The sequence below is a fragment of the Amaranthus tricolor genome, chromosome 4 (assembly GCF_026212465.1).
Source record: "Amaranthus tricolor cultivar Red isolate AtriRed21 chromosome 4, ASM2621246v1, whole genome shotgun sequence".
In the NCBI taxonomy this organism is placed as follows: domain Eukaryota; kingdom Viridiplantae; phylum Streptophyta; class Magnoliopsida; order Caryophyllales; family Amaranthaceae; genus Amaranthus; species Amaranthus tricolor.
This window is the reverse complement of record NC_080050.1, coordinates 10,605,802-10,677,890: the sequence shown is the minus strand read 5'-3', so window position 1 is coordinate 10,677,890 and position 72,089 is coordinate 10,605,802. Positions and strand designations below refer to the sequence as shown.

The 72,089-nt window shown below is 31.9% G+C and overlaps 3 protein-coding genes across 3 annotated transcripts; 2 read left to right on the top strand and 1 right to left on the bottom strand.

Annotated features, from left to right (window-relative positions):
* The first annotated feature begins 31,830 nt into the window (after positions 1 to 31,830).
* On the top strand, positions 31,831 to 50,462 carry LOC130810470 (DEAD-box ATP-dependent RNA helicase 8-like). The gene is made up of 10 exons (XM_057676543.1): positions 31,831 to 32,703; positions 33,849 to 33,909; positions 39,205 to 39,439; positions 40,083 to 40,321; positions 41,036 to 41,287; positions 41,381 to 41,561; positions 42,559 to 42,647; positions 42,742 to 42,815; positions 42,900 to 43,030; positions 49,396 to 50,462. The coding sequence occupies exons 1-9, from the start codon at positions 32,330 to 32,332 to the stop codon at positions 42,976 to 42,978; spliced, it is 1,584 nt and encodes a 527-aa protein (XP_057532526.1). The 5' UTR covers positions 31,831 to 32,329; the 3' UTR covers positions 42,979 to 43,030; positions 49,396 to 50,462.
* A 7,163-nt stretch (positions 50,463 to 57,625) lies between these two features.
* LOC130810469 (transcription factor MYB17) lies at positions 57,626 to 62,224 on the top strand. The gene is made up of 3 exons (XM_057676542.1): positions 57,626 to 58,797; positions 61,008 to 61,137; positions 61,231 to 62,224. The coding sequence occupies exons 1-3, from the start codon at positions 58,665 to 58,667 to the stop codon at positions 61,868 to 61,870; spliced, it is 903 nt and encodes a 300-aa protein (XP_057532525.1). The 5' UTR covers positions 57,626 to 58,664; the 3' UTR covers positions 61,871 to 62,224.
* A 370-nt stretch (positions 62,225 to 62,594) lies between these two features.
* Positions 62,595 to 66,576, bottom strand: LOC130810467 (remorin-like). The gene is made up of 6 exons (XM_057676541.1): positions 66,494 to 66,576; positions 66,231 to 66,399; positions 64,598 to 64,645; positions 64,097 to 64,184; positions 63,156 to 63,237; positions 62,595 to 63,066 (listed from the first exon to the last, which is right to left on the bottom strand). Exons 2-6 carry the CDS (start codon positions 66,385 to 66,387, stop codon positions 62,866 to 62,868), a joined length of 576 nt encoding a protein of 191 aa, XP_057532524.1. The 5' UTR covers positions 66,388 to 66,399; positions 66,494 to 66,576; the 3' UTR covers positions 62,595 to 62,865.
* Positions 66,577 to 72,089: the final 5,513 nt, after the last annotated feature.

Here is a 72,089-nt window from a genome sequence, read left to right as displayed (position 1 = left end):
TGTGGCATCAGCACATTTTCACAAATTTTCAATACTAAATACTTTACAAAAAATTTTGAGTTTATGATCTATAATCTTAAAATCTCCTTTGTTTTCAAAAACATCAAAATTGCTAAGAGAGTATGTAAATACTTCAATCATCAATAATCAATAATCAATAATCAATAATCAATCAATAAAATATACTAATGAAAAAATGACTTGGAACACGTGGCACACTCTCGTTAAAAATTTTCCCGCTTATTTTCTATCATTGACATGAAAATTTTTGATACTAACTTCATATTTAAGAAAATAATTAATACATTAAAACATGTACTCCCTCCGTTCTTTTTTGATCTTCCACATTACTATAACGGGTAGTTTCAAAAGTTCTTCCACTTTAGAATACTTTCTATTTTTAGAAAGTTTTTATCCCACTTTTACCACTTAAACCCCCCTCCCCTTTTCTTTTAATGTACCCCTTTTCTTTTATTTATAATTATTTTCTCTCTCATACTTTCAATACAATCATTACTTCACACTACTATTTAATTAAAATAATACCTACTACAACCTCATACTTCCAATACAATCATTACTTCACACTACCATTTAATTAAAATAATACCCACTACAACCCAAAGATTCTATCTTCCTTAATATGTGTGAAAAACTCAAAGTGGAAGATCAAAAAAGAACGGAGGGAGTAATATTTATTGATTGGCTATAAATATATGTAATCTATTGATATACTATATTTCCTTATGTAAACCTATAATTTTTTTATCCCAAATCATAAAGAAAATTAAAATTTGGTTCATTAAATTGTTATCAAAACTGAAGTAATCCAACCAAAAAATGACTTTTCATATACACAATCTTAAGTCTTAAGCTCAAAAATTATGTTATAGTATGTTATATTCAATCTATATATTTTATGATTCATATAAAATTTTTTACTAATTAATCGTACATGATATAATCTACAAATTAAATAAAAATATAATATTTTAATAAAAAAATATATATTTTTTCAATGATCAAATTATAAAAAAAGAATGATTTTTTTTAATAATATATACAGTATTCTATTGAACGTGAAAATTATAGTAATTAAAATTTAATAAAAATCATTGACAAACATTTCTTACTTAAATTTTATGATTTCATCAATATAGCTTAATGATAATCAATTTGATAATTTTCTATTGATTGATGGTACTTTTTTGTCTATTTTTTCATATATATGTTTTAATATAATAGTATAATAAAATATTTCTTCACTTTGATAATTATATAATTATAACAAATACAAAGATTTATTGATTACGTTTATACTCTATATGAATTAATTATAAAATAATATTATATAATCAAATCAGTAAATATTTATAGCACTCGTGCTTTACACGAGAATCTATCTATTTCAACTAATCAAATACTTTGATCTACAAATTGACTTAGAGAATGGAACAATGAATTAAGAATTATTTAGGTGATATTAACTAATTTAAAATTATAAATTAGGGAACAAAATAATAATCATAAATCTTTTAATAAATTACTGCTAGAGAAATTTGTAAACAAAATAAAGTAAGAAATATTTAGATGACATTATTTATTCAGATTTAGACTAATTTAGTTACAGAAACTATTTCAACTAAACATCATATATACAATTAATAAAAAGACTGAAAAATCACAAGTGTCATTCTTTTGGAGCCACACTAGATGAAAGAATTTTATTGTTTGATATTGGCTTAAGTAGCAAATAAAATTAATCAACATGTTATTTATTTTACTCATCTACAAACAATTTAAATTTATTACACATATAAAAATGTTATATCACCTAATTTTAACAATTATTATTTATTACTTCATCTTTGGTATATATATTTATTATTACATGTTTTTGAAAATCATATTTATATATATCTTCATACTAAAAATTTCGTGCATTGCTCGGGGTTTTATACTAGTAATCAATAATCAATATCAATAATTAATTAATAAAATATATTAATGCAGAAACAACTTGGAACACGTGTCACGTTCTCATAAAAAAATTTCGCATTTAATCTATTGTTGACATGGGAAATTTTGATTATTGATTTTATATTTGTGAAAAAAATTATCTTATTAAAAAATATAATATTTTTTAATTGACTATAAATATATTTTCTTATATAAATCTCTAAATTTGTTATCCCATTTCTTAATAAAATTGAAGTTTGCTTCAATAAGAAGTGATCCAACCATAAAAAGACAAAAATAAAATAATTTAATTTTCTATTATCATATACAAAATCTTAGGTCTTAAGCTCAAAATTTATATTATATTTTATATTTAGTTTATATATTTTATTATTCTTTTAAATATGTTTTTATAATCATTCATGATAAAAATCTACAAATTAAATAAAATATAGTAATATATTAACGGAAAATCTAAAATCTTTCAATGATAGAATCATAGAAAAAAGAATAATTTTTTATAATAAACAAAATATTCTATTTCATGTAAAAATTGTAGTACTTAAAATTTAATGAAAACTATTTACAGACATTTCTTAACTTACTTGGGTGATTTCATCAATATAATATAGCTTAACGATAATCAGTTTGATAAAACTTTATTGATTGATGGTAATTTTTTGTCTATTTTGTTACATACATGTTTTAATATAATATATTGTATCATAAATTATTTCTTTGTTTTTGTCAATTATATAACTATAACAAATATAAAAATTTAACAAATGAAATATATTAATAAAGCAATGACTCGCGACACGTGTCACGTTCTCATTATAATTTTTCTCGTCTTTTTTTCTAGGAAAAAATTATCTTGAATAATACGACCTTTCACTGATTTTCCAATGATAATACGAACTTTCAAATAACCATGAATAATACGAAGTTTAAGATCATTATTTTCGCTAAGTATACCTGATCGGTTTGTAACCGGTAGAAAAGGTCATTTATGATCGTTGCATCAGAATGTCATCCCCTACCTCTATTTCATTCTCTTTTTGCAGATTTTTTACCTCATTTTCTTACTTTATACTTTCATTTTAATTATTTCTTCCAACTTTTTCTCATTTTTTTCCATTTTCATTTTCAAAGGTAAACTAATTTGATGTTCAACATGTATTCCCCTTCATCGTCATCTCAATCTAGAACATCAATTGCAAAAGGAATTCCTTTATGCAAACATAATGTTCATGCTAAATTATAAGTTGTCAAAAAAGGAATAAGGGTTGGTGAGAGATTTTATGAAAGTGTATTTTGGTCAGTAAGTATATCTTCTTCAATAGTTTTATTTTATTTTATGGTAATTTTTAATTTCTTTATCAGTTAGGATTTCATGATTTGAGGAGAACCACTAACCATAATTTTCCATAATCTTGGTGTTCTTCATCTCTGCTATCTTCGAATAAGGTAAAGTTTGAAGCAAGCATGAGTTGATACAATGTCTGAATAAAGTTTCAAGCATTAAGGAGAGAGAGAGGAAGCAATATTATTTGGGTAAAGTGTGAAGCACTAAAGAAGGAGAAATTAATTTCATTTAAAATAATAATAATAATAATAATAATAATAATAATAATAATAATAATAATAAAATTCTACATTTAACTGGTGTTAAAAAAATGTTGATGGAAAAATGATCTTAAACTTCGTAATATTCATGGTTAATTGAAAGTTTATATTATTGTTGGGAAATCAATAAAAGGTCGTAAGATTCAGGGTAATTTTTCCTTTTTTTCTATTATTGACATGGAAACTTTTGATAATTGACTAGATATTTAAGAAAATAATCAACTAATTAAAAAATATTTTTCCTCCTATTCACTTTAAATGTCCCGTTTAATTTTGACATATTTGCTAATGCACGTTTTCAATCTTAAATATCTCTAATTGTGTTTGAGTAAAAATTATAAAAAGTTGATATTAATAGAATTTACAATAAGACGAATCAAACAAGATCACACTTGACTATGTTTTAACTTATAAATTAAACGCAAATCACATAATAAGAGTGATTGATGAATGATGTTGAAAAACCAAATCCAACATTTAAAGTGAATAGGAGGGAGTAATATTTTTTGATTGACTATAATCATACATGTGGTTATAATCTACAAATGAGATTAAAATATAATATATTAATGGAAAATATAAAATTTTTCAATGATGGGATCATAGAAAAGAATTAAATTTTTATAATAAATAAAGTATTCTATTGCATGTTAAAATTATAGTAATTAGAATTTAATAAAAACTATTGACCGACATTTCTTGACTTACTTGAGTGATTTCATCAAAATAAGTTAGCTTAACGATAATCACTTTGATAAAAGTTTATTGATTGATTGTAATTTTTTGTCTATTTTTCACATATATATTTTAATATAATTGTATAATAAATTATTTCTTCGCTTTGTCATTATATATTACTATATAACAAATACAAAGATTTAATGATTAAGTTTATGTTGTAAATAAATTAATTTAATATACCAATATTAATATATTCATATAAGTAAATATTTGTTATATCCATGTTTTACTTGAATTGTAGTTGACTATTAAGAAAAAATATATATATAAACACTTAATGCAATATTTCACAAGATTATTAAATAGTGAAAATACAACACACTAAAACGTATAACAATTTTGCCAAAAAACATACGGTGTTTAAAAAGTAACTCTTCATTCAATATTAAGTCGATTTTCCATCATCTTATATAGATTTTCATGCAATTGTTACATTAGCCTTAATAATTAACAAAACAATCTTCTGTAATTTGTGAAAATTTTTTATTAGTGAAGTAATTTTGTCTGTGTAAAATTTGATTTTTAGTTGTGCATGTTGTACATATATGGAAAATACTATAATATATAATATGTCATACATATAATTGATTTGGGAGAAGTGTAAATTGAGGTTTAAAATGAATTTCGAGAAAAAAAAAATTTTGTTACTTGAGAAAGCTCAAATTATATTGGTTATTAAAATTTGAATGATTTTCAACTTTAGAATATAAATTTGTAATTCTGAAACTTATAGCAAGAAATAATATCAATCACATTAGTTGTGTAATTGATATTATAAGATGTGCAACTTATCAATTTCACTTCAAGAGTCAAAGATTGTTATTGCCATATAAAATATTTTAAGATGAATAAATTATCAATTTCTTTTCTATTTGTACGAAATAAAAATTCATATGTAATCACTAGTAGAAAAAAATGTATCTGCTGCGTGTTATTTGCTGCGGCTTTTTTTAGACGCAGCAATAAATAGCAACAAAAAGGAAAAAAACATACTACAAATGCTGCGGTTTTTTGTAGCCCGCAGCATATAATCACACAAATGCTGCGGTTTTTTTTTTAACCCGAAGCATATAAGCTCACAAATGCTGCGGTTTTTTGCAGCCCGCAACAAATAACCTATAACATTTTACTTCTGAAAAATTTAAAACCCGCATTTCAACGTTCATTTTGCTCAAAACCCTCATATACTATTGTATTCTCCTTAAACCCACGACATTTGTTGTTCTTCAAAAATTTCTTCAAAAACCCACGACATTTGTTGTTCAATCTAATCTTCGTGCTTCTTCTTCCTGCTTCTTGTCTTCAATCTGTTCAAGTTCTTCTGTGTTCTTCGTCATTTTGCTTAAACTCTATTGTTACGACATTTGCTTCTTCCTGCTTCTTCTTCCTCATAAACCCACGATATAAGCTTTCTTCATTTGCTCTCTTCTTTATTTGCTCATAAACTCACGACATAATTAAGCACGACATTTGAAGGCCACGAATTTACTTCCTCATATACTTTGTTCTTCATAAACCCGCGAATTTCTTATTTAAGCTTTCAAAACCCACGAATTTTTCTTCATATACCCACGAATCTTCTCTCTTCAAGGTAATTTTCACGAATCAACGGTGTTTTTTTATGTTTATTTTTACTTATGTTTGGAAAAAATGGTTATGTGTAGTAATTTTGTTTTTCTTATTTCATTGTAGGGACATTGTGATTGTTCTTCATCTACATACACAAGGTAATTTCTAGTGATGCTAATTTTTATTGTTTTTCATATTTTTAGGGTTTGGGAGTTTGACACTATTATATATATTTTGTATAATGAGTTTGATATTTTTCAAAGTTATGTTATTAATTTGTTAATTATTTTGACTTATGTGTATTTTGTTAAAAATGTGGTTTGTTGTTGTTCATATGTTTTTAATTTTTAGAATTAGAATATACATATTTTTGGGTCAAATGATTTTATTTTATTATTTATATTTTGAATATGATTTTATTTATAATGTAGTGATTATATTGAAGTATGAAGTATAGAATATATGTTTGGTTATATAGAATTAGAATATGAAGTATGAAAGATGAAGTATACAATTTTAATTATTTTAAGTGATTTTATTTTAGAACACAATGTAGTGCTTATATTTTTAGGGTTAAATTTGTTTGTATAAATAAGTATATATGTGTATGAATTTTGTTTTGAATTAATTAATCACACTAATTAGGATGATAAAGACCGTTCTTGGATGTATGGAAGCTTTGAATCGTCAGAATTTATTGATAGCGTATTAGAATTTGTAGTGTTGCGGTTGAACATTAAGTTAGGACGGAAGGATTTGGTTTTTATTGCCCATGTGTCACTTGTGGCAATGTATCGAAGGTAGATAGTGTTCATATCCTTAGAGAACACATACTTTGACGTGGGTTTAGGTCTCAATATCATGTTTGGGTTTGGCATGGTAAGGGAGTTTACAAAGAGAAAAGTATTTTTGAGGACATCAATGATGTGGCTGATGTCAATGAAGATGTAGTAGATCATGTTGATGGATATGAGACAGATGAAGAGAATGTCGATAAGGATGTGGATCGTGTTGATGAGATGATGGAGGGAGTCGAGGATGAGTTAGGAAAACGTCCTCGTGTTTTTGACTTGTTGACAAAGGCTTCTCAAAAGCCTTTGTACCCTAGATGTACAAAGTTCACCAAACTAACAGCAGTGTTGACAATTTTCAACATTAAGTCAAAGTTTAATTGGAGTGACGCTAGTTTCACAATGTTATTAGAAGCATTAGGTGAGATGCTTCCTAAGGGAAATGAACTTCCAAAGTCGACATATTATGCCAAAAAGCTCATGTGTCCTTTCGGCTTAGAGTACCAGAAGATTCATGCGTGTTCGAATGATTGTGTATTGTATCGGAATGAAAACGAGAACTTAGAAGAGTGTCCTAGGTGTGGCTTATCGCGCTACAAGCATAAAAGGGCTCGGGATGCTAAAGGGCCCCCGGCTAAGGTATTGTGGTATCTTCCAATAATACCTAGATTCAAGTGCTTGTTTTTTATAAAGAAAGATGCGTTAAATTTGAGGTGGCATGCAGATAGGGTGAAGAAAGGTCACTTGCTCACACGTCCATCTGATTCTCCGGAGTGGAAGAGTATCGATAGGTTGCATAAGAATTTTGGGGATGAGGTTCGTAATTTAAGGCTCGAACAGTGTACGGATGGAATGAACTCATTCGGCAATCTTAGTTCTCAACATAGTACTTGGCCGGTACTGTTAGTGATTTATAATTTGCCACCTTGGTTGTGTATGAAGCGTAAATACATTATGCTTTCACTTCTTATCTCGGGTCCTAAACAACCTGGCAATGACATAAATATATACCTTGCACCTCTCGTTGAGGATTTGAGAAAGATGTGGGATGAAGGAGTTTCCGTGTTTGATGCATATGCTAATGAGGAGTTCACCTTGTGTGCAATGCTTTTATGCACCGTTAATGATTTTCCGGCATATGGCAACTTATCAGGGTATAAGAACAAAGGGAAGAAAGCATGCCCAATATGTATTGATGACATGGAATCCATGTGGATTCCTAAGTGCAAACACTTATTCATGCACCATCGAAAGTTCCTCCCATGAGATGTTCAACGGGGAGGTTGATGACCGTGTAGCTCGTCGACCGTTGACCGGTTATGAGGTTTACGAACAGGTTAAGGCAGTTGATACTGTATTTGGTATAACAGGTGAAGACCGATTATGGAAAAAAGAATCAATCTTTTGGAAGCTTCCATATTGGAGAGATTTACAGGTTAGGCATTGTCTTGACGTTATGCATATAGTGAATCAAACTTGGTTTGTTTTGCACGAAACTTGGCACACAACACTATTTGGTATATATTATTGTGTTGAAGTGGTTAGAATTGAAAATCATAGTCATATGCTAGAAATTACGTGTTAAGTTGTGATTTTATGGGTTTTTAAACTTTTTTGGCACTTTCGTGCATAAAGTAGCTCAAACTTGGTTTGTTTTGCACGAAACTTGGCACACAACACTATTTGGTATATATTATTGTGTTAAAGTGGTTAGAATTGAAAATCATAGTCATATGCTAGAAATTACGTACAAAGTTGCGATTTTATGGGTTTTTATGGCATTAACATCTATTTTCTCTTAATACTTTCGACAAGCTTATAATACAGTTGATTGCGGCTACTACACTCTCAAATACATGGACGATATCTTACAATCCGTGAAGGAGGTTGGAGTCAAAAACATAAATGCCGTAAGTATTTGTTACGTTCTTAAATTATAATATATATTATATATTTACTATTAATTATTGGTAAAATCTAATGTTTATGTATCTTTTAATTTTATATTATATTATAGGTTTTATAAGACATTCCAAGGGAAACACGCCCTTTGAGAGATGGGGAAATGCGCAAAATGAAAGACAAGATTGCCGCGTATCTTGCTAATTTTTGTTCTTGGTAAATAATGTAATTAATTTAGATTTAGGACTTTAATTTGTATATGTACATATTATTATATATACGATCGAGAGTTTACAAAGAGATTATTGGTGATTATTTGTGATAATTGGTGATTATCATTAGATTATTGGATTAATCATTGTTTATTACATTGTATATTATTGGATTATTTATTAGTATTAAACGAAAAAAGCAAAAAAATATACATATATATATATATATATATATATATATATATATATATATATATATATATATATATATATGCTGCGGGCCTCCCTAAAACCGCAGCATATAGTTTAAGACTATATGCTGCGGTTTTGGGGAGGCCCGCAGCATATAGTCTTACGCTATATGCTGCGGTTTTAGGGAGGCCTACAACATATGGTTCACTTTTCTGCTGTGGTTTTGGGGAGGTCCGCAGCATAGTCTTATCACTAATGCTTGGGGTGAAAATCACAACATATTATGACAAAAAAACCGCAGCAAATGAGATTTTTTTCACTAGTAAATCAATATTCAATTATTGACATATAGAATATAATGAATTAATGGTCATGTAATGAAGAGTGAACTATTGTTTCTACTAAAAATAAGAGTTAACTATTGTTATTGCCATTAATAAATATATTAATAATGAAAACACATCACCTTATTATATTCTATTTTCACTAATAAAAATGCATATCTAATTAATATTCTGGCATTGTCATATAAGTTTTTCATGATTGAAAATTGATTTATATTTGCCTTTTTTCCATGCAGTATATATATATATGCTCTACTAATGATTAGTGGATCATTATGTAAGAAAATTAAGTGATAAAGAAATGACATTGCTACATGAAGTTTTTTTGGCTCTACTAATGAATAGTCAATCATTCTTATAAAAGAAAATTAAGTAATGAAGACATAACACTGCTACTTGAAAATTAAATTTATGTTTTCGGTAATGAAGTTTATTCCATATAATTCAAAATTATTACTCCCTCTTTTTACTAATGTTTTTTTCCATTTGAAATATTTCAACTTAAAGAGAGAGAAATTTAATTAATATTTTTAACACATATTTAATAAATAAAATATATCCATATAAGATCTCGTTAGATTCGTCTTAATGTATACTTTTAAATTATGTATTTTTTATAATTTTTTAAAATACGTATTTAGAGATATTGAGGGTTAAAATTTGCATTAAAAACTTTGCAAAAAGTAAATGGGAAGAACATAAGAAAACTAAGGGCGTATAATTTAGTTAAGTTATAATTAAGCCATAAATATTGTCATATATAGAGAGTTGCCACATTCTTAATTATACATTTGAAACTTATTGAAAGAAAATAATATTAATCAACTTTGTATATGTAATAAGACGGACAACTTATCAATTTCATTTCAAGAGTTAAACATTGTTAATAAGATATAAGATATTTAAATATGGACAACTTATCAATTTCTTATCTATTTACACGAAATGTGTAATTAATATTCGACATATAAAATATTTTAAATTAATGCTCATATATCAAACATTACTAATGCCATAAAATATATTTTATGATGGACAACTTTTATATATTTCTTTCTTATTATGGAAACCAACAATTTTATTTCAACAGACAAACATTGTTATAGCCATAAAAGATATTCTAAGATGGACAACATATCAATTTCTTCCTATTTTCAAGGAATAAAAATGCTTATGTAATTAAGACTTAGTTATAGCCAGTGATGGCCACGGAGCGGGTTACCCGGAACCGAACCGGTCCTGAACCGCTTGAAACCGTCCCGGAATCGGAACCGTTCGCGACAGGTTCCGAACCGCGGAACCCTGAAACCGCCGGAAAAAAACTGCTTGAACCGGACCTAAGAACCGCGGGCCGGTTCACCTGGACCACAAGTTCCTTGGAATCGGAACCGGAACTGGTCCGGGAGAACCGGCCTAGCGGTTCTTTGGAACCGTCCAAAAAATAACCGTTAACTAGCCGTTGTGATTTTTACTATAAATACACATCACTTTCAATCATTTTCATTCACAACTTATTTCTTCTCCTACTCTCTCTACTTAATTACTTAATTACGCAATTATTCTCTTAATTATATAATTAGTCTTTAAATTATTTCTTAATTTAGTTAATTACATAATTAGTCTATTAATTAATTGATTATTTATTTCTTAATTCCATTATTATTTCAATATTATCATGTCTTTTTTTTTGAAAAAAGCCTCTAAAAAGTTACTAAAGTGGCAAAATCATTGAGAGGTTCTAACTCCAAAAGAAAGGCCACTTCAACTCAGTCGGTATCAACAACACCTTCGATTAATAATTATAATTATGAACCAAATTATCCAGAAGGATATGACCAATAATTACACAATTATTCAGAAGAAATGGAAAGAGAAATACAAATTGATGAAGAAGAAGAAAAGAAGAGAAACCAACGACCCCTATTGGGATACAACTACAACAACAACAACAAAGACAAGCTCGTGGTAAACGAGTAAATTTCCAAGCTAACAGTTAGTTTTATAATTTTATTCTTCAAATTGATTAAATTTTAAATTATTATTTATTTATATATTGTGGTATTTGAGTATGTCTTTATATTTAAATTTAGATGAAGATGAACCAGTAAGACAACCTTTTCCGGCAATGCCACCTCCTAGTGGTAGAGCTGTTTCACATGTGTGGTCGTATTTTACAAAAGAACCAATTGATAATTCAGATGTTTTCTTATGCACTTGTCAAATTTGTGAAAGACAAGGAGTTAATCACTTAGTTTCATACAATGTCACAAGAGGTAAATACTTTTTAAGTTTTTATACATACATGATATTCATATTTTATAAATCAAGAATTTATTAAATATTCATTTATTGTGTTTTGTGAATACGTGTTAGGTGGTGGTACGAGATCTCTTAACAAACATTTGGCAAAGAAGCATGGAATCACAAAAGAAACTCATGCAACAAGCAGCAGCGAAACTACAAGTGAAAGCCGACAGTGGGACATTCCCAGCGGAGGTATGCCTTTTATATATATATTTGTTGTTAATTAGAGGGAGTATAAGCTATTAGAATATACATTACTCTATTACACTAATAAACGATCGTATTTCAAAGTTTGATAATTGAAAATTATTCTAATAAAGTGAATTAGATTAATCAAGTAATCATAACCATTTTATATGATATCATGTATTTATACTTTAATATATAATCAAATAATCATGACCTTGAATACTTTAAACTAATAAATCTATTACACTATTAATTGATCATATTTAATTTAAAGCTTAATAATGTTCAGAACTAGACCTATTGGAGTGAATGAAACTAATACAAACTATCTTATAATTATAGACTATCATTGACAATTAACTCAACATTACTACCGATCTTGAATACTCTAAATTAATTTATAAGCTATTAATAATCGATCGTAATTCAAAGTTCAATTATCGTAATTCGATCTATTTTAGTAAATTAAATTAATACTCCACCTTTTTTGTTACTTTGAATTAAATAGCTTAAATATGCAATTTGACCAAATTCAATTATAAAAGTATTTAATATTTGATATACAATATTACTCAAATAAATCATTTTAGATAATTAATTATCCTATTTGATGAATATATTACTCAATTGATACATCACTTATTCTAAGTCGTTGATCTTTGTATAGAGACGTGTGAGATCTTACCATTTTAGTAAGCTATAAGTTGTTCTTGCACAAAATGTTATTGATTATTAAGATAGCATACGGATAAGGTGTTTGAGGCATTGGATTTATAATGCTAATATCAGATCAATGGTCAAGGAATAGACACACTCTCATTTCAAAAAAAAAAAGTCTTCTAAACCCCTCATAATTCAAAACTAGTTTCCTTGGTTCTTCCCAAATCCCGCTCTAATAAACCCTAACCCGACTCTCTCTTCTTCATCCTCTCACTGTAACCGGCGGCCCTGTTCCAATTCCATCTGTTGTCCTCAAATCCGGCCGGTAGAACACGTTCATCCTCTCAAGCAGTCATCACGTTCATCTCCGACAGCCTGTAATACCGTAGGTATGGAATTCTTTTTTTTTTCTTTTTCTCTGTACCGTACCGTAGAGTTAGATTTTCCACCGAAAAAACATGTTTAGAGAAACTTAAAAGATGTTTATAACTTGCTTTGGTCTGGTGACTCTAGTCCTACTGTCCTACAGCAAAAGCACTTGTATCTGGCATTCTTTATCTTTTAAAAGGAGTTGGTAATTGGAATTAGGCACCAAGTCCTACTGTCCTAAATTATGAAAGAGATTAGAAGTGGTGATGTTCATGTATTTTGATGTTCAAAGGTGAAATTAGCCAGCAAATAGTCTAAATTTTAGCTAAACATTTGAAATTTAAACGTGAAATTAGGCACCAAGTGTGAGGGCTCTCGTGTGGATGCAACAAAGTCAATCAAAATGAAAAATCAGTTGTTGAATTCAATATTCTAACTGATTTAAAGGTTTAATGTTGATGTATTTTTGTTTATGTTAACAGGTTAAGTTTTTTCATTACTTTTTTTATGTAATTTTTTTTTTCTTTCTTTAAGTAAATTGATTTTGAATGTTGTTGACTAAATTTTTTCTTTGTCATTCATTTTTAATAGCTTATTATTTGGAGAAGTATAAGATAGTTTGTATTAGTGATCTTGAATATATATTAGTATATGATTTTGTTCAAACAATGTTCAATACTTCTTTTGAAATTAGAAGATGGTTTTGAATTTGTTCGATCACTCATTCTTAATTGTAGGAAGATGAATGCTAATGAGGCAAATAAAGCTGATGGTTTTGAATTTGACAATATTTCTAACACAGGTAATTTGTTAATCTAATGGTTCAAGTACCTTATATGTTTTGTGTACTTTATCATTGTTTTGCATTGTGTTTAGTTCAATATTGAGATAGATTATTAGCATGTGTATTATATTTGTTGAAATTAACAGCGTTTGAAGAGTTACAAATGATTGAACAACAACGACAAGATGAGTTACTAAGATCCCAACAAACTAGTGTATCCACTCCAAGGAATATGAACCCGAACCCTAGACAAGTTGTCCAACTTCCTATTCGTCCACCAAAGCGTGCAAAAACTAGTAGAGGAAGAGGTGGAATTTCTTTAGCTGGAGGTCGAAGGCGATCTAGAACTGAGTTTCAGGAGGATATTGAAGGACTTGGAAAGCGTACCTCATTAGTTTGAGATCATTTTACCATAGTGGCCGTCAAGGATGATAACAATGTTGTTATTTCATTACATGTTGTTTGTTGCCATTGTAAGAAATTGACTATAGAGCCGAAGGTCACTATGGAACCTCTAATAAAAATCACCTCAAGACTTATGAACCTTACCAAGAATGCCTTGTTAAAAATGGTGATCTCATTGGTGTTTTTAATCAGAGAAAATATTATTCTCTTTTTGCATAGGCCATTATGTACCATGGATACCCCTTAAGCATGGTTGAGCACAAATTTACAAGGAAATTGCATCGTTACTTGAATCCAAAGGTGAAGAACATATCTAGATCCACAATCACTCGATGGTGCATGAGAAAAAACTCTAAGGAAAATATTATTTGAAACTTTGAAGGATTTAGATAGCAAGGTGTCTTTGACATGTGACATTTGGATAGCTTGCACATCTCGTGGATACTTGACTTTAACGGCTCATTATATTGACAAGGACTGGTGTTTGAAGTCGAAAGTTCTTAATTTTCGTCATTTCCCTCCCCCACACACTGGTCAAGCGATTTATGAGCTTGTTTATGCAACGATCAAGGATTGGGGTCTTGAATCAAAGGTTATGTGCATGACTGTTGACAATGCAACCAATAATGATTCCATGATCCCCTTGTTACAAGAATGTTTAAATGGCCATTCATCTTTTCCATGTGATGGTGTACATTTTCATATTCGTTGTGCAGTGCACATTTTGAATTTGATTGTTAAAGATGGATTAAAAGCAATTGATCCTGTTGTCAAACTTGTGCGTGATAATGTCAAGTACATTGATTCATCCGAGGCAAGGATGAATAGGTTTAGAGATTTTGTATCTCAGATAGAAAAACCTTCTTCACTGAAATTATGGTTGGATGTTGTAACGAGATGGAACTTTACATATCTAATGTTGAAGAGAGCTCTTGACTATAGAGTTGCAGTAAATCGCTTTGGTAGTATTGAGCCTGACTACACCTTGAAGCTCACTAATCGTGAGTAGGAATCTGTTGAAAACATGGCTTCTATTCTTCAACGTTTCTATGAAATGACTAATCTTTTCTTTGGGTAAGATTATCCCACTGCAAATCTATATTTTGAACAAGTTTGTAAGGCAAAATACCACCTACGATGTGCTTGTGAAAGTGAGGATACTTGCATTAGAGAGATGGGAAATGAGATGTTTGAGAAGTTGGAGAAATATTGGGGCGAGTCCTCTTTAGTTTTGTCTATTGCTGCAGTGTTTGACTCTAGGCATAAGATTCCATTTCTAAAACATCATTTTAGAAGGGTTTATCAATCTAAGGATGAGGTTTATCAACAAATTATGAGGTTTCGCTCTGGACTTGTCAATCTTTTCAATGATTACAAGTCTACACGTACTTTATCGACTAAAGCTCATCAAGCTTCTATTTCTGAAGATCTCGCATCAGTTGGTTCATGCTCTCGTGATTCTGATGGCTATGAGGTATGTATTATTTAATTTTAAACTCCTTTTAACAATATATATATATATATATATATATATATATATATATATATATATATATATATATATATATATATATTATTAATATTTATCTCAATAGATTTGTGTTTCCGTTATAATATTTTTATTATTAAAAAGTTTCATATGTTTTATCGTTTGTTTACAGAGTATTGAAAGTTCTCAATTACTACTTTTTTCTTCAAATATTTTATCGGAAGTGGAAAAATACCTTGAATCACCTTTGCACATGCATGGTGATTTCAACTTTGATATTTTGTTGTATTGGAAAGACCAACAAGCTACTTATCCAATTATGTCTAAAATAGCTAAAGACATATTGGCTATCCCAATAACCACAGTTGCATCCGAATCAACTTTTTCTATGGGACGAAGAATTTTGAATAGATGGAGAGCATCCCTTTTATCAAGACATGTTGAAGCCTTGATTATAACTCGTAATTGGTTGTTTGGATATGAAGAACCTGATTAAGTAGGATTAGTTGTTGGCAATGACTTAGTCCCCGATGCAAAATCGCATGCTAAGGGACATCAAGGTCCAAGTGGATCCTCGTCTTCAGAATCTAGTACGTATTTTTATTTTTTAAATAAATGTTAGTTGATTATCATTTTATTATAACTCGTGTTTCGTGTGCTTTATGTACTCAGTTATGGTTTGTTCACTTGCTTGTTGCCATGCAAATGATGTTGGTTCTTATGGATCTGAATGTGGCTCAAATTAAAACACGGAATCTGGACACAAGTAATTTAACCTTACATGTCACATGAAAACTTGATAGTCATTGGGTTGGTTGAATGTTATCCATGAGTCTTAGTCTTATAGGAAACTTTCTAATAGCCTTATTTACTTTGGATTAGGCAATAAGAAATGTTTCCTTTGCTAAGATTCATGTTGGTAGCTTGCTGAACATGCGGCGATTGTTGACCTTGAGAGGCATTACAATGATCTCACTCGACATGTGATACATATTCTAGTAGCAAAATTTTAGGCGTTTATTTTTTGTATCTTTCTTATAAGAATTAATTACTTTCTTTTAATACTTTTTTTGTTTGTTTTTGTTCAAGATTGAAATGTGATACCACAAGCAAAGCAACAATACGTGAGAGGTTTTGGTGCTCGTTGTTGACTTTTATGTTTCGTTTTGGAGAAAGTGTTTAATGGTGCACATACTCACGTACATTTGATGGATGATACTTTTATGGTGGATATATAACTATTTATAGTTGCTGATTAAATGTTAATTTTTGGGGTTAAAAACTTGATATTTGTATATTTAAATTTGATGGTTGTATAAGTGATGGATGTAAATTTTTGGGGTTAAAAACTTAATATTTGTATATTTAAATTTGGTGGATGTATAAGGGATGGATGTAAATTTTTGGGTTTAAAGCTTGAAGAATTGGTTGATTACTAACATGAAATATATAATTAGCAATACAAAGCAAGATAAGTCTAGATCGAAGTGCTGAAGAAACATTTAAGTTTTTGTATTTCCACTTCAGTATTTTTCTAAGGTTTTTGTAATGTGCTTATTGGTTTATAATTGATATCAATATCGTGGGGAATCTTATTTATTTATAGATAATCTTGTTTACAATGTTTCAATATTAGAAATTAGTTTTCATATATTCAAAAAATCATAATTAGAAAACTGAAATTCGACCTAATTTGCTTAAACTAGGTGAAAAATTGATTCGGATTTATAACAGTTCCATTAATAATCGATTCAGGTTTGTATCAGTTCGGGTTAAAAATAGTTTGATCTTAATCGGTTTTAGTTAGGTCGCATTCGATTTCGTCATAATTTAGGTCGGATTTGACTCGGGTCGATTACTGTTGAGTTCGGGTAACATCGTTTAACGTTTATATGTCGGTTATAAAATTCGGTTGCAGTTCGAGTTCGATTTTGCCCTTTTTGGTTATCAAACGATTTGAATGCAGTATCGGTTCGGATTATGCCGATTCGGTAAACCTTAAAAAGAACATATTTTTGGGTCGGATAATTTTTGGATACGGGTCGGGTTAGATTTGAATAGTAAAGCTGCCACGTAGTAAACTATGTGCATAAATAGGGGTGTTCACCCGTTTAGTCGGGTAACTATTTTAGCAGCCCGTGTCTCAGCCCAATTAATCTACCCGGATAAATTGAGTCGGGATACCGGGTACCCAGTTTTATTTGTGGCACAACAAAAAGTACCATTATCTATGTAAGATTGAGAACAGTTGAGATGATTTGCAATACTTTGAAGAAGCAGCACAAAAAGCATAAAAAGAAGAAGGAAACATAACTTTTAATACTATTACTTCAGTAAAACAAGCTGAGAATTAACAATTCACTAATATAGAAAAATTAAACCAAACAAACTATTCTAACTTTCTAAGACAATAATCAGCAAAGAATTAATTACTTTATAATGGTTGATAAAGGTTTAAGAAAAACAACATATAACAATCTTATAAAGAAGTGGGATCTATACTATCTTGATTTGGTCTAATATTAGAGACATGAATAGGAAAAAATTTGGGTGAAAGAATAAGAATTAAGTCGGCCAATAAATTCTTTTAAAAAAGATCTAATATAATGGGTTGGTGGATACCCGATTAAAATCTAATATGCGGATTAGCGGGTCGGCGGATCGTGTTTTTGAACACCCTTATGCATAAATAGTTTTTAGGAGGGAAGCATATTGTTGAATACATAACATATGATAAAAGATGTTCTTGAATTATATAATAATAATAATAATAATAATAATAGATCCTTTTTATGGTTTGGTATTTTGGAGTCTCACAGACCGAACATAATTAAATGGAAGGATGTTTGTAAGCCTAAGAAAGTAGGAGGATTGGACATTAGAGACATTCATGTTTGGAATCAAATTGAAATGGGAAAAACTGCATGGCATATTCATAGGATAAAGGATTCCTTATGGGTGAGGTGTGCTCAACCTACAGCTAGTTGGAAAATGAAGAAACTTTATTCTATAAAGGACATGGAAAAATGGATTTTTTGTGATGCTTATTCTATTAAGGAGGTGTATATAGAGACCTTCAAGATGCTCCTTAAGGTTAAGTGGAACAACACAGTTTGGAATATACTATATATCCCCAAGGCTAGATTTTGTTGTTGGCTTATGGCGATTGGTAAGCTCAAGACTAAATGTAAACTACACTTGATAGGTGTGTTTCAGAGGATGATTTGTGCCCATTATGTGCAACCAGTGAAGAGAATATTCATCATTTGTTCTTTGAATCCCATTTGACAGTCGATGTATTAAGGATGTTACTAAATGGGTAGGAATTACGTTTAAGCTGATTCTAGCTATGGATTTTTGAAAGTTTAAGCTCACAAAAATTCAACTGAGAGTCATGATTGCCATCTATGCATCCACAGCCTATGCAATTTGGCAAATTAGAAGTAAAGCGATTTGGAACAACCTAGTGAGACACCAACCATCTGTTATCAGATACATTCCACGGGAGACTAGGCTTAAACTTTCTGCACTGCAATTAGAGAATCATCTAGGTTGAATCAGATTCTTCACAGACACTCAACTTGGATGAGCCTGTCCATTGCTGCCTGCTGGTATTGCTTCATGCTGCTTCAGTAGGTTGCTGCTGATGCTGTTTTTTTTAGTCTTGCTGATAGTGTATCATATCGTAGCTGCTTGCATAACTTGTATGGATTGATCCTTTTCTTTTTTGTTAGGCTCTTGTATAGCTTTTTTTTGATGTATAGTTGTTGTCCTTTTGTATGGACTTTTTTTCTTCTATTGGCCTCTCCTTTCTCTTAGAGAGTGGGGCGAGGAAACTCTTCATAGAAGGTGAGCTTTGTTTTCATACTAATGCAAACTAAGGAAGGTTGAGTTCCAATTTTTGGTTGTATATTGGCTTTTTTCTGGTGAATGAAAAAATTTTATTTGGCAATAATAATAATAATAATAATAATAATAATTTTAGACCCATTTCATGCTGCCACACATTATACAAATGTCTTTCCAAACTTTTATGCTCTGGATTGATGAAAATCCTTGGAAGGTTGATTAATCACACTTAAGGTGCCTTTGTTGCAGGGAGACTTATTTCACACAATATTTTACTATGCTTGGACCTTGTAAAACACTATTCTAGGAAATATGCTATGCTAGCTGCATGATCAAGGTTGATTTGAGAAAAGCATATGACACATGGACTGAGATTTTATTCATGACATGCTCATTTCATTGAATTTCCCTCCTCATTTTCGAAAGATTGTCATGGTATGCATATCCTCGACCAAATATTCTTTGTTTATTATAGGTTGCCCCTCAGAAGTTTTTCATCCTAAGCCTGGGCTCAGGTAACGTGATCCTCTCTCCCCACTCCTATTTGTTATAGGTATGAAATATCTCTCTCGGACCCTTAATGTGGTTGGATCTCTTAGTGACTTCCAGTTTCATCCTAGATGCAAGAGGTTACACCTGATTCATTTGATGTTTGCAGGTGATCTTATGTTGTTTTGTAAGGGTGATGCAAAATATGCTTTAATATTAAGGGAAAGTTAGGATTTGTTTGTTGAGTCCTCTGGCCTTTGTGAAAATGCATCAAAATCAGCCATTTATATTGTGGGCATCCCTGAGTGCTTAAAAATTCAAATAGCTCAGCAAGTTGATTTTCCTTTGGGCTCTCTTCCTTTTAGATATTTGGGTATGGCTCTCACATCTAAGAGAATTTCGGTAGCTAACTGTGAGGTTCTTATGAATAAAATGACAGCTAGAGTTAGATCATGAAACCCCAAGGTTCTCTCCTATGTAGCCAGACTATAGTTGCTGTGAACTCTTCATTCTCCCTAAGAATGTCATTAAGAAGGTAAATACTATTTGCATGATATTTGGGTATTATGGAAGGCTGATCCCAATAATACTGCACCAGGAAGGGTTAATTGTGAAGATCTTTGTAAGCCAAAGAAGAAAGGGGATTTGGTATCAGGAATCTTGGCCTTTGGAATGAAATTTCTATAGCCAAATTGGCTTGGCATATGCATCACCTGACGAAATATCTCTGGGTACGTTGGATATATAGAGTGTACACTAAAGGTGCAGATTTGATGAGTTTTAATCCTCCTATTGCTATGAGTTGGTTTTTCAAGAAAATTTGTTATGTGAGACAAATTTGGACTTTGGATAAGTAAGGATAAGTTCAGCATTCAGGGTACCTATATGAGCTATTTTGAGGAGGCCCCTAAAGTCTCTTGAGATAAGTTTGTATGGAATAGATCGTGTACTCCCAAAAGTAAGTTCATGCTGTGGATGGTTATGCTTAACAAACTTAAAACTAAGCAAAATCTCAAGCAAATTCAAGTGCTGGCACATGCCCTATGTGTCTTTCCGCAACTGAGTCCATCCAACACTTTTTTTTTTCTCTGTCCTTTTAGCTCCAAATGCCTAAAGGAACTTCAAGTATAGCTTAATATTAGCACTCTTCCCTGTAATTTGAGCAAGCTTGTGAAGAAATGTTGGAAAGGAGACAAGTTCAGAAGGAAAGTGATTATCTCTAGTATTTGCAGTTTATGCTATTATCTATGGCAAATTAGATATCAAGCGGTTTGGCTCTTGCAGATGAGCACCCATAAGAGAGTTATGCATTGTATTCGTCATAAATTAAACTTAGATTTACGGCTCTACACCCTATAAAATCTCAAACCAATTTGTGGTTTAGAGATCTTTAGACAATAGTTATGGTTCTTTGAGGCTATCTCCCCTTTGTATGCACGTGAAGAGTGGGCTTGGGCAACCCTTTCTAGAAGGTAGACTCATGTTCCATACTAATGCAAATTATGGGGTGAGTCCCTTTGTTTTTGACTTTTTGTAGCTTGTATGGGCTTCGTTTGGTGTAATGAAAAATTTCATTTTCCAAAAAAATAAATTATTTTAGTCTATTATTTACTAATTATTGCAAGTAATTATTCAATTTAGGACTTAATTTGCATCAAACAGTTCCAAATTAATTGTTTTTTTTTGTTTGCAGCTTCAACAACACTCCATTCAACCAACTCATTAATGATATCTATCAATCAAGCTTAATTAAATGTGTCAAAAAATATTAATATTATTGCCATCTACTTTTATATGCCTGAATACTAAATAACTATAATTACAAAAAATATTAATATACCAATTAGAAAACTTGTATCACGATCATTTGATAAAATCTTACGGAATGACATAAAATTAATTTTGTATAGTGGTATCTACACACATGCACAAACATTCAATGTTCGGTAAATAAATTTTGAATTTATGACCTGTAACCTTTTAATCTCCTTTTGTTTTAAAATACTTTAATTTGGTAAGTAAGTATATAGATCATTATACAATATTTGAAATAAATTCTTAGTAATTGTGTTATATGATTTGTTAAACCATGGTCTTTAGTCGGTTACTTGTTTACATATGGCAGTTTAGGAGTGTAGCAGTTAGTGGAAGAATGTGGCTATTAATAGAAAGCAGTTATTTACAGTTACTTTAGGAACTCATGTATATATGTTGTGGCCATCACACATTTTTTAACACACAGAAATATAATATACAAAACACACACCAAAACTTGGTGATAAACCAGAAATCATGGTATCAGAGCAGCAACGATTCTAAGTCGTTTTTTCAGCTTCATCATTTACCATTAACATACCTTAAACCCAAAAAATGGCAGATGAATCAAGAACTGTCATAGCACCAGATCAACCGGTCACAATGGGGCAATTGTTGCAACTGTTCAAACAGTTAAACTCCAATCAACCAACCCCTGAAACCGTGACCAACACCCATACCCTCTACATCTCAGAGAAACTAACGAATCAAAATTACACAAAATGGTCCAGGCTGATGCACTTAACCATCAGTGGACGAGATCGTCTCAATCACATCATAGACGATCCTCCTTCCACAAATGACCCAGCGTACAGCCAGTGGACCAAACGTGACTCGATTGTTATTTCGTGGATCTTAGAGAATATAGATTATGATTTGGTGAATCAGTATCTCGATTTCCCAACAGCCAAAGCTTTGTGGCAAGGGATTGAAACTCTCTACAATAGTGGGAGAGACGGCCTGCAAATATTCGACCTGACAGTCAAAGCCAACAAAATGCAACAGGGAACCGACACAATTGAAACTTATTACAGCAAGCTAATCATGTTGTGGAAAGAAATCGACAGAAGGCAACCAAATCCAATGAAAGACCCAGATGACATCATTGTTTACAACCAACTAATCCAGAAAAATTGATTATACCAGTTCTTGGCTGGAATCCATCAGACATTCGACAAGCATAGGCGCGACCTCCTACTTTTAGATCCACTTCCTACAGTGGAGGAGGCTTATGCAAGTATAAGAAGAGAAATATTGAGGCGTGGCATCATGAAAACAGAGCCCTCATCAAATATGGAATCATCGGGCTCCGGTGGAGTTTTCTCGGCGAAGGGAAGGAACTACAGACGTGAGGATGACAGAACACACCTCAAATGCACCCACTGTGGAGGCACAAGACATACCAAGAACGAGTGTTTCAAGCTTGTAGGCTACCCGGAATGGTGGCCAGATGCAAAGAGGAGGGGGGAAAGAAAGCCAGCACGTTTTCCGGAGTAAAATCGGACCGGACAGGTGGCCATGGGGTGGAGTACTGAGGGCCATACACCCATAGATGAAGCTGAAAAAGAAAAGGGAGAACGTACCAGAGAAGCCATCAGTAAACCAGATGAAGAAGGTACCAGAAGCAATAAATAAAGAGTTTCTCTCTCCTTCAGATCCGGCGGCAGATGAAGAAGGTACCAGAGGAAGAGACAACGTCGCCATTTTAGGGTTAGAAAAGGAAAAAGAGGAAGAATGGCTCTCCCAATCTCGCCAAAATAAGGGAGCAGTAGAAGACAACGGCGCACATTTAGGGTTAGAAGGGGAGAGTGAGGAGGAAGGGCTTCCTCAAAGCCCTTTAAATAAGGGAGCAGTAGGAGGGTTGAGAGAAGGGAGGGGGTCACGTGTACTGTCACGTGTGGCCATACTCCCAACTCAAAATTTTTCATCCTCCTTTAATGTTTCATCTTATTTTAAGGGGGGTTGGATCTTCGATTGTGGTGCCACTGATACAATATCATTTGACCCGATTTATTTTTTGACTCATGACATACCTAGGAAAGACATCATTAAAACCGCAAATGGGGAAGGGATTAAAGTGAGAGGAGCCGGAACTATTTCAGTTGCAAAAACCTCACTTTAAAAAATTGTTTATTTGTACCTGACCTGTCACATAAACTATTGTCTGTAAGCCAACTTACGAGAGATCTTAACTGTACGGTTCTTATGAAACCCGGGTGTTGTATTGTGCAGGATGCTCAGACAGGAAACATCATTGGGCGTGGTGTTGAGAGAGATGGACTGTATTACTTGGAAGAGGAGATTCAAAAGGGCAAAGCGGCACTTGTTCGCGGACTAGAGGAAAGGCAACTATGACATCGACGACTGGGACATCCTTCTATAGGGTATTTAGAAAAACTTTTTCCTAATTTTGTAGGGTTGAAACCTGTGTTTAAGTGTGAAACGTGCATCCTTGCAAAGAGTCATAAACATTCGTATTCTAATAGCTTGAATAAAGTTGATGTGCCCTTTATGCTTGTTCATTCTGATGTGCAGAGCCCTGCCCCAGTTGTAGGACTACATGGTTTTTCGTACTTTGTTACCTTTATTATGATTGTACCCGCATGAGTTGGGTTTATTTTCTTAAACAAAAATCTGAAGTTTTTCATGTGTTCGTTGAGTTCTATAATATGATCTGTACCCAATTTCAAACCCAACCTCGCATGCTTCGAATTGATAATGGTTGAGAATATATCAACTCTAACATGGATCTTTTCTTTAAGAAAAAAGGCCTCATACATCAAACATCTTGTCCTAACACACCCCAGCAAAATGGCGTGGCGGAACGGAAAAAATGTACACTCCTTGAGATGACCCGTGCTACTATGCTTGACTCTCGTGTTCCTACTTATCTTTGGCCGGAAGCCATCGCTACTGCCAATTACCTTACCAATAGACTTCCCACTAAGAGTCTCCAATACCATACACCTCTTGCCACCCCTCCAAACCCATTTCCCTATACCCTCCACGCATATTCTACCTCCTCGTATTTTTGGGTGCACCGTATTTTTTCATTGTCCAGCGAAGGTACGCAATAAATTTGAACCTAGAGCGTTGAAATGTGTTTTTATTGGATATGGTCGCAATCAAAAGGGTTACCGGTGCTATGATCCCTCGACCAGAAGAGTTTATACCACCATGGATTGCGAGTTCATTGAGCACGAGTTTTACTATCATCATCTTCGCCGTCAGGGGGAGAAGTATCATGACGACGACAGTCTCAGTTGGCTAGTTAGTCCGTGGTTGCCCAACCTTGATCCAAAACAACAAGTTGACAATACTACAGAGTCACCTGACAATGCTATAGAGTCACCTCACCAAGATATTCTGTTCACTCCTCCACCACCACCAGTCCTGTCTAACCATCAGGTAAGTCATATAGCTCTTGATAATCATACATCTCCTGATAACGATATTTCAGCAAGCACTAACAGGGATAATGTGATAGTTGATACAATGAGTGAAGATATTGATACAGACATAGTTGAGACAAGTGAGGAAATTTCCACAGACACAGGTGAAGCAAGGGGTCATGATACATTGTATACGTTACCTCCTCGGTCCACTAGAGGGGTTCCTCCAAGAAGATAAGATCCTGAGTATGAAGCACAACGCTCGAGATATCCGATTGAGAAGCTATCAGGATCAGGAAATTTGTCACAAAGTGCCTTAGCCTTCAAGGTAGCTTTAGATACAACTACGAGCCCAACCACAGTCGAAGAAGCTCTAATGTCTGCACACTGGAGAAAGGCGATGGAGGAAGAAATCAACGCTCTTAACAAGAATGGCACATGGGAAAAATGCATCCTACCAGATAAAAAGAAAGCCGTCGGGTGTAGATGGGTATTCACGATCAAATACAAGTCAGATGGTACGATTGAAAGGTATAAAGCTCGATTGGTGGCTAAAGGATACACTCAGACGTATGGGGTTGATTACTCAGAAACCTTCTCTCCGGTTGCTAAACTTGATACAATCCGAGTTTTGTTCAGCATTGCAGCAAACCTAGACTAGCCTCTCCATCAATTTGATGTGAAAAATGCCTTTTTACATGGAGAGCTACAGGAGGAAGTGTACATGGAAGCCCCACCAGGGTTTACATCAGGGTTCTCAAAGAATGAGGGTTGCAGATTGAAGAAGGCATTGTATGGGTTAAAATAGTCCCCTAGAGCGTGGTTTGGAAGATTTACCTCTGCAATGAAGAAATTTGGCTACAAGCAAAGTAATTCAGACCACACCTTGTTCCTTAAACGAAGAGGAGGCAGAACAACATGCCTGATAATTTATGTCGATGACATGATCATTACCGGGGATGATAGAGACGAAATTGAAATTCTGAGAAGGAAACTGTTTCAAGAATTTGAGATGAAAGACTTAGGTAGGCTGAAGTACTTTCTAGGGATTGACGTTCTTAGATCGAACAAAGGAATTTTCATATCCCAAAGGAAGTATGTTTTAGACCTGTTAACTGAAACAGGGATGCTGGATTGCAAGCCTATCGAGACACCAATGATGCTGAACCATGGACTACAGATGATTGAAGGGGGAAAGTTAGCTGATCGCATGCAGTATCAACGCATGGTAGGGAAGTTAATCTACTTAGCTCACACAAGGCCAGATATCGCATATGCAGTAGGAGTAGTCAGCCGGTTCATGCACAAGCCTCAGGTTCAGCATATGGACGCAGTATATAGGATTCTCAGATACCTCAAAGGGTGTCCCGGTAAGGGAGTGCTTTATCAGAAAAATGGTCACCTTGATCTAGTGGCATATACAGATGCAGATTGGGCAGGAGATAGAGACGATAGGAAGTCAACATCAGGCTACTTCACTTTAGTCGGAGGAAATCTAGTCACGTGGAGGAGTAAGGAGCAAAAGGTAGTTGCCATGTCTAGTGCGGAAGCTGAATTCAAAGGTGTGGCAAAGGGAATCACCGAGGTCCTATGGCTCAGGAAATTATTAAGTGAACTGGGATTCACCCCTACATAGAGTTGTGAGTTATACTGCGACAATCAAGCGGCTATCAACATCTCAGAAAATCCAGTTCAGCATGATCGCACGAAACATGTAGAAGTGGACAGACATTTCATAAAGGAGAAATTAGAAGCCCAAATAATCAGGCTACCACATGTAAAATCAGAGGATCAGCTAGCAGACATTTTTACGAAAGCGGTTGGAACTCAGTTCTTTGAAGAAGTCTTACGCAAGTTGGGTGTCGGTGACCCAACTACCCAACTTGAGGGGGAGTGTTAAACCATGGTCTTTAGTCGGTTACTTGTTTACATATGGTAGTTTAGGAGTGTAGCAGTTAGTGGAAGAATGTGGCTATTAATAGAAAGCAGTTATTTACAGTTACTTTAGGAACTCATGTATATATGTTGTGGCCATCACACATTTTTTAACACACAGAAATATAATATACAAAACACACACCAAAACTTGGTGATAAACCAGAAATCATGATTGTTGCTTGTATTATACTCCTTTTGTTTCTAAATGTTGTTTTCCACAAATAATGTTCACGTGAATTACATAAGATGATATATTTGTGATTGGAATAATGAAAATATAGATAGTGAAATTGTTTTATATTGATTTTTATTGTAAATGGGAAACATGTAGAGATCAAATGAATAATACATAATGAAAATAAATAAAGTTAAATATGAATCGTTATGGATTAGATATTTATATTGATTTTAAAGAAGTAGGAAAGTATAAGAACCACAAGAACCGACTATTGACAATTTATGTATAAAAAATAGCAAGATAAATTTTTTTAAGCTTATGTTAAAAGGGTATTAGAAAGTACCTCTTCATCTAATATAAGTTACTTTTTTAACATCTTCTACTCTTTTCGTCCTTCTCATTAGCATTATTTTACATTTTGGATTGTTTCTCTCAATTTTCGTTATTTTTATTTTTGGAAATGGACCCACTACTTTCCTTTAATCTCATTAATAGATTATACATCTCTTTTAATATTGCCCACACGATTGAATTTGGCAAAAACAGTTGTAGAATATTCACATTTTTTGTTTTCGTGCCTGAACTGCACAAGTTTTGACACCATTACAAACTTAGCTTTGTAATGGTACCAAATTAATTCCGTTGAATCAATAGTAACTAGACAAAAAGTTGTCAAATATTGTAAAAAAATAATAATATTGTTTGGCATTATCGGAGTCAGCGGTCAACAAAGCGAAAGTGAGATATGACTCTTCCGTAGAACCAACCTGAATGCTTGCGACAACACGTTAGCCCTTCCTGGTTAGTGATCTCCCAGAAAACCCCTCCGACTCTCTAGTCAGATGGTAGAAGAGAAATCGATGAATGAATGATTATATATTGAATACAACACTATTGATATTAAAATATTTTTGGAATATTTTTGGTGTATTAATGGGAAATATGATGAGGATAGATTTTGGCAGATTTCGGTATGCATTGTGTAAGCTTGGGGTGCAAATAACTGATGCACCAGATATTTATAAGAGGAAAAATAAAGGTTGGTTATTAGGATTATGGGGAGTTATAGGCATGATGGAGGGTCATGATAGTAAATGGAGAGTAGTGAATAGTTACACAAGGAAAGTTAGGGTTTTAAGGAGTAATGGAAGTTACATGGTGAAACAATACAACAAAAAGAGAGGTTATGAGGCCCTTTGATTATGGGTCAAGGTCAACGGAAAGGTGAACAGATATAAAGGTAATATTACAATAATAATAATTAAAAATAAATAAACTTAAATGTTAACATAACAAACCCCCAAAGGCTTTTGAGTGAATAGGAACGAATAGAAAAAAATCTACCCAAAAACTGATCGTTGGTCGAAATTTTCAGTTGGTCCAATTTTGTTTTTGCCAAGCATGATAAAATTGTAGGTAGCTCAAATAAAGATGTTCATTTAGGTCATTGAGTCGTTTCGAATTAAGTGTCATTCGGTTCGGGATATTTTGAATCGGCTAATTTTCGGTTGTATGTCGCGACGGGTAATACTCGGGACATATCAGTTAGTTACAGATCGATTTTACAACGATTATATGTGTTATTGGGTTCACATAAGTTTGTTACCAATTGAAATTTGAGTAGCGTGTTAGCCGGACTCGAATTTTCTTTGGTCAATAATTACTTTGGTTTTTCCGGGTAGATATCAAGTTCAGGCTTTAGTTTTTCGAACAGGATTGATTACGAAGTTTTATCCATTAGGTCAATATCAAATTAAATTGTTAGCTGGTTTTTTTTATTGATATAGGCTTATTTACTTATAAATAAAATAATTACCAGTTGTTTTATCAGATATGTCAGTTCAATTTGTTTTAATTGATATAATGGAGCACATAATTGTTATTTGTTAACACTTAATTTGAAATTAGCTTTATAACAATGTCGGATTTTAGAATAGTTTATCTTTAGTAGTTTATAGGTAGAGGTGATCAAACATCGGGCTGGGCCGGGTGGGAAAAACTGCCCATTGATGCAGGCCGGGCCGAAGTGCGGGCCTAAAAGTTCCTGCCCAAACCCGTAATATGCGGGATTGCGGGCTTGCGGGCCTATGTTATATATTATTTAATTGTATCATACAATAAAACTAAAATTAAAATATTATTTTTTCCGTTTCAAATTAATTGCAAATTAGAAAAATGTCATTATTAATTCTTTATTCTAAATTTTATTTTAATTTTTATTTATTTATAAGTTGAAATATAATTAAGTGATATTTTATTTGATTCATTTCATTGAAAGATTATTAATATATAACTTTTGTAATTTTCATGACATATAATTAAGAATATTAATAATTGAATTAGTACATCAAACTTCATAACAAATAAAATATTGCAAGTATTTTGAAATGGAAGAAGCATCCGTGTTTTTATCGAGTCAAATAGAGTCATATTTAATTCGAATAATTAAAAAAAATAAAAATTTCTTCCAAATTCCAATCAATTGCCGGCCCTACCCACCCCACAAATTACAAATAATTGAAATAAACAAATACAATTGCATATTAATACATAATGTAAAACAAATTCAAAATGCAAATCATGAACAAGCTCTTTTTCGGGTCGGGCCGCGGGCCAAACGTCAATCCCAAACCCGTCCAAAAAATTCGGGTCACTTATTTTGTGCCCAAACTCGCCCATCGGGCTATATTTTGGTACCCAAATCCTCACTTTTTCAGGTCAGGCCGCCCATGATCAGGTCTATTTATAGGCATCATGGGGTTGGCTTGTAAACGTTTATAGTGTATATGATCATTATTCATTTATTTGATATAACAAACCATCGAGTTGATACTTTTGATATATATGAAACTATATATCTATAAATGTTTATTTACGAAAATATATTTTACTCTATTAGATTCACTGTAAGATAATATAATAGAATAAGAATCAATTATACTTCAAATTCAACAAAAAAAAAAAAAATCAATGTTGTAGTTTTCAAGAAATCAAGAACTATATAATTCATTTTTTATGACTTTGTAACTTTGTTCAAAAATTATAGTAGTAGTAAAATCAAGATTAGTGCAAAAATACGGTGTTACTTACGATCAGGGTCGTCACGTTCATTTTTAGGCGCTAGAGCAAAAGATAAAAAGAACCCCTTAAAAATTTATGGCATACTAATAATTATAATACTAATTTTATTTTGTATCGATAATATTTTAACTACTTTATAAAAAAGACTTAATAACTCATATTACAAAGCAAAAATGTAATTATACCTAAATTTAATTTATGTTAATACCAATTTTGTACATGAAAAAAATATATTTTTGGGCTCTGATGATAGCCTGTTTTGCCCTTGATGATTGACAGCCATGCTCACAATCACGGTAACAGTAGCAAAGTGAATATTGCGGTCAGTAAGGATAATTTCACGTTCAATATGACCTATGTTTTGATTGCGTTAAACTTAAATACTTTTACAGTTCGATTGCAATACGGTCATACGACTTTTTTTTTTTTTTTGCACCGATTTAGATAACAGCTTAATATGTTACGTTTAGAGGTGTTCATTTGGGTGATTGGGTCGATTTCGGACGGGTGTCATTCGGTTCGGTTATTTTTCGGATGCATGTTGCGACGGGTCACACTCGGGTCGGGCCAGTTAGTCATGGTTCGGTTGAAGATTGGTTATTCGAGCTATCAAGTTAGAATTGGTTCGATGTCGGTTGAAGTTCGTGTCGAGTGTCAATCGGTCTCGGGTTGTCATCGGTTAATAATTGGTTTCGGTTTTACCGGGTAAAAATCAAGTTCGGGTATTTTTCAAGTAGAATTCGGCTACGAATTACTAATTACTATCGATCGAGTCAGTATCAGATTAAATTGTTAGTTGTTTTTTAATTGATGATGAGATTTCCTTTACTTAAAGCAAAATAGTTAATATGCAAATCAATTAGTGATCATTATTACTTTGTTACTTTTACTTGTTTGACCGGAAATTAAAATTATAAAGTTCTATCAATTTTCATCTAATTCGATTAAAAGTAGTTAAATAAACATTAATAATTGATTATTAACTCTAAATATATAAAACCATGTATTTATAAAATTTAATTTATTAAAATATCTATCACTTTATTAGAATAACTAATAAGGTGATTGAATATGAGTCGATCATACTTCTATGTTAAAAATTTGTTCAGGTTTACAACAGTTCAATCTAAACTTCGCTTGGGTTAAGTCGATTTTAGCTGGATCGAGTTTGGTTTCGAGCATAATTTGGGTTGGATATGACTCAGGTCGGTCATTATTAGGTTCGGGTACTTTCGGTTAACAGTTATGTGTCGGTTTAAAAAACTGGGTACAACTCGGGTTCAGTTTCCCATTTTCGGTTGTCAACCGGTTCAAGTATAACTTCGGGTCGGGTAATGTCGGTTCGATAAAGCTAAAAAAAAGCATGTTTTCGGATTGATTTGCTTTCAAATTAGGTTCGAGTTTCGGGTCGGGTCACTTTTGAACAACTCTAGTTACGTTACTCGAAGCATCTATCGAGTATCGACTAGACGACTACCACCACATGAGACCGAACCAACCCACGAGTCTCTTCTCTCTTGCATAAATGAAAGCGCACAAGTCACGTTAATGCACCTTTGGCCTATTTTACTGCCTTATTCTCTTCTTTATCCATCCATTACATTTTCACCGCCGAAATACAAAACAATACAAAAAGCTTCGTTGAAGATTCAAAAGCTTTCTTTCTTTCTCTCTCCTCGAATTTTGATTTTCAGATGAGCAAGCCCTAAATTTCAATCTCAAACTTTTAAAATTCATCAAGTTCAAATTTAATCAAACATTCCAGATCGATTTTCAAATTGAATTCAAACAATCCTTTTCTTTCTTCCTGGAAACCCTGAAATCGATTTCATTTTCTTTATGATATTTACCTTTAGTACAGATCTGAAATCTTGGTAGGAATTTATATAAATTCACAAATAGTGGCGCTTTTTTTTGCACGTCCACTATTCTTCTTTGAGATAGGTTTCGCCACTTCGCAATATTGTACATAAGAAATTTAGGATTTTCGTGGTATCTTTTTGATTTTAGGGTTAGGTTTTCGAGATTTTAGGGCTTTGTTTTTTACGAAGATGAATGACAACAATGTTAGAGGTCGTTATCCGCCCGGAATGGGTAGAGGAAGAGGTGGAATGGGCATAGATTCAGGAGGTTACGGAAACCCTAATTTTCAAGCTAGGAATTTTCAGCAACAACCGCATTATGCGCAAAGAGGAATGGTACAGAATCATCATCAGCAAATGCAGCAACACCATCAGATGCAGCAGCAACAACATAAGCAGATGCAGCAGCAACAACAACATAAGCAGATGCAGCAGCAACAACAACATAAGCAGATGCAGCAGCAACAACAATGGTTGAGGAGGAATCAGTTGGGAGGTAATTCAGAATCTGCTGGTGTCAATGAGGTTGAGAAAACAATCCAGCCGGAGGCTACTGATACGAGGTATCCATATGTTCTTTGTGTTTTTTTAATTAAATGTATTGCTTTATTGGATTTGTGAATTTGTATTCCTTGATGACTTTTTATGCCTTTGTTGAATGTCTTTTTTTTGAATGCAATAACTTGTTTATTTTTGAAAGTTTCGTAGTGAATGTCTATGTATTCCTGGAGATAAGGCTTTGACATTGTTGTTGTGGTAGTGAGTAATTGTAGTTGGGAAGATGATGTGTATTCTCAGTCATGCAAGTAATGGCAATTTGGAAAAACAATTTCTATCGTACAAATGGTTACAATCCTTTTCTTTCCCTTGGTATAGTAGAATTTTGCAGAGTCATAGGACACAAAGCTCTACGCTATCTTGTATTGGTTGGACTTGTGGAAATAGATATTCTGCATGAGTTGCAAGTCATGTATGTTTGATGTAGAGAGTACTATAGTTGCGTTGCTATTAATATTTATTATCCTTTTTGAATCGTTTAGCTGTGTATCTGTGGATTTTTTGCATATTTGTGCTATCTATCTGTGTCTCTTTCTTGTGTTTTCTTTCCCCGTGTTGCTGTTGATGTTCTGGTAGTTTTCAATAATACTCTTATTAATAGTGTCTCTAAAAGTATACTTGAGTTACAACACATCTCATAGTGTTGTGCAAATGTGTTACAACTAATGTGCAATAGATGCAATCATGCAGATCTATTTTTCTTCACATGCTCTTAGTCTTGATGTGCTAGGGTAGCAAAAGCTGCTTTTGCAATGCTTGTTTAGAGCTACTCTTCTTAATCTTTAGATTTTAGAGTTACAACACTTTCCAAAATGTTTTCAATAAAATGTGAAGGTAACAACTGAAGCCAGGGATGTTTAGTGTGGACAATGAGATTTTTGTTGCGAAATAATTGGTTTTCGTGGCTTTACTCCATGTGGTGTATCTGCTAACTTGAAACTTCTTCAATCAAAAAACTATATTAGAATCTGTTTGGTTTGCATAATACGCAATTCATGAATGGATTCAAGCAAGCAAATCCAACATGTACCCTTACGTTTACTAAAAACCATCCTCATTGCTTATCACATGCCCATCATTATTCGTTATATTTCATGTTCCATTGTTTGACAAAGGTTTTTACTAATTGTCAATTTTTATTGTTGTCTAGTTCGCAAGATTGGAAGGCAAGGTTGAAGTTACCACCACCAGACACTCGCTATAGGACAGAGGTAATTATCAAAATTTTGTTTGTGGGATTGTGTATATTGTTATCTGATGCTTGATAGGTACGGGTTAAACTCTTCATTGAATGACCTATATAATGGTCTGAACAAATATTGCAAGGCACTAGGCAGTAAGTGATTAAATGACCACAAGTCAATATGGTAGCTGCTTTTGGACATCTTGCTAGTTGTATGATATGTTTTTGTTCAACTAATTTTGTGTCAGTTCCTTCTATTTGGAGTTTTACATCACTGGGGACTCCAAAGCTAGGAAGTTTTTGGGCTTACATACATATATATATATATATATATATATATATATATATATATATATATATATATATATATATATATATATATATATATATATATATATGAAGGATTATGAGAAAACAACTAAAGTGGTGAAAATTTAAAATTAGACTAACATATGCATATAGTGCCAAGAGGTGTACATACTATCTCATAGGGTATATATAATTTTGTGAAAGAAAAAGTTCATATTATTTACAAAAATTTCATTAGCATCTGTACACCTTTTAAGCATATATGTACACCTTTTAGCAAATGTCCAATTATTTACAAAATTGCCATCGCATCTATACACCATTCAAGTTTTGGAAAATTGCCTAGAATAATCCAATATTTTCATGATTTTCCTACAATAATCTCACCTATTGATTAACAATGAAGAATCCCAATTTAATAGGGTATTTGCCAATAGCAAACTCGAATAACCGGATAACTTATTATAGCAAGTTTAATTAAACAAAAAATAAAATAAAATGTTGGAAAAAATGCTAAAATTTATTTAGAAACTTTTATGTAAATTTTAAAATTTTTCTCTAATTTAATATTAATGTTCAATGTTACTTTTTTGGTGAATTACTTACTATAACAGATTATCCTGTTATCCGATTTTATTCTAGGTGAATACCCTCATAAAGTTGGGATTATTCATGGTTAATCAATAGGTGGCATTGTTGTAGGAAAATCATTTAAATGTTGGATTATTCAAGGTAATTTTTCCTCAAGTTTTTATGTTCATCTGCTTTCAATTTTCACTATAGTTGGTTTTCACATGATCCTAATCTCATATATATATATATATATATATATATATATATAAGATCCAATAAGAAGAGTGTTTATAATAAGAAGGACATGAAGCATTGTACATCCATAATTTCAATAAGATAAAAGGATCTAAGGTCAATATAGAGCTAAAAACCTGAAATTGTAAAGGTCATTATAAATAAACGATGATAATATGTTATATAACTGAGAAGTGTTCTTAACTTATCCTTTAGTATTTTTTTTGTTAGGAGTGTTAAAAGATTTCCGATTCGAAACATCCGATTAACAGATCCGAAACATTCGATTAACAACCGGATAATTTTTTTCGGATATTTGGTTTATAAACAAGATACCAGATTCGGATCGGGGCATTTACGAAATCGAATATTCATATATTCGATTTTCTAATGTTTATATATATATATATATGTATATATATAAGTTTTCGATCATGTGAAAACCAATTAAAGTGGGGAAAATTATAAACATGTGTACGTAAAAGCTTAAAAGATGTACATATTTTGGTGGCAATTTTGTAAATGATTGAACATTTGCTAAATCATATGAACCTTTTGCTTTACAAAAATATGTACAACCTTTAAGATAATATGTACATCTTTTGCCCCCATATGTATATCTCAGTTTGGTTTTCAGTTTTTACTACTTTAGTGGTTTTCACGTGATCCTGCCCCTTGTATATATATATATATATATATATATATATATATATATATATATATAATATCCAGTGTATCCCCCTCATAGAAAATTATGATTAGGGTCCGGGAAGGGAAGAAAAACGGCAACTCATACCCATAGAGAAGAGTGCGATCAAAGAGTCCCTCGACTCGAAAAAGGTCTTCAAAGAGAGAGATACCTGCAACTTACAAATAGAATAAATAGACTACGTGCAAATAATTAAAAATAAAGATATTAAGTAAAGAAGTAAGTATAGAGCGATAACTAAAGGCAATGAACAATAACATATGATGGGTAAAAGGGACGGGTTTAGTAATGTAGGACGTGGATTAGGCCTTTTAGGTCAGGCCCTATCCGTGGTCAGGTCTTTGGAGAGGTGAAGTTCATGCAGGTCACTTTTAATCTGTTCCTCCCACGTTCTCTTAGGTCATCCTCGACTTCTGTTGCCATTAACTATGATGAATTCGATCCTTTTTACTGGGGCGTCATGGGTCTTTCTCTGCACATGCCCAAACCATCTCAACCTGTTATCCCGCATCTTCGCAGAGAGAGGTGCAACCTCTAACTTCTCCTTGATCTCCTGTTTTCTTATCCTATCTATCATAGTGTTACCACACATCCACCTCAGCATACACATTTCTGTTATTTCCATCCCTTGTTCAAAAACCTTCTTCACGGGCCAACATTGCATTCCATAGAACAACGCCGGCCTAATCCCAACGCGGTAAAATTTGCCTTTTAATCTCTTCTGGAACTTTTAATCACAAAGCATTTCGATTGTTGCTCGCCACTTAAGCCAACCCGCTTGTATATGATTAGTAACGTCTCTATCAATCTCCCCATTACTCTGAATCACCGATCTCAAATATTTGAACTTGGACGTACTTACAACAATTTCTCCCCCTATGATCACCTCTGGTTTCCCTATCGATTCTGCCCCACTGAAATTGCATCGCAAGTATCTTGTCTTCGTACGGCTTATACGCAACCCCTAGCCCTCTAGGCTTCCCTCCACTATTCCAATTTACTATTAGCCGCCTCCTTGGTTTCTGCGACCAAAACTCCATCGTTGGCGAAAAACAAGTACCATGGTACGGTTTTCCAGATAGATTTAGCTATTTCCTCCTTAATTACCGTAAAAATCAAAAGACTTAGTACTGATCCCTGGTGTAGTCCCACTTTAATAGGGAAAGATTCTGTCATACCCACCGGTGTTTGTATGTTAGTCGACACTTTGTCATACATGTCCTGTATTACCTCAATATAGCTTCGTGAAATACCTCTATTCTTAAGACTACCCCAAACGATGCTTCGTGGTATGCTATCGTACGCTTTTTCTAGGTTAATGAACACCAGATGCAAATCCTTTTTTCGCTCCCTATTCTTTTCCATCAATATCCTCAAAATATGAATTGCCTCGGTTGGTATGGTCTCCTAGATGGATTTAGAGATTTCCTCCATAATGACCGTAAAAATGAAATGACTTAGTGCTGATCCCTAATGTAGTCCCACTTTAATAGGAAAAGATTCTGTTATACCCACCAATGTATGTATGTTAGTCAACACTCTGTCATACATCTCTTGTATTTCCTCAATGTACCTTCGTGAAATACCTCTATTCTTGAGACTATCCCAAACGATGCTTCGTGGTATGCTATCGTACGCTTTCTCCAGGTTAATGAACACCAGATGCAAATCCTTTTTTCGCTCCCTATACTTTTCCATCAATCTCCTCAAAATATGAATTGCCTCGGTAGTTGATTTTCCCGGCATGAATCCGAATTGGTTCTCTCTAATAACCTGTCTCTCGTCTAATTTTTTTCTCAATCACTCTTTCCCATAGTTTCGTAGTGTGGCTTAGAAGTTTGATTCTCTATAGTTCCTGCATACTTGTGCATTACCCTTGTTTTTAAACAGTGGGATAACCCTCCATTCTTCTGGCATCTTACTAGACTTCAAGATGACATTAAAGAGGTTAGTAAGCCAATGAATTCCCTCCTATCTTAAACCCCTCCACATCTCAATCAGAATGTTATCAGGTCCAACTGCTTTTGATCCCCCAATTTTTGAGAGCTTCTCCTATTTCCGCTGTGGTAATATCAATAATCAACATATAATACATGTATATATATATACACACACACACACACATATATATATATATATATACATACATATATATATATATATATATATATATATATATATATATATATATATATACACACACACATATATATATATACACATATATATACACACACACACACACACATCTATATATATATATATGTATCAGACTGTCTGTCTGTTTGTGTGTGTGATTTGGTTCATGTGAAAATAATTAAAGTGGTGTGTATATATATATATGTGTGTGTGTGATTTGGTTCGTTTGAAAATTAATTAAAGTGGTGAAAATTGAAAACAAACGTACATAAAAGCTTAAATGGTGTATATATGTCGGTGACGATTTTGTAAATAATTGAACATTTGTTAAAGGTTGTACATAATTGCTTAAAAGGTGTACATATTCGGATGACATTTATGTTAATAATATATATATATATATATATATATATATATGTATGTATATATTATATATATATACATATATATATATATATATATATATATATATATATATATATATATATACATACATATATATATATATATGTATATATTTTATATATATACATATATATATATATATATATATATATATATATATATATATATATGTATATATTTTATATATATACATATATATATATATATATATATATATATATATATATATATATATATTGTCTCGCTTTTAATTTCGTCCACACAATTCATACTCTCTCTTCATTTATTACCACTTAAAAATTATCATCTAATAAAAAGGGACAAGTGAGTATCATCTAATCAAAAAGGGAAAATGAGTGTATATATATATACATATATATATATATATATTATTTTACATTGTCGGTACGAACTTTTGCAAAAGGCCTGTTGTAGCAAATATTAAAAAAACTTCCACAAAGTAGCGGCGTACATTTGGAATTTAAGCTGCCGTAACATTATGAATAAAAAAATGTTTGATTTTTTGTTATCTTGGGAAATTTTGTTTTTGCCCTAGTGTAATTTACATTAAGCCATTCTCCTTCATCCATCTTCTTCTTGCATTCATCTTCTTTCATCAATCTTCTAATTCGTTCAACCATGAATGCAAGAAGATGACTTTATAGCAATTTAATGGCCAAGAATTATTGTTAAATGCTGTAGTACAATCAAACTTCATCATCCTATTTAAACTGCCAATCTACTTCAACAATGGGAAAAAAAAAGGAAAAATCAGATAAAAGAGGGAAATCTTACAATAAGGAACAGGAGCTTCCTGAACAATCCTCTCCAAAGTATCATAAACCAGCTTACTTGGTCATGTTTTTAGTATCATCCCATTTTCTTGAAGGCTCTGTTTTTAGTCATGTTCTGATTGTATCCTGTTTACAAGTATCTTATGTTTTTTCTCTTTAGGATGTGACGACAACCAAAGGGAATGAATTCGAGGACTATTTTCTTAAGCGCGAGTTATTGATGGGTATATATGAGAAGGGGTTTGAAAGGCCATCTCCTATTCAGGAAGAAAGTATTCCAATTGCACTTACTGGGAGTGATATTCTTGCTAGAGCGAAAAATGGAACAGGAAAAACTGCTGCTTTTTGCATTCCAGCTTTGGAAAAAATTGATCAAGACAACAATGTTATTCAAGGTTGTTTTCTAAATTATCTTGTCATTTGACAATTATATTTCCACTATTTCTTTTTGAAAATTCTTTTGCATCATTATTTCTTATTTTACTTTGCACGTTTTAGATCTTTCGAGTTCTCGTTTAAGCTATCCTTTTAATATTGGACTTGAATATCTTTTCCCTGTGCTGGCTATAGAACTGCCAATTTGTGGATAAATATCGTTAATATGAATTCATAAATTCATAATAAATAGAAAAGTTAATGCTCCCTCACTTCCTAATTTCTATTTTCTATTTAGTTTGTCGCACTTTGCAGCATTTTCTTTTTCTTTTTTTGGCTGTGGTCATGCTCCTTTTCTTTTAATGTCATCCACAAATTCATTCTCTCTCTTCGTTTCAGTCATTTATTTCTTCCATCCATTTGTCTTTTGTCCTGTTCTTCAACTACAAATTAATATTTCAACTTCAAATTAAATGTGCGATTTCATGGGGACAAAGGGAGTATAAGTATGGAGTGGAAGATGTTGTATGCCAATTGATGTGATTTGAGTGAGACTTCGACTATTAATGTATGTCCGCATCCAGTGGTTTTGCTAATTATGAAGCTTATATTGCAGTTCTCCAATGTGATTATTATTGTTATCTCACACCTGTCTTTGTGCAGCTGTCATCCTGGTCCCTACTAGAGAATTGGCTCTCCAGACATCACAGGTTTGTAAAGAACTTGGGAAGCATCTTAAAATTCAAGTTATGGTCACCACTGGTGGAACCAGTTTGAAAGATGATATCATGCGACTGTATCAACCAGTTCATTTGCTTGTGGGAACTCCTGGACGTATTTTAGACCTTGCAAAGAAGGGAGTTTGCGTTCTGAAAGAATGTTCAATGCTTATAATGGATGAGGTATAGTCTTTGTGTTCTATTTTCTTGGCAGAACATACCTTTGCCTCACGTTTGATGCTTTATTTTGTGTAACAGTAAAAGTCAAATATTTTTAGACTATTCTGAGCTACCTTTAGTGTTTGTCTCATCTTTTCGATGAATTATCTATAATTGATGGTGCTTTGGCTGCTTGGAGAGGTGGTTTAGGGACTAGTGTCTTAGACTCCAAATGATAGAACTTTTAAATTAAGGGAACTTCTTTTGATTCGCAGGCCTCATTTCGTTGTTAGAGTTGGTGTATTAGAGAACTGTTGGTGCATGTTTGGTGGCATTCCTTGTCATCCATGGTCGTTCTTTGAACTTATTGGATATACTGATGAATGTTTTCTTTCTTTTGTTCCTATGTGAGCGTTGAATGTTATCCTCAATAGTTTGCTTGACATGGTCACATGAATAGTTCACTTAAAATATTTTCTATAGACATCCTTTCATAAGTAGTTTGTTTGACTGGCTGGCCTGAGTTGACTACCACTAATGGTAGGGTGTGTTCACTACATGCTACATGTATGGTTGTTATCTTGAACTATCTGCCTGTAATAGACTGTTGCTGGTTTACTGTTGCCACTTTGAAGCTGAATTAGATTAATTTCCATGTAAATTTGCCAGTAATATGTGTGACAAAGATGACATTACTCACCGCGAGTTCTCTTAAGTGCTCCCTTTAACTTCTTGCAGGCTGATAAGCTTTTGTCTCCAGAATTCCAACCATCTATTGAGCAACTTATCCAATTTATGCCAACAAATCGTCAGATTTTAATGTTTTCAGCTACATTCCCTGTAACTGTCAAAGATTTTAAAGATAGATATCTACATAAGCCGTATGTAATCAACTTGATGGACGAGCTTACTTTGAAGGGTATAACACAATTTTATGCTTTTGTTGAAGAAAGACAAAAAGTTCATTGCCTCAACACCCTTTTCTCCAAGGTTTGACAAAAAATTGTATATAATATCAAATACTTTTGGTTGATTGTAATGTACTTTCTGTCTTGGTGTTTATTGTTTTGAATCTATTTTCAGCTTCAAATCAACCAGTCAATTATTTTCTGCAATTCTGTGAACCGTGTTGAGTTGCTAGCCAAGAAGATTACAGAGCTCGGGTATTCTTGCTTTTACATTCATGCAAAGATGCTGCAAGATCATCGCAACAGAGTTTTCCATGATTTTCGTAATGGTGCATGCAGAAACCTTGTGTGCACTGGTAAGTCCATGCTACAGTCGATATTGCAGAAAAGTTTTTACTGCTTTTGTTTGCCTCAAATTGTACAGGAGTGCGGCTTGATAATATTTTGCTAACTTTTGAGGTGTTTGTTCCAATTGAAATTTCATGTTGGAAAAATTGAACTTATTTACTTTTTTTTTTTAGCTTTTCCTGTAGTTCTTTAGCTCTTCTATTTGTTGGTGATTACGCAACGTGAATTTTACACTATTATTCTAGATGTTTTGTTTATATGCTCTATAATGAAAGTTGATTTTCATGATTAGCTAAAATTCAGAATGTATGCCTAAATTTTCTTGGTGCATATGGTTGTAATGTATGAAAGAACAATGTTGCTAAGAATAGCAGACAGAGGTTGCTTAAGCTCTGTTTGCATATTGCATAGTGCAAAAACTTGGCCACATCGCATTACATTGACCTCGTTGTATAGGTTTTTAAAAAAAGAACCGCTATTTTCCGTTTTATAAAGTTGTAAAACTGCCATGTATTGGGCTGTATCAAGGGGTATCTCATGCTTTTGACTGACATTTGGGCGTTATGATAACTGTATAATTCCTATAACCACATCACCGTTCCATTCACTCGAGCGTGACCGTCATTGGATTTTTGCACTATGTTAAATACGGTATCATCTGTAAAAATAGCTTTTAGTTGAGTATTTAACCAGTTAATAATTAACATAGTGCCAGAGTTTAAAATTTTTTCACCGTGCTTACCTCTCTGTTATGTTGGTTTTAAGCCTTTGTATTCCCACATTTTTGGTTATCTAGTTGTTTCGTGTCAGTTCATTGAACTATATATGTTATTTTCTCTAATGTTGCATACCAAATGGATCTTTGGCAAATGAATTTGTGTTATGGAACGTGTCTATAGTGGTGGATTGCCCATGTATCCTTTTTGGATCCGCTAACATTTTCACTTGTATTTTACTAGAATTTAGCCAATATGTGATTATTTTACCTTCCGGGATTTTGTGCAGATTTATTTACTAGGGGTATAGACATTCAGGCTGTCAATGTCGTAATCAATTTCGACTTCCCAAAGAATTCTGAAACCTACCTCCACAGGGTATGTTTGTGTCAATTTTTAGCTTCCATTCATGTTCCAACATTTTGAAAGCTTTTCCCCAAAAACGCTCATGTGGTGATTTTTGTAAGCACAGGTTGGTCGATCAGGGAGGTATGGGCATCTTGGTCTAGCTGTGAATTTGATCACTTATGAAGATCGTTTTAACTTGTAAGTATCCTTCTCTTTTAATTTGTTTTTATTTTCAATCTTTGATGGGTGTTTTTTGTTCTAATCTTTTGATATCTACAATAGGTATAAGATTGAGCAAGAACTTGGAACTGAAATAAAGCAGATTCCTCCACATATAGATAATGCAGTCTACTGTCTTTAAGTAATTGAGTTGGTTGATGCTACGTTTTATGGATGACCAATTGTTGTTCATGGTAAGTGTATTTTTAGCCCTTGTATTTCCTTACTGTTCGTTGAGGAAATTGAGTAATTTCCTTGATTGAGCGTTTCTTGGACGCTTTATTTGATCAGTATGCAAGCGTTTTTAGGTTGTTGTCCAAGTGGTGCTTAACGTTGCTCGAATGTGGTGTCAAATGAGTCAGAGCCTTACATTTCAGATGTGTGTTTAGTGTAACGTAGAAAAGGGTTGCTAGATTGCTGTTGGAGTGACACGCCTCATCTCCTAATTGTGGTTTTAAATGAGCAAATATTGATTGGATTTATGGACAAGAGATCAAGTAAAAGAACTAAATTTACGTTAAGGTTTGCGTCTTGGAAGAAACTCTGGTGTACGTTAAGAGAAAAGGGTTTTATGGAAAGGGTTGCTAGATTGTTGTTTTGAGTGACGCTCCTCATCTCTTAAATGTGGTGTCAAATGTTAAATGGTATTGCGTATAAGAGACGAAGAAAAAGAATTAGCTTTAAGTTAAAATTGATATCTTGGAAGAAACTCTTTGGTTAATGTTATGAGAAAGCATAAATTTTCAAAATACAAAATGGCTTGGTGGAGAGCCCAAGTTATTCATAAGACCAGAATATATGAAAATTATGGTATGGATAAATAGTTAGCCAATAATTTATAAGAGGTGTGTAGAATAAACAATATAATTATGAGAATGAAACTTGTGTATGAAAGATAAAAATATTGAATTTCATCAATACATGTGCGCTTATAGCAGCGCGGTGATTATTACAATCATGGTAGGGCTCGACAAACACAAAGTTGCTTTGAGAGTGTCCATGGAGGTTTTTTGATATGGAAAGAGAGTGGAAATAACATTACATGAAACAAGATTCGATCCGCGACGTGAAATAGAAACATAAATGAAAAACGTTGATATAGAGTTTTGAAACGTAGGAAACAAATCTTGATCTATTCTTCCCCCAAATAAATTCAATGTTGGTAGAGCTAAAATCTCACATCTAAAAATTATTATATAATCAAAAAATTAATGTTTCTTATTTTTTTCCATTATGATTTATGAATTTTGAAATAAAATAAAATTGAATGTTTTCTATTTTTAAAGACTATACATGACAAAAAATAAAGATATAAACAAGACAAACTAAAAAGTAAAGAAGTGAACACATCTTAAATCTGAATAATTTTTTTTAAAAAAATCAGATAGTTGAAAAGGCACTCTTTTTTTTCTTTTTATTTCACGCCATTTATCGTATAACAACCAGGAGCTAGGTTTTCCTTTCTCTTTGTTTTCATTGTGCTTTTTTGTCACTTTTCTTTTTCTCTTCCATTGTCATGTCGAAGAAAAGTTTAGTGTTAGCGAACCAAAACGTCACTACTGGCAATCTAAGTTGCATTTTTTTTGGCACGAACAATCGGAAACATAGTTTGAGGTATGTTTTGCGTTTCTTGTAGCTGAGTGGCAATCTGTGGAAGTTGCACAAGCATATAATTTGTTAGTACTTAATGTGTGGGTAGAAAGCATAAAAAATTATTTGATGACTTATAGAAGTGGAGAGAATGCAACCTAAATTGATTAATTGTCTCTTTGCTAGAAGAAATGATATAGTAAGTTGCCTAACTTCTAAGGCCATACTAAGTGAGTGTGTAGTCACCCAAATACCCTCACAAATTTTTTACTCTTTGATGTTCGTATAAAGCTCGCACAAGAATAATATCGAAGGGCAAAGAAGAATCAAATGATGGATCTTAAAAGTGGAGAAATTTTTTGTTGATAATCATCGCATTGAATTGGACAAGCAAGATGTGGCTTCAATTTGAATGCAGTTAAGAAAATTTTCATTCATGCAACTATATCTTAGGAGAATCAAAGGGAGGTGTGGTAGTAAAAACATGGAAAATAGTGGCGGCTGCTGATGTGTTTGTGAAAATGATCGCGATTTTGCTGTAATGGCTATAACAAAGTAATAATACGAATCTCGAAAAAATGAGCGTGGATTTTTTTTAAAAAAATCACATATGGGGTATTTTGAACTTAAAATTGCATTATTGTTAAACAATTGTTATGCAATAATATGCCATACCTATTATAATGGAATCTTATCAATGACAAATAACATAATCGAAAAATATCATTGAAACAGTGAATAATGGGCGTTAAACATTATTTCACGATCAACGCGGCATTTTGACTGTGAAAATTCATGCATCGTAGTATATGAAATTCAATGTCGCAAAAACTCTCAAACAAGTTACTTATCGGGCATTACACAACATAAAGGGTGGTTGAAGGGAAAGTAAAAATCGCAAGGCGCAAGAAATTAAAAACAAAGACTATCGTTTAGGTTTAAGGCGAATGTAGAAGTGTGGGAAAATTGCAAGATACTAGCCAAAACCAGGAAAAATTAAGAGGTATGTTTGGTAAAATTAGAAGTGTATGGAGAAGTATACAACAAGTTGTACTTGAAGAAGCGGAAAGGATCTTGATAGGTTGGAAAAAAGGAGATGAGTGATTGAAAGGGATCTTAGTAGAGTGAAATGTATCAAAGATGAACAATAGAGCTTTCTTGTCCAAGATGAATATGTTGTGCCTTTCACGAAAGAAAGAAAAACAATGGGTCACATAACAAAGGAGGCCAAAACAAATTAATGAGACCACAACAACAATGAATCTGTTATAACAACAGAATGAACCATCTTAAGAGGTGGCACTAGCAATTTAACTTTATAAATATGAGGAATTAAATAGTAGCTTATTATCAGAAGTTTTGTAAAGAATTACCTATTGTGGTAAAGGACTGAGCTATACTCGAAAATTGCCTTTATTCTATACTTCTCTTTCATTCTCAGTATATCAAAAATCTTTCCCCTTCTTCTAAATTCTGCACTTCTTTCTTTTCTGTAAGTTCTAAATTCTCATTTCATAGCAGAATACTGGTCAAGATGTAATCGAGACGTTGAGTTTTGCTTTCTTAGGTTATTAAGAAAAGATGGACTTCAATAGTTCAACACTTCCATATGGGTTAAAATATTGGGGTTCAATAGAAAATAAGGAAGTGGATTAATTAAGATGCATTTGTTAAGATTGATGAGCAATGATGCGCTAGGGCTTAGAGTATGTTTGGATAGCAGTTTAGGATGGAGGAGAAGGGCGAGGGAGGGAAAGGGAAAGGAATGATATTGATATTGATACTGTGTTTTCCTCTCAAATTCTTTTCATTATTGAAGGATTTAATTTATATAAAATTGAAGGACGTTTTAATTTTCTTTCATTTTTATCTCACTTCTTTTGCTGTTCAAATTTAGGAAATCTACTCCCCTCATTTCATTATGTGTCGTTTCTCTCTATCCTCCACATTGATGCATATTATTCAAACTTACGACACGAATTTGGAATCTCAAAAGACAAAACAAGAGAATTCATTTTGTTGGTGCGACAATGTGTAAAGAAGATCGGAAACTGAACTAGTTGAAAATGCATAAGGTTGAAATTTAGTGGAATTTAAAAGAGAAAGAGATAGGTCGAAGATGATAGGAATGCCAAGAGTGAAGGTTAACATGAATAAATGACATTGGTAAACAAATTAGAATAGTAGAAATTTTAAAGAATGAAGGAGGTAATTGTCATATATGGGATATAAGGGTATTAAGAGTACTTTATTATGTGTTAGTATAAATAAGGATGGTAGAGAAAGATATCAGAAAATTGTATTAGACTTTTAGGTTTAGTTTTATACTCAGTTTTAGGAGATTGCAAACCTTTTGAATGCTTGTGATACTATTGTACTATTAGTTGAAACATACTAAAATACCTGTAGGAAAACTTGACAATTTCTGTTATTTCCTCTTTTCGTCTTTTTTCTCTTTTTCACTTTTCTTTTGTTTCTTCTTTTGAAACCTTCATTTCTTACCCTTCTCCATTGCGTATTTTCGTAGATACAAGTTTCCTTAACTGAAATATTCTAAGTTTTTTTTCTAACTATTCAAAAATTACATCATTAGTCTTCTTTGTAGCCACTTTCACCTTTAGTAATTTTCCTCAAACTCCTTTAGATTTTTCAAAAACATCCATTTTTTCTTGAAAGAGACCTTTAAGAATCTTGAAAATTTTCTTTTACCTTCTTTTTAAACTTCTAAATTAGCTTTCATCTATCCGGATGTCTCTTTCACCAAGCATGTAACTCAATCGTCTTTTGTACTCCTTGAGCAATTTATTATGCTATTCACTTGTATCAAATGTAGTTTTGGTTTCTTGTGGTCATGTCCACATTGAAGCTTTTGTTATCTCCAATCTATCTTCAAAACTGAAGGCAATATTTGATGAAGAATTATGCCTTTCGCTAGAAATTGATCTTCTTTGATACCAGTTGTAATATACTTGATTCATCATCATTTCAGAATATTAATTGTGGGCTAACAATAGCAAGTAATAAGGTATTTGAATGAGGATGTAAAAGGATGTATATTGCTGTAATTCAAGATTACAATAATACTGTCGTAACACAAGCATTCGAGAGGCTTGCGTGCTCCCAAATGCCAAGAATCAGTATAAAACTCGTCCTAAGAATCTAATACAATTTTCTATTGTCTTTCTCTACTCCCCCTTCCTTATTTATTCATTATTCCTCCTAGAATATACAAACTAACACATACTAAAATATCCATAATATCCTTAAATCCCATATATGACAGAAATATGTGTGGAAGATAATTAAAATTGATTTAGTTGTAAATAGTATTGAAAAGAATTGAATAAAGTATAATCTACATAACCTCTGAGCTCTTGACTCCTTGTTCATGTAGCCGACCCCATATGTTGGATTGAGGCTCTTTGACATTATTGTTGTAGACTTGTGTCTTTTTCTTGATGTATTTGTGACATAGACTACTTGATGATCTCTCAGTGTTAAAAAACATGATTATTCACCTATTTTTTTTGCTTAGGCCATAAAAACCCAATTCACCTCTCCACTAAGTTTTTTTCAAAAAGTCAAGACTGAAAGTTTACTAGGATCTTTGAGAATTGAGGGCAGAGACTATTGATTTTTGAGTAGTCCAAAGTATTGTTATTGTAGGCAATGGGTAATTCATGGTTAGAAAGGTCCTGGATCGAGGTTTTTTTTCTGGAATGATGGTGGAAATTTTGCTAGAAGGAAACTAGCTGAAACATAACATAGGGCTGGGTTGCTATAAGATTTTACACAAAACTGAAAATTGTTTAATGATGTTTTGCAAGAGAGCAACAATTAATTCACTTGAGCATGATAGTTCAGTAACTCTTAAAATATGTAATCCTTCTAAAGTTTTTGGTAGTCGTTATGATTTGACATCAATTTTGCCATTGTTAATTTAGGATTTTAAAATAGTTGGTTTTATAAGGGTTTTTATAAATCTCCCATTCCCCAGTTCAATTAAGAACTTAGATTCTAAGAATTTTGTTTTTACTATAAATAAAAACTGACCTAGTCTTGGATAATGTTGGTCATTTCCAGTATCCTATATATTTTTGTGTTATTGTTTTAAAAAAAATTAATAAGGGGTAGGCATATCAATGTGGCATTAAGACTTTTTGACCGCTACCTCAATGAGATGCTCATGCTGAAATCTTGCGTCATTAAGTGGTTCATTGGCTTAATAATGAGAAGCTCATGCCCCATTTTTCGCATCATTAACTGGGTCATTGGCTTAATAATGAGAAGTTCATGCCCCATTTTTCGCATCATTAAGTGGGTCACTGGTTTGATAATGAGATGCTCATAACCCATTTCCATACATTAATTGGGTGATTGGGTCATTTGCTCTAGTCCTTTATAAATAGTTGTGATTATAGTCAATGTGACTTCCTTCTTTGGAAAAGGTGGTCCTTAGGAGTGGGGTTTTTGTGAAGTCATGTGGGTTAGGGCTGGTTCTTGAGGATTTCTTTGCATTTATGTTTGCGACTTGATTTGATGCATGTGATCACATGGTCTATTAGTTGCAGTTGTGATTTTCAATCATGCATGTTCTTGAAATAAATGTGAAAATTCCAAAGATTTTGTCTTTAATTTAAAATCTCTGTGAAGATGATGGTAAATATATTTTTTCTAATCACTAAAATGCATTTTTTAAGACAAAAAAAAAGGAACATCTACATCATGCTTTTGGTGGGTAACTAGGATTGATTTATTGCAGTCTATGTCAAATACGCTCCCTTCAATGTACATACTAATTCTTTTTTAGGGCGGTAGTCATGTTAGTTATGAATTGTGATGAGGGTGGAAGCCATGATGCAGAGCAATGCATTTTTTTAGACGAATTGGCGTTTGATGTCGGAGGTCATCTTGTACATATTTTTGACTCATCGGCTTTCCAAGTCTAAATTTACTTGTTCGTTTACAGGTAGGATCAAGATTGGATTGTCCAGCTTCAGCATCAGGATTCAGGATTGTGATTACGTTTTAGACTTTGGGTGATGTGTAGGCGTTATTTCTGCTGCTAGGTGAACTTGTGCAGATCTTTAAGGAATGTTCCCTGCTAGTGTGCTACTAGATATTACTATTTTGTAGGTTGGAGATATTTTGAGGATTGGATATTTATGAAATTTAGTTAGGGTGTTGCTGTTTGGTGGGTTATGTGGTTGCATTAAGTGGATCGATAGATGTGCCATTCCTCCATCTGGCTTCCCTCATCAACCTGCTAGGTTTCTTCCTATCCATTTGCTGCATTAGCCTGTTGAGGCGGTTGAATTTCCAGTCTGTTTCCGTGAAGATATTAGCATGGCTGCCTATTAATAAATTACTCTATATACTCAATGTGAGATATTAGTTTGTTTAAGTGCTATTCATAAAATTTTTTTAGTTCTTTGCCGTCTTGGCGTTTTCTGCTTTTGTGTTTTTGATGGAGGACGAAAAAAAAGATAGTTGGTATAATCTGGTTTAGTCCTTTGTTAGTTATCAAAATACTTGCAATTCTAGCCTTTTGTTGTTTGGGCCAAAGCCAACGATGATGCTGATTGTAAGCTCTAGATAGTAGATAACATGCTGCAGGAGTGCAGGTAGGCAGTTCCAGAGGATGAAGAAATGGGTAAAAACTTGGATTGTTAGATAATGGAACGTGAAAGAGCAAAGCATACTGTTTGGTTATTGTTCTTGCTATGCATGCTGTCTGCTCGATTTGCTGGAATATGAGTTTCTTTCTGAACTGATATTACCAATATTTTTTACTCCATATTGTTGATTCAACAACCGACTTTTATAATTTTATTTGAATGTTATATTTTTGTGTTTTAATTGCATTATTCACTTGCAACTAAAATATGACGGATATCAATACTAATAAAATGTGAGCGAGTCGAAGCAAAGTGCAAATTGAGTTTAATCTAATATGATTAAACCATGCTTTCATCACTTATTCTTAGGTTAGATTTGGATTAGATAGATCATAAACATTTGTGCTGCCATACACTTAAATAGTCACATCATACAAGAAAGATTTTATATATATATATATATATATATATATATATATATATATATATATATATATATATATATATATATATATATATATATAGACAATAGGTGTACATACTATCATATAGGATGTATATATTTTTATGAAGGATAAAGTTTATATTATTTACAGAAATGTCATTTGAATATGTACGCTTTTTAAGTATTTATGTACACCTATTAGAAAATATCTAATTATTTACAGAATTGTCTTTGGAATATGTACACCATTTAAACTTATGTACATCTGATTTTAGTTTTCATCACTTTAATTGATTTCACATGATCCAATATATATATATATATATATATATATATATATATATATATATATATATATATATATATATATATATATATATCATTTGGATAATTTGAAAATCAATTAAAATGATGAAAACAAATAACAGGTGTATATAAAAGTTTAAATCAATCAAAATTTTCACACCGTAATTTATTGCAATACTAAAGTGAAATAATAAAGATAATTATAACATCTCAATTATATTACGAGTTTATAAACTGTAAATGTAGACAACAACTCAAGGCACTATAACTGTGGATCCCTTAATTCCTTATCTTCATCAATTTAAAACACAACCATAAACTCATAATTTGTGGAGAGATTAACATTTCATTGCACCAATATTTTTTTATATTTCAACATGTTATATTTAAAGGCGTGAAAACATAACATATATCAACATGTTCTAAAACCTTTTATTCTTTCAAATCCTATCATATTTAACATGTAGTGCACTCATGATAACATTTGATTTTTAATTGCACGACTCATTACATACAATTAAGAGTACAATATTTAATCAAATAAGAAATTTTAAAAATAAAGAAAAACAGATATTTAATTTTGCAAATTGATTCAGGTTTGGAATATTCAACTTGAATTATCCAATTATTAAACATCGGATAAATTAATATCAGAGATGTGATGTAGTCTTAGTTTATGGAGAGAGAAAGTCTAATCATGCCTGGTCAAAATAAGAATATTTTTACTTATTGTGTATTAATAATATGCTTTTGGGTTTTAAAGCCTTTTAGGTGGATGTAGCCCATATTATGTGTTCATATTTTATGTACAAACAATGAGATGAAGCATAAAGAATGAAATAGCATGAAGAAGATGACAAAAACGAACATCATTAACCTCATTTTTGGGTAGTTTAAGGGAAATATTTACTCAAATGAGGAGACTAATTTTCTATTTCTTCTTCTCTATCACTTTATATATGACAATAACATTTTTTTAAATTTCTATTATAATAACCTTGTTTTCTTAGATTGACTTTTATTTAGTCCATAAATACTTACTTCCAATACAAACACGACCTTAAGAAGGATAACTAAAAATATAAATTGCTGCAATTAATTGAAATGCAAGAAGTAACGGAATACTGACTATGTAAGAAGTTAAAAGAACCAAAATTGTGTTGGAGTTGACTAAAAAGAAAAGTTAGGTTAGAATGGTCACAACTTACAACACCTTTGCCTTAAAGAAGCTAAGCTTTCCATTATAAATTCCTAAATCTCATGCCTCATGGTTGTTTTATGTTGCCTTCTAACATTGCGCAATTTTAGGTTTGGTCTTAGCTTTTAACTCAAGTAATCAGCAATGGTGAAAAAATGTATTGATAGTACACTTATTTTTATGGGTACTTGTGAATTTTCTGCTGAAATCGACCACATTTATTGCATTTCATAGTCATCATTTAAAGGCATCACCTTTGATTTTTGAACACAAGTGTATATAATCATACAAATATGGAGAGTATGTTCACAATTTGATTGACTTGTCTGGTCTACTTCTTAGACTTTGGTTTTTGTCATCCTTTTTTGTCATACAATTAAAAGCCCATGCTCCATAAAAATTACATGTATTTATAAAATATTTATTTTTTCTTTCTTATTTTGCATCTAGTAAAAATAAGAGAAATTTAGTAGAAAAGAAAATTAAACTGAAATATAAGACAAAAAAAAAAGTGAGGATAGTTGAGTGGTTAAAATGAAGAGAATGATTAATTTTGTGGATTAAATTCAAACAAATACAGTCAAATCATTATCAAAAAAGACAAGATTGTAAAATCAGCAGAAAAAAATTAAAATTAAAAATAGTGTAAAATGAGAGAGACAAAAATAGTACATAAACATAAAGTACAATCAACAATTAAACTCTACATGTAGAAACTATTGAGTCCTCTAAGGTTTATCAATGCAATTTTGAGATTTATACTCCATAAAAATTGTGATTCATTAGTTTCATTATAGATGTCTTTGTTGCCATTAATTTTTTTCTACCAATACCTCATTAACCTTTTACATCTATGTCTTTAGGAGTTATAATAGTTGTTTTTTAATAAAGATACTAATCGTTTTTGTGAAGAACACTTTCGTAGAAACTAAAATAGAACGGATAAAGTATTTTGTTGGGTTAATTTTTTTTCTTTTGGAAGTATTGTTACTCGATGATTCTATATTTCACCCGGTTTTGTAACTGAACTTGATTTGATCCGACTTAAAAATAAATTTGCAATCATGCAAAAACAAAATACAAATAAAACCCGACTTTAAAGCAACTCGAAACACCCGACTTAAAATCGACCGATAACTTAATTAAACACATATATAAACCTATTGATGTCATATAAAAAGTAATAACAAAAAGTTAAAAGCGTTCAAAGAAAATTTGAACTTTTTAAAAGGGTTATTCAATTAACTCTGATTTTTTATAGAATTGTGAAAATAGACAATGTTAGTGACAAGGATACTCATAGAGAAAAATAGTATTATGATGTACAATTTTTACCTTTATTTGTCCAAGGTGATGTAACGTGAATATCATTTACCTTCGTGGTTCCTAGTCCAATACGAGCCTTCTATAAACTTGGTCATAGTTAACCGGATAATTTGTAAATTGGAGTATAATCTAGGGATTTTTACGAATTATAACTTTAATATTTTTTTAATTAGAGCCACTAAAGCATTACAATTTACAACATTCAGGCCAAGTCACCGAATTCGACTAATTAACCTCTAATGACCGCAACCCTTTGGCCAAATCACAATCTTTCTCGAGTCGGGGGACTCCTTTGGCTGCGCTCTCCTTTATGAATATGAATTGCCGTCGTCCTTTCCTTCCCAGACCCTATTCATAATTTTTTCTTTGAGCGGGATACACTAGATAGGATGATGATGATGACCGCACCCCTTCCTACTAGAATCCCCTACCAGCGACCCATTTCTCTTCAAACCCTTCCCCCCACCCCTTGCCTGAAACCCCCTCTAACAAAGGCAATTGGGAAGGTGATGCTAATTTTAGAGGTAGATTTCGTGGGTTTTAAAGTACTGGTGTTGATGGTTGATTAGGGTTCCAACGGTTGATTAAGAAGATTTTGAGGGACGACGAAGGTGATGGTGGCCTCACAGTTGGAGCTTGTTGAGGAGTAGGTGTGAGAATTATTCGGATGTAAAAGTAAACTAAATCAATTCAAAAGGATTAAGAAATATGATTTGGACTTTTCATATATTGGTTTGAATTTGGATTGAAAATTTCTAAGCCAAAATATTTTGGTTTGGATTAGATTTGAGCGAGCTCAGTTTCATATTAGTAGACAATACTAAAAAAATTAAGCGCTCTTACAAACAATGATAAGACTTTAATAACAATTCAAGTTTTATTTTTTTAATTCTAATTTTTTCTACTATGACTTTAATTATTTGGGTTTTCAAATTTGTTATGCATTAGATTTGTTTTAAGGACTAAATTTGATTTGAATTGAACTTTAATATTTTAAACCGAAGTGATTTGGTTTGATTTTAATTTGGATAGTGATCAAATTTGATTAGGATTTGAATTGAAAAATAAAAATGAAATTAAATTTGGTTTGATTTGATTTGATTTTTCGTAAAAAACCAAATTGTAAATCAAACTTGCACCGTTATTGAGGAGGGCCCTGTAACAACTAGGGTTTGCAAAAGGGTGAGGTTTGGTTGTGGTGGCTTTAGGGTTGCGGGGGAAGGGGGTCTAGAAGTCGACATTGCATTGGGGGGGAAGGGGCGATGTTGTAGGGAGGGGGTCTCGAGAAGGGGGTGGATTTAGAAGTAGGTAGCAATTAGTAGTGGGTAGTGCTGGTGGTGGTGAATTATGGGTAACCATGGATGAGAGCTTGAAGGAGGAATAAGACAGATCTTGAAAGGTGGGTCACCGGGTAAAGGGTGTCATCGAGGAGGAGGGATGTGGGGGAGTCGTTGGGGAGGAAGGTTGGTGGTGTTAAGGGTGGTGGGATTGTGAGGTGAAGGGTGGTGGGAGGGTTTTTCTTTTTTAATAGAATCAAAAAAATTAGAAAAGTTAAAAGGTAATTAAGGAAGGTCAACAATCATTAGGAGGTTAATTAACCGAAATTCAATGATCAAACCTGAATGGTGTAGATTTTGATATTTTAGTGGTTGTAATTCAAAAATAATAATAGGTTGTAATTCACATAAGCCCTTAATTTGAAGACTGTAATTTACAAATTATTCTAATCAAATTTTCTTTTTCGTTTACAATCATATTCATAAACTTCTCAAACTCATGGATGTATTGCTCAACAACCTTTGATTCACGCTTTATATTTGCCATTTTTGATGAAGTCGTCATCATTATCATCTTACCTAGTGTATCCTGCCTATAAAACTATGAGTAGGGTCTGTGGAGGGAAGGACGACGACAAATCGTACCCTTAAAGGAGAGCACGATCAATGAGTCCCTCAACACGAGAAAGGTCATGAGTAGTTCCTGCAAAGAATAAGAATGAGTGAAGCTGGCGCTAACTCCACAAGTATGTATCTTATCACCCAAACGTGATCGTTAAATATTAAATAGGATAAATAAAATGCATAAAAATAAAAATTAAAAAAAATCAAAAAAATAAAACAAAAGAATAAAAATAAATAAAACCGGCAGAGAACAAGAACACCAATAGGTAACTGAAAAGTGATCACCAAAAAATAAAATAAAACTTTTGGTGAAGATTAAGAGTAAACACTATAGTTAAAAGGAAGAAACCTCTCTTTAAACATCTTCATAAATTTCTCACAACTTTTAAAAATTAGAATTCCTATTGTTATTTTGCAATTCTATCACAATAAAGTTATTCGATTCAAAATGAAATATTTATTTGGATCTAAATTTATGTATTGTTTGCTTTTGATTTGTTTCATACCTATATATGAACTCTAGACCAAGTTTACAAATCGGTTAAAAGTCCTGATTTTTTTATCCTATGGGTTTAGGTCTGAATTATCCATTTGAAAAAATGGAGACTAAATATGTACATGATTAAGTATATCTCAATCCAACTTAAAACAATAAAATAAGCATTAAAACGATTCAAACAAATTTGGTTAAGATTCATCCAAATGGGCATAATGTGATAACACTAGTTAAACTCTTATATGATTTGTACAACAAAAAAGCAAGCACTTTTCAACTTGTTTGCCGTGTTGATGAGAAGAAAAAATGTAATCTCTATGGTAATCTTTAGTTTCAAATTAGCATGCACAATGACCTTTTTACGAATATTTTTTTTCTTGTTGATAAGTCGTTAATCATTGAAACATAAAAATCTCCAACATATACAGGAAGAATCTAAATAATCAAGTTTTTTGCTCTAGATCACCACATTTTTTATCCACCATCTTCAACATTATTATGTTTTTTTAGTAAATCTTGTAGATTAGGTGATCAAATATCACACCAATTTGCGCTTTCATGCTCGGAGGTTTTTGTGTTTTAATGGTTAACGACTTATTCAATGAGAAATACTGAATGTCATTTGTGAATAAGGTTATAGTGCAAACCATTAAACCAATATGAAACCACAAAGTTACTATAACAATAAAAAATTTACCATGCATACATCTTGAAACTAGAAAGCTAACAAAGAAATTTCTTTTAAAATTTTTTATTTAAGTAAAAGCTCAATAATCTAACTTCCCACAACATAATTCTCTATATTTCAATGCTTATAATTTAGATAATTAGAAATCATCATTACTAAGAGAAATTATTGTGGATGGACTTAGACTCTCAAATGAAAGTGGGACAATTTAAAAAGTTTGATTAAATAATTTTTTTTAAAAAAAAAAAACAAAAAATAAAACACAACAATAACAAACACTCAAACAATGCAAGAACATAAAACAAAAACACCTACAACTCTAGAAGTATAATAACATCTTAAGATACCTTACCTTAAAAACACATAAAACAATGCAAGAACATAAAACTCAAAAGCATTAGAAAGTGTTTGTATTTTTTTATTAACCGTTTAATAATACATAAATAAATCACTCACAAAAAGCAGTGCACTCTCTAATTCCCTAAAACTCAATAATAGTGTTCTTTTAATTAGGACAAGATAAGTCTTTCTCTATAGTTTAACAACTCTTTCTAAACTTACTAGTACACAACTCACACCACACACTTCATGCCTTGATTTACAAAGACATTTGTATAGACAAGCAAATTAGATAACATATAAATTACAACTAGTCTCTTTGAGTGACGTATCTCAAGTTTAACCCATTAAAGATTAATACCTACTTATCGTATTTTTAATGCCTATTTACATTATTCTTAATGCATACTTACCATATCCTTAATACCTACTTTTAATATCTTAAATATCTACTTATATCACTTTTCATGTCTACTTATAATATTTTAAAAAATATATAATGCGCTGATTCCATTAGAGATGATCTCTCACAAGAATTTATATATAAATTATCAAAACACAAAGTGTATGACCTTGATGCAAAGTCTTGTCTCGTGACGGTAACACACCTTACTCGACGAGCGCACCTCTACTCTTTAAGTAACCTATTCGTAAATTGTACTATCAATAGATCAAGGTCATCTCCACTAATAAATGATTCGAAACTTTCATCATCAATATCATTACGGTTTGAAGACCATATAATTCTAAGATCATATGCGGTCGAACATATTTCTGTCAAATTAGAACTTGACCGGCATGAATTGCAAATTTCTACTAGTCCTATTTGACAATTGACCAGCATAAACAATGGAAGGAAAGATGCAAGGCAAGCAACACCATACTCTGTCACAAACATTTAATGGTGTTTTTTGGCAACTCTATTAATTTACCCTTCCATTTCCTTTCTCTTCCTCCATCTCTTCTTACTCTCATTTATTGCTTTTGCTTGTCCTTTCTCTTTCCTTCTCTACTTTCTCTTTCTTATTCAATGCTATTTCCCCTCCTTTTTGATTTCTTTCTTTTTTCAAAAAAAAAAAAATCTCTGTTTTTCTCCTGCTTTCTCCTCTGTTCTTTTTCTCTCTCTCAAAATCATTTCCTTGTGCATTCAATTCTTATTACCCCGAAATTTTTATATGAATATATTATAATAAATATTTAAATTTTCTGTGATGATTTAAATGATGTAATATCGTAATAGCAAATAGTATCATTAAATGCAAGAGGGTTTCTCTGTTTTTGTTTGCAGAAAACAGAGTATCAGCTTGAAACTGGCTGATCGTACAATTTCTCTCTCTTACACTTACAATTATTTCTTCGAATTCCCAAGATAGATATTGCCCACCTCCACTTTTCCCTATTTTTCTTTATATATACCTTTAATTTATCTCTTTGCCAATTTATATCTCAACTTTTTCTGGGATTTTCTTGCTTTTTCAGACCAAATCAAAACTGGGTTTTTCTTCTTTTATTGAGATTTGAATGGAAATATTTCAACTTTAACTTCAAATTTAAAGTTTATGTCTCTTTTTCTTCACTTAAGTTTGAAGCTTTTCATTGCAAGAGACCTCAATTCCAAGTCTATATCTTTATTTTGGGTGAAATGAAAGATGGGTTTTGTTTGTTTTGTTGAAAATTTCATTTTTAATAAAATGTTTCAAGTTTGATGATTGATAGTTTTGTGATTCATGTTACAAAATTCAATTCAAATTTATTTTTTTGGGTAAAATGATTGATGGATCTTTTTATTGTAAGAATATTATGTATTTGAATGAAAATTTTAAACTAAAGTCCTAAGTAGTGTTGTTTTCTTTGTTAGAGACTTAATTCATATCTTTTTTTTTTTTTTTTTTTTGATTTGGTGGAGAAAAATTGAAAAAGAATGGGAAGATCTCCTTGTTGTGACAAGGTAGGATTGAAGAAAGGGCCATGGACTTCTGAAGAAGATGAACTTCTTGTTAAGTATATCAACCAACATGGCCATGGAAATTGGCGCTCTCTTCCCAAGAATGCAGGTTTCTTTCTCTTATTCTCTATGTTTTTCAGTACATGGTTGGCTAAGGGACGGATAGTGGCACTTAGAATCGAACTTAAGCTCTTACGCGAGAATTTACTTCAATTGCTTCTCTTTGTCAATGCATGAAACTAACTCTGGAAGAAATGGCAAAAATGTCTTGTTATATTTTAGTGAAGAAACCAAAAGGCCAATAATAACCACTTTGAAACTGTGCCTAATGTCTATCATGCCTATGCTTCTTTTGGCTCAATATCTTTTAGAAATTGTGTGATTTTAAATCAGTTTTAATTCGAGAATTATCGTTAATTTAATAGCCGAAAACTTTCTTTTTCACCTTTCTGATAGAGATCTGATACTCACTGTCTACAAAGACTATTGATTCCCTCTCAGGCTCTCTCCATTGCCTGTGTAGGATTCTATAGCCTATCCCGGAGTAAAAATTGACAAATTCTTTAAAGGTTTCAAAAATTTTAATATTTTTCTAATAATTTTTTTTATCTTTTATCACTTAATAAATATTGAGGCCTCTAATTTTTCGAGGTTCTATGCGGTCGAAAATCTTGAACATGCTCAGAACCGCCCAATAAAAAAATCATAGTCTTGATTCTCAATTGACCTAAGTTTGTTAATTTAAAGGAAAAACAAAGGGAAGTGGGGTGACAATGTGTTTGTTGGGTGAATAACTTGTCTAGTGTCAATACAAGAGCTGATCATGTGCTTGTATTTGTGTAAGGATTGCTTGATCAACACTCTGACTACATACTGTATTAATTAACATCTTATTTAATCAACAAATTTGTCTATGAAATTTTTTCTTTTACATGTGTCTGTTATATTTGTTTCCCTTCTCGATGAAGCCGAAAATTTAGAGTTCATTGGTAAAATTACTTACTGGGGTGATGAAGTGTTCAATTCTTATTTATATGAGGTTGGTAAAGATTGTTTCTTAACAAGAGTCAATTGAAAACGTCAAGTATATTAAAATTTAAAAATTATTACTTAGAATAATTTAATATTTCATAATTTTACTATAATTAATTAAGCATGAATATTCCCAATTTTAGTAGGTAAATACGTAGAGTAAATTTGGGTAATTGGATGACCTGCTATAATATGTAATTTACAAAAAAGTAAATTGAAAATTAATGTAAAACTAGAGAAAAACTTAAAAATTTCACATAAAAATTTTTAAATTGTAAACAAAAATAATAAAATAATTTTTTACCTTTTTTTTTAATTTTTTTCAACATTTTATTTTTGTTTATCTTTTTTTTAAAAAAAAAATAAAACTTACAATAGTAAGTCATTTAGTTATCGGGTTTATTCTAGGCAAATACATCCTAAAGTTTGGATTATTCATGGTTAATCAATAGGTGAGATTATTGTAGGCAAATCATGAAAAAATTGAATTATTCTTGGTAATTTTTCCAATTTTAAAATCTCGCGTAGCTTAGACCGATTTAATGATATTGGGGTAATGAAGTGTTCTGGGAACTATTTTGTTTACATGTTTAACATATCCCAAGAATGATTGATGTACCGGAAAATCATTTATGTGAAACTTCTTTTTGATGATTTATTTCATAATTTATGGCTACATGTTCCTGGAGATGATCATGGGTTTCCAAATCTAATGCCAACTAAAGGTCTTGAGAGTAATTGATGTACTAGCAAACTCATCACTTACAAACTTCCTTAAGATTGATTATTTGTTGTACGGAGACTAATCCTCGATGAGAAAGAGCTAATTTTGTGAGAGTTGGGATTATTTTTGGATTATATCCTACCATATGTTACTAATGTAACATAATTCATGCTTATGTCCATATGGTACCAGTGCAACATAATTCGCCTTTTGAATTCGAAACTTGCTCAAAATTGTAGAAAAAATGTCCAAATTGCGATTTGCTGGAAGATTAGCGAATCATGTGATACTTGTCAAATGATTCATTGATCGCCCCACGAACCGCGAATCGAAAAAAGGGAGTAGTGAAACTGTCACATGATTTACTGGGCACTAGTGGCTTTACTTAATTAATTCATTGATTAAAACCATAATCAATAACATAAAGACTTCAAATTCATGATTGAAATTCCTTTGTCATGAACGTATAGTGTTCACTTTCTACTCAAAGTAGATAAGCACATTGTTCATGCATGTTCACTTTCTAAAATGACTAGTCTTTCCTTTCCTTTCCTCTCCGTTAGGTCTTCTTCGGTGTGGAAAGAGTTGTCGCCTTCGTTGGACAAATTATCTTAGGCCGGACATTAAACGCTGTCCATTTACTCTTGATGAAGAGAAACTTGTCATTCAGCTACATGCCATTCTAGGCAACAGGTAATTCTTACTAGTTGAAGTGACACTTATGTGCAAAGATTAAACCTTTTAATCCATATAAGCAATATCTAATATCGGAAACTTTTGATTCAGGTGGGCTGCTATAGCCGCACAACTACCAGGAAGAACCGACAATGAGATCAAGAACTTATGGAACACCCACTTGAAAAAACGGCTTATAAGCATGGGCATCGATCCTCAAACACACGAACCATCAAAACCAATCACAAACCCTCCGGCCTCCCCTTCTACACGCCATATGACCCAATGGGAGAGTGCCCGTCTAGAAGCTGAGGCTCGGCTCTCAACCGAGTCCTTATTGAGTCACGCACACTCATCAGTGATCCTTGATTCTGACCACTTCCTCCGACTTTGGAACTCTGAAGTCGGAGAATCATTTCGAAAAAACAAAAAAAAAGAAAAGATTGTATGTCAAAGCCCGATTTCTCAAGCATCAACTTCAACTACAAAATTCGCCTCTACTTCTGGTCTAACAGTGGAAAACCGAGATGACGAGAGTATCTGCAAGACCATAATCAAATCCGAAAGTGTTGATGCAAATACAAAATCAGATTCCTCGAGCTCCAACGAAGTGGAATATACAACCGAGTCAGCATTACAACTACTCTTGGATTTCCCCGGAAGCAATGATATGAGCTTCTTGCAAGACCCGATTCAGGAGTTTTCCTCCATCTTCCAATCTGTCATGAGTCAACAATTGAATCTCATCTGATATATCGCGTGTTTTATGAACTTTTACTGCGGATTTCCGGGCAATTTACATCAATTTCAGCAGTACAATATGGGTTAATTAGCTAGTATAGTTGTAGCATTATATTAGTCCTATTTTTCCAATCTATTAATACATGTTTTGGTCAGATCATGTTTGATAGGATGTCTCCTTGATAGTCTACATTGAGAGGTTCATGTTCCCAGATCTATTTACTGATGTCCTGATTTTGGGAATTGTATTGTTGTCTCTTGAATCATTGACCAGCTTGATTGGAATATATGTATGTAAATTGTTGAATTTTTAATTTATTGTCCCACCCTTTTCTTTATCCATTAATTATGGTAGATGGGAACACCATGGATACTTTTTGACATGATTCATAGGTTTTAACCTAGTTATGTGCAAAATAAGTAAACTCTAGCATAGTAATGATGAAAATATTGTGAGAGTTGGTTGAGTTTGTTTCTTGATATGGTATCAGTAATCAGTATGATTAAAGATTACAGGTTCGAATCTAAACCACTCCTCATTTAAAGTGAAATATTCAGCTCCAAGTACAAGAAGGGCATCCATACTTCTAGCCTAAAGAGTTCTCGCATAAGGCGACATGTTAAAGTAAATAACGTATTCTGGGGTATCAATCATCGACTTAAGTTTTTGGTGAACTGATTCATTGACAAAAATCTTATAAATACAAAATCCAGAAATGACTTGTATGCACATCTCTAGATATGGCAATACTAGCTTGCCATCTTTGTTTACTTGACGAAAACCAGTAGTGCATCTAGATTAACTCTCGTTTTGACAATAAATGTAGATTGAAGCGAACAAATGGGTTGGATTCTGAATACAACTATAACTCAAACCGAATAAAGACTCGGAAGATACATAGTCGAAAATGTGCAAAGACTGAGCAAACTTCGTTTTTGAGGGATCAAATTTCGACTGTCACGAAAAAACACATGAAATTACCAGTATTGGTGGCACAGATGATCTTAAAATGAGATGCAATTGAGGAGCTTCTTAGGGGCGTAACCAGTGGCGCGATATTTAGCAGCTTTCTCTTGGATGATGAGGATGTTTTCACCCTTTTTGGCTTGAACTATTGCTCTTTTCTCTTCTGCTTGCTTGTGTATTTGAGCTACCATGTTCTTCTTCTTTTCTCCATACTCGGCCTTCTTCTTTTCCAGCTCTTCCTGCTCGTTTGAAGCACCGCTTTTTCGTGTTTACGAGTAGTTTGTAGATAGTAAAATGAACTTGTTAAAACAGGATGCATATATGGTACCTCAATTTCCTTCAGTTTAGCTTCCACGGATGCTTTCTTACTGTTTTCCCATGCGTCCAGAGCAGACATCTTCTTCTCAGCCCTGTTCAGTTTACCCATCTTATTTAGCCACATTAAAAAGATACTTCCCTCTTCTCTAATGTTTTTTAAATCTTTTTGGATTCATTTTATGTGTACGTTTTATAATATATTTTTTAGTATTTTTAATGATGCTTATTTAGAGATATTAAGGGTCAAAAATTTACGTTGAAAACTGTGGAAAAAATAAATGAAAATAGAAAAACAAGAGGGGTAACAAGCAAGAAGATCAAAGTTTCAATTTGCGGTTTGAGATTCTTTTAAATCTTTTATTTTCAATTTTATATTTCATCTTAACTTAGTTTCAACATGTTATAAATATAAAGGATTTTAGTTTAAGTAATAGTTGTGGAGTTTTATTTAATGAATCATTAAAAATTTAGACAAAAAAACAAATAAATGTGATTAAAGATGTCATAAAGGATCAATTATTTTACATATTTTGACATTTTTGGATTTAAGAACTAACAATTGAACTAAATCAAAAGTAATATGAACTAATTTTAAGACACTTAATTTAAGTGACCACAACTTAAGGTGAGACTAGGTCAAAAAATCAGACTATAATAATTTGAGAGGTCAAAATTCAAAAAAATTTCGTATAACTATTATCACAAAATTCAAAAACTAAAGAGAAGTATAATCGATCCGACACTTATAACTGCCGCACATCTTACATGTACTCAAAACAACCCCTGATGTCAACCATTCATCTAAAAAGATCCTTACATTACCATTTACAAAAAAACAAAAAATTTAATATCCAGGTCTAAATTCTAAAACATTAATCCAAATAAAATTATAAGCATAGAAGAGGAAATATCATGTAAAATGATACTACTATCCATATTAAATAGACGTACTTGTTAATGGCTTTAGTTTGCTCACTTTCTTGCCATGCCTTAATAAATGACAGTCTTTTTTCTTGTTCAACATGTGCAAATGCAATATCTGTAATAATAACAATAAATAATACAACTTCACATTTTAATACTCCCTCCGAACCAATTTAGATGTCCCATTTGCTTGGGCACGGTTATTAAGGATGGTGTGGGGTCCATTAAAAAGGGTAAGTAGTAAAGGGTAAGTAGTGAGAGTAAGTAGTGAAGGGTAGTTGAGTAAGTAAGGTATTTGGGGGTATATTCGTAATTACTTGTGTGAATTAAGGATATTTAGGTAAAAAAAATTGACAAAAATAAAAATGAGATAACTAAAAAGACTTTGTCAAATAAGAAAATGAGACAACTAAATTGGTTCGGAAGGGAGTATAAGACAAACTAAAAATAAATGAACATCTCATAAAAATTAAATGACAAATGATCATAAATGAAGATTTATATAGTTATTATACACCATTTACTCACCTCTGTCAACACTTGTCCTATTCCTCTCAGTTTCAGCCTCTTCAGCTTCTGTTAATTAACAACATCAGATCATATCAAATACTCCCTCCTATTACTATACATCAATCATCAATCAAATATTCATTTCTATTTTCATTTAATCATGTACCAACATTATTTCAAATTACCGTTATTTTTATTTTAGTCTGTCATTTTAATTTTACAATATTTTTATTTATAGATTATATCTTTCACACTTTTTTTAATTATCATTCATATATTTTTTTTTATTTTATTATTTTTATTGTTACCCTGTACACACATAATTTATTGGTCCATGCCAATTTCTTAATATCTTTATTAATTTTTAATATTACAATTTCTTAATAATAGATGAGTATTAATCCTAGACAATATTAACATGATTATTTTGCAACAATTGTTTGTTTTTGTAAAACCTAACTTTCCGATCAAATTTTTATCTCTCTTTTTCTCATTCATATATTTAGACATTAAATTTCTAAACAAATAATTCCCATACGAAGAAGTCCATATGTTATCGTCCTATATTTAGAACATGGTAAATAAATCAACCTACTATGTGATTAGTTTGAAGATTTATGTGATCATATTTATATGATTACTTTTAAGGTATATGTGATCATCTTTAAAATATATGTGATCATTTTACTAATGAAAGTGATTACTTTTAATACTTATGTGATCCTTTTCAAAGGATATGTGATTACTTGTAAGTCCTATGAGATCACTTTTAAGACCTATCGGATCATTTTTAATTTGATGAGTGATTACTTTTAAGGCTTATGTGGTTACGTTTAAAGCATATGTGTAATCACTTTGTTTATTATAAGTGACTACTTTTAAAGCCCTTGTGATCACTTTTAAGGTTTATGTGATCACTTTTAAGGTTTATGTGATCACCTTTAAAGTATATGTGATTATTTTTAATTTTTAAGTTCACCACCACAACCACCATAAAACACAATCTCCATAAGTTTTAAAAGTAACCACATAAGTCTAAAAAGAGATTACATATGCTTTTAAAGTCATCACATGAATTTTAAAAGTTATATTAAAATAAAAATAAACACATAGGCCTTTTAAAATAAAGGCTAGGCTCTTGAAAGACGTATCCAAAGCCAGTCCATTAAAGATTAATACCTACTTACCGTATTCTTAATGCCAACTTATATTTTCCTTAATGCTTACCTACCCCATCCTTAATACCTACTTTCAATATCTTAAATGTCTACTTACGTTCATTCTTAATACATATATACAATATTTTAAAACATATATAATAGGTCAGTCCAATCAAAGATAATCTCTTAAAAAGACCGTCTCACACAAAAATTTTTTGTTAAATAATCATGTAAACCTTAAAAATAATCAGATATGCTTTAAAAATAATTACATAAGTCTTACAAAAAAGTGATCACAATTGATCACAAATAAAATAACGTCCTAATTTTAAAACGGTCCTAAATAAGAATTTATTTTCCCATATAAAGTTGTTATTTAAAATAAAAAATTATAATGTGATTTATTTTTCTCGAGGATCATTAATTAGTAACTAATATGAGGAATGCCTCAAAGAAAAAAAAAATTAATATAAGGAAGAGAATAAGAATACTTTGAGAAACAGAAGTAACTGCCTCAGAAGTTGCTGTGTGTGGTGGAGAAGTAACAGCCTTTGAATTATCCTCGGTGATGGTAGATGATGATATTGATGATGCAGTTGTAACCGTTGATTTGCTATCTACACTTTTCTCTACATCCATTTCTGCCATTTTCTTTTCTTCCTGCATATTGTTCAGTATTTTTTTTATAAGAAAATTGAATTGAGGGTCTTTATTTCTAATTATTCTTTCTATGCCTTTTATAAATAAAACTTACATTCAAACGAATGTCACCCAGTGCCAGTTTGTATTTAGGATAGGTAATGTTTTAACAAAAATAACTTCTTTATTAGATATGTGGAAGCCACTTAATATTGGTAATGTAATTCTAATTAGCTAAGCAAGTTCATGCTCTTATACTCTTGCAGGTTGATGGTATTAATTGGTGGTAATAATAATGATTTGTAATGTAAATTTTTATGAAATGTATCATTTTATTACCATAATGATGAAAGTTTAATCATAAAATACAAATTAAGAGTGGATAGATAGATAGAATCTGTAGTTGATAGTCAAGGTTAAATAGTGTCAAAAAATTAAATGGGACAAAGTCTCTAAGAGGGCGGTAGTATTATTTTTCTCTCCTTCCTTTCACTCTATGTAAGTATTTTGGAGCTAAAAATCTACTATACTACTCGCTTTATTCTCTAATATTCTTTATGATTGAGAATTTTCATCTTAAGGAGAGAGAAATTGAATTATTATTTTTGAGACATATTTCGAAGATAAAATATATCTATGTGAGATTCATTAAATTCGTTTAATGTATAATTTTTTGTTATATATTTTTTATAATTTTTAATTATGCATATTTAGATATTAAGACTTAAAATTTACTTAAAAAACTATGTAGAAAATAAAGGAAAAAAATAAAAAGAACTCTTGGAACAATATATTTTTTCGACAATTGCGACAGAAAGTGACTAGTTGGATATTAAAATCAGTTAGTCTCTTGAGAGACCGTTTCTTTAAGAGAAAAATCTTAAGCCCAACCCATTAAAGATTAATGTCCACTTACCGTATTCTTAATGTTTACTTATATTATTCTTAGTGCTTACTTACCGTTCTTAATACCTACTTATAATATTTTAAATGTCTACTTATATCATTCTTAATGCTTACTTATAATATTTTAAAAATATTTAATGGACCGGCCCAATTAAAAATAGTGTTGTGTATTAAAATTGATATGCCAGCACAAATGTAGAAGATTACAACTTTGAGCCGTACGAAGACAACAAGAACGTAGACGTATTCATGACATTAACATAACATAAGACATGAGAACCATTTTGCAAAGATGCTTCCACGTTCATCCTTTTTTCTCTTTTTTATTTATTTATAATAATAATTATTTCTGATTTCGTGGTAAATTGTAATTCACTTCGCATCTTCAAAACAGCGATGCTAAACCATAAATGCTGATTATTTATGTAATATACTTCGTTCCTATTCGAATTACAAAATTGCGATTAATTATTTTCATTATTTCGATACTGATCCTTGATGTCATAATTAATTGTTATGGACTAAATTAACCCACGTTTAAATTAGCTACAAAACTACTTAAACAGCCAACAAAAAGCCAAAGACAAAAGAACAAAGAGGCCATCAGATTGGATCATGTTGGAATATATGATAAATATTGTATTATAGGAAAATAAATATTTAGGAGTAAAATATTGTTAGAATTATTTGTTTCCCTATTTAGCTTGTTAGTTTGTATAAATTCAATACAAATCAAGTATTCTTAACCTAATCAAAATTAATTTAACATTATACTTTTCTTTATGGTATCAGAGCCTGGTTTTCGATCAACTGAAAACAAAAAATATTGATCTTTCATAAAAAAACAATGTGCGGGTGCGAAAAGAATGACTCTCGTCCAAAAAATGGACTCACATGTGAAGGAGAGTGTTTAACTCACATGTGATTCCATGTCGAACAATTAGAGAGAGATTGCCTAACATATAAGCTTGAAGGGCTACTCCTTATATTACCAATTGGTTTTAGGATGGAACCTCATCGGGTTTGTGTGTATTCAACTCTTCTTTTATATGGGTCTCGTTGTGTACAAGCCTAATAATAAATTTAACAGGATTGACAAACACCTTTTTCCGGCATTCATCATTTACCCTCAATTTACCTGCAATGGCAGATTTAGACCAAAACCCAAAATAGAAACCCAAATTGTCATTATGGCACAAATGGAACATATGTTTAAACTGTTCCAACAAATGAAAAAAAATCAATCCTCAGATTCATTGGCACCGAATATGTTTAAATTGTCACAATAGAACAAATGGAACATATGTTCAAACCGCAAATTCAAGACAGATGAGAACGGTAACTCGCTATACCCCCAAAAAACCGAGTCAGCTTTTTATTCTGTCTCAAATTGAGACAGATTAGAAGCAGGTGGTGAATCGACTTTCCCTTGAAGCTGAGTTGGCTTTTCCTTCTATTTTGTTATCTTGTGTTTTTATAGTTAGCATTATTTAGACTTTGCTATTATAACATATTGCCCCACTACTACACTTGGTATGTAGTATATATAATTTAGGTCTTTATATTATCTAAAAGTCCAACAACCCTCCCTCATTTAGATTATAACCGGACCTTCTTCTCCTTTTACAAAATAAGTACATAAACCATTTTATGCATCAACGATAATGACCCCACGGATTGAATTAACGCCCAATATAAATTCTTTACAAGAGATCGAATAAATTGATATCCCTAGCTACGGATTTGAATCAACTAGCCGATCCACTTGAAGTTAAAATACGATAAAATTAATAACACAAAGTCATTACCTTGACACATTATCATGGTCTTGTCCATATCTATTCATAAGTTTGTCAGAGTCGATATGCCAATATTGACTAGTTGAGACGGCAAAAACGTCAAAATTATATAGGTAGGTTCTCACTCCTTATATCGTATCCCCGTGAATGGATACATCACCAAGAACTCTTCTACTCTTGATCTTGAGAACCTTTTTAATGAACGACTACCTCGTTCATCACAGATCAATGCAACTATGAGTCATTAATCCTTGTTGCTTATAAAGTTTAAAGGAATTACACCACATTGAATTCAAGACACGATGCTAATTGAGTGTGAATTAGGCTTTCCAATTGAACTTTAGTTGACATAATATAATTGCAGTTGACACTTATTCAATTGAATCCTTACTCATGGTTAGTAAACAAATTAGAGCGTAATGTTCTCATAATCAAGAATTATAACCCCTTTAATGATAAGTTCTTGCACTAAGCTTTGCCTTTGAGCAATTTGGCCGGATTATACACTTGATTATTATTTTCATCAAATTTTCTTAGTGTGCACTCTACTTGAAAAATGATTATGACATTTCAAAAATAGAGATATTTTAATTTCTTTGTCTAAAACCCAGACAAATGTTTATAGTAAAAATACTATCTTTGTTAGTTTACACTTGGATGTTTTAAAAGTACTTTCCCCATTTATAAACATCCAATCACAAATGGAAATGACAATTCTTTGTGATTCAATTCAAAATTGAATTTCTTACATATATTTATGTGTAGCTTGAGGAAATTACTTAAATTATTACAAGTAATAATAATTAAATATTATGGAATTTTTACCATAATACATGTTTCATGCTAAAAACATACACAAATGATCATATCACTTGATAATATACATGTCACAGAGGACACAAATTTATAATTAAATACTTATAATCACTTTATAGTTATCAAAATAAACTTTCTTGTCCCATATAATTTATGACTAAATTATATACCAATGAATTCCATATATGGATCAAAATTAATGTACCAAAAATATTATTACAAACTAGTGATAATAATTTGTTTAATAAACATTATGAAATTTTAACCACCATAAAATATAATTTGCAATATCTATGAAAATTAATATATCCTCTTATATAGGATAACATTTATTTCGTAACTATTTCATAAATATAAATTACTTATAAGTAAATAACTACTATAACTAACCAAAAATATGATACCATCAATTAAATTGATACAATTTAATCCATTCATGATATTAATGCTCAACATAAAGTAAAACATGTACTCATATGAACATAAGATCAATGCATACATCATACAAAAAAGTTAGAAATCATAAATATCATCATGAAATTATATAAAATACTATGTAACAAAACATGAACATACTTAGTGCAACATTTGAGAAATATTTTAGAATTGGAAAATTGGAAATAAATATGAAGAATTATTTTGGGTCAAATATAAGTGGAATTGAGTAAGTAGTAGTGGTCTAGAACATGAGAAAACAAATTAGACTTAATATATATAGTGAGAATAGAATAATATTCAATTTAAATTCTTTGTCTTTTCCCTTCTCTTATTTTTACTATGTTGCTCTTGTCTTGCCCTAACAATCAGAATTTACCTCCCTCATTATTTTTCCTAAACACCCAAAAATAAGAATTTATTATTCCATTGAAAACTTCAATCAAGAAATGCATAATCTCCTTCCCCAAAGTCATCCATTCCTCCCTCTCCTTGCGTCAGAACCGGGCAGCCATCAAAGCTCACCTTCTCTCTCTTCTTCCTCCCTTAGTCCCTGATTTTCGTGCACCCGAGAACCACTACCTGTTCTCGGTGGTCACTCCTCAAACCAGCCGGCAACAGCAAGCCCAGCCGCCTACCGTCCTTCCTGAATCAGTGCCGTCTCCCGGGACAGTACCGCAGCGAGCAATTTTTTTTTACCATTCTTGAAGAACCATTCATTCCCCCCTCTTCTTGGTTTCGGCTTGACTCATAAGGCAAGGAGGTAGTCATGCTTCTTCCTTTATTTTTTGCGGATCTCATAGATTCAGTACCAAGTCCGAGTCCAAAACAGGTCCAAGCTTATTTTTCGTATTTCATTGAATTTTGCTTCATATTGCGATATCGATAGATTTTTTACAATATGTAATGATAATAATGTATAAAATTATTGATTAAAATCAAAAATATGTTTAATAAAATATACAAACTAAAAATATTTTTAAAATTTCGTTTATAAATGAAACTTTCTTCAAAACATACAACATCCAAAAAATATGCTACTTTAACTAAGAAAGTAGATTAGTAGACAGTTAATATATTTTAATAAATACATCATACAATGGTATAAAAAACTGAAAAATCATCAAACAATACTTTAAAAGATACAATACTACAAAGAAATGGAATATTTCACATGGTGATTTTATGGAGTTTTGCTAATTGGAGTATTTTTACAAGTTAAAATGTAATTGTGCAATATACAAAAGATTTTATGACATTAATTATGATTTTAAGTATTAAGGGTAAGTTTGCAAAAAGATTTATTAGATCAAATTAGTTAATCATTCAATCATATCTATTCAATCATATCATACAATACTACAATTCTAAATTACGATTTTATAGAGTTTTGCCAAATGAAGCATTTTTATCGGTTAAAATGTGATAGTGTGATATTTAAAAGATTTTATTACATTAATTATGATTTTAACTTTTATGTATCATACAATACTATAAAAAAAAACTAGAAATTTTCAGATAATGATTTACAGAGCTTTGCCAGAAAGAAGATTTTACATATTAAAATGTAATTCTGTGAAATTCGAAAAGATATTATTAAATTAATCATGATTTTAAGTATTAAAAGTAAATTTTAAAAAAGATTTTATTAGATCAAATCAACTAATTAAAATATTTTTCAAAAGTTTACAAAGCGATGCATAATTTGAATTCAACTATTTCACAAGTAATCTTTTGGTTGTGATATACAAATTA

What these genes read in the sequence shown, in the direction of transcription:
- LOC130810470 (XM_057676543.1), top strand. Translation starts at nt 32,330, where the DNA reads ATGAATGACAACAATGTTAGAGGTCGTTATCCGCCCGGAATGGGTAGA. An exon ending in ACACTCGCTATAGGACAGAG is followed by an intron (nt 33,910 to 39,204) that starts GTAATTATCAAA and finishes TTTTCTCTTTAG; the next exon opens with GATGTGACGACAACCAAAGG. An exon ending in AGACAACAATGTTATTCAAG is followed by an intron (nt 39,440 to 40,082) that starts GTTGTTTTCTAA and finishes GTCTTTGTGCAG; the next exon opens with CTGTCATCCTGGTCCCTACT.
- LOC130810469 (XM_057676542.1), top strand. Translation starts at nt 58,665, where the DNA reads ATGGGAAGATCTCCTTGTTGTGACAAGGTAGGATTGAAGAAAGGGCCA. An exon ending in CTCTCTTCCCAAGAATGCAG is followed by an intron (nt 58,798 to 61,007) that starts GTTTCTTTCTCT and finishes CCTCTCCGTTAG; the next exon opens with GTCTTCTTCGGTGTGGAAAG. An exon ending in CATGCCATTCTAGGCAACAG is followed by an intron (nt 61,138 to 61,230) that starts GTAATTCTTACT and finishes CTTTTGATTCAG; the next exon opens with GTGGGCTGCTATAGCCGCAC.
- LOC130810467 (XM_057676541.1), bottom strand. Translation starts at nt 66,387, where the DNA reads ATGGCAGAAATGGATGTAGAGAAAAGTGTAGATAGCAAATCAACGGTT. An exon ending in AGTTACTTCTGTTTCTCAAA is followed by an intron (nt 64,646 to 66,230) that starts GTATTCTTATTC and finishes GTTAATTAACAG; the next exon opens with AAGCTGAAGAGGCTGAAACT. An exon ending in TAGGACAAGTGTTGACAGAG is followed by an intron (nt 64,185 to 64,597) that starts GTGAGTAAATGG and finishes TTATTATTACAG; the next exon opens with ATATTGCATTTGCACATGTT.